Raw genomic sequence first — 71,487 nt, 5'->3', positions numbered from 1 at the left:
CATTTGCTGAGTATAAACAGGAACAAGTTACACATTATGTTACAAAACAAAAGAAGCGCAAGTGAGTTATTGACTCATTAATAATACAGCTAATAAAATTAAAATTAATTTATTGTTTAAAAACATAGTTTAAGATTTTTTGTGTAAAGTCTTTGAATAAAGCCGCGCAACGACAATCAATATCCTGATAATATAATATTCGTGAAAGTTGTGACGATGGACGGATCTTTTTTCGTTCAAGCTAAAACTACTGAATGGATCGACGATCTGTTGAAGGTCGCGGGAAGCACCTGGATGCGTTTGTTGAGGAAATGCTTGGGGGAGGCCTTTGTCCAGCAGTGGACGTCATTTGGTGAAACGACGAACGTAGCAAATTGACAGTCTATAGGCGCAGACCATAGATAAGCAATGTTATCGTCACGTAGCTTCATACAACGGATCCGGATGCCATGATAATATGACAATACACGCAGTCATTAACTGGTTTGTTGTAGGTGCTCCAGCCTATCCATTTGATAAGGATTTCCTATGCAATCCACATTAAAATAGTTTCACTTTAAGATAGAAGAAGTCAAGGACGTGACTTATCTAAAGCAGATTCTAGGTAGGATTTGACCTTCTTTTGTGATAGGCAATAAGATTTATTGCTAAATAACGCTCAAAATTCTATGTAAGATTAATCTCAGATTATGTCCTATGTTTGGCCTAAAATCTAAATATTTAAATTAAGTAATTTCAATAATAATTTATTGAATGATGACCCATGGCAAACTAATCCATTAATTGTACGAATGACAGCACGTCAAGCTTATCACCAAATGCGGTATCTTCTTACAGTTGTATTAAGTTCCATTTTGCAACAAAAATGTTTGATGTAACAGTACTACATGCCCAATTATATCTCCTATAAATAGTCTCGGATTGTTTACGTTTAAAATTGCAATAATTATAACTGACGTCTCCACAATCGTTAGCGAGTTTCGTTTAAACTAGGTCACACTGGGAGTCATAACAATGCCGTTTAATTTAAGCCACCGACCCTTTAAAAAGCAGTTTATTATTATCCTCTTGAACCGAACAATGGGCTGGCTTTATAACAATGTTACAGACTACAGTTAATATAGCATATATTAATAGTACTAAGTGTTAAAGGTTAAATAACACTGAACGTATTAGTCATTGGAGTCGATTTATAAGGAATGGTATGACTAATAGACAATAGCAGATAGTATTAAATCAAAATAGATTAATTCTAGAATAGAAATTATACCATTAGCGTTTTTGCTTCGGCCTCTTCTTACTTATTACAGACAAAAGAAAATCAAGCGCAGACCTACCAGTTTGGCAAGTTAGGTACCAAAAGCGCTAGCTGAACGATACTATAACCTGCATTAAGGCTAGGCCATAGGCTTTTCTACTTCCACAGTGATGTCACAGCTATGGTGGTGTGGTATCTGACATCATGAGCCGTCATGAACATGAATTAAACTGATGGCTAATGTAAGGGATCAAGTAAGACCTCCCTAAACACCAAACCACGAAGTTATTATGAGACTAAAGCCAATATAAAACCATACAATAGTTATTGGAGTAAGAAGGTCCTATAAGGTAATATGGTACTTCCAAAGTCGCCTCAATACTTATAAAAGGTGATTCTACACAGCAGTGACTCGACAATATTGGCTCCAATCCAATCCGATGCAATTCTTCTCCTTAATTTTGGAGCCAGCTTGGGCATTCAAAGGTGCAATCAACCGGTTTTTGGCCGAATGCAGCTCAGAAACGTGGTTTAGTTTTCGTTTAAAATTAATAAGTTTGTAGGTATATGGTTGTAAAATAGATTTTATAAAATAGACATTAACATTTAGATATCTTCATTTGTCGTTATGATTCACCGTAACACGAATAATCAGGGAAATATTAACAATTACAACAGAATAAATTAGCAATCAATTTAATTATTTATGTACTTGGGGGGCGTAACATCAGTCAGTTCACAAGTTAACTTGCCAGTTAAAAATACTTCACGCATAGATAACTTACTACAGCTTGTATTACTCATATTGTGTAATTTATTGTCCTTACGCGCAAATGAAATCAGTGACTAATATTTTTGTTTAACTCACATAACAATCCTCAGACATCTAATAACAGTTGTAAAATAACAGTTTGATACAGACATTAATTAAGATGCTATTAAGACCATAATAGAGTCTTAACTTAAGACGTCACTAATTAGTCGTTTAATTGATGTATAGCAAATTGCGTTTAACTCTTATAAAATAATGTTAGTTTTAGAAAAAGTAAACATATCAATCATTATTCGTGTGATTGGTGTCAGGTAAATCGTCCGTTTTATTTACACAATGGTTTTTGGAACAAATTAGTTTTACACCTCTATTCTTTAAAACTCGGCCACTATGGTACAGTCAGCGTCAAATAGTTCGCGACACCCAAAGTGACTAAAAAGATGACAACACAACCTTATTCCAATGAGGGCTATCGTTTTTATACTTAACAGTTGGCACCCCTGGCGATTGACAGGACCTAAGTTACTCTACAGTGGCGCCATCTTGATGAGTGCAAATACGATAGTCCTCCTACCACTTTCGCGCTCACCAGTTGGTGCCACTGTCTTCGCTACTAGCAAGTGACAGGACCTTACTCTACAGTGGCGCTAACTGGTGAGCGCTAAAACGATAGCCCTCATTGTAACAAAGACGTGTTGCGAACTTTTTGGCTACTTTAGGTGTCACGAACTATTTGGCGCTGACTGTACTAATGTAACCAATTAGGTTGTCAGCTAAATGTACAGAACACGCTTTATATTTTGATAGTAATGCTGCGCTGGTTACATTAGTGGACCCTGTGCCAAAGATGTATACGGAATTAATTAAATTAAAGCTCAAATCAGGGCTTGTTTCTAAATATGGTAAGGTAATAAAGCTCATGAGTGGCAAATCTAATTGAAAATCTCCTTAACAGTCCCATTAAGTTTGTAATCTGTCAGTTAGATAATTCATTTTAATGATAGGCGAAGATTTAAGACATTTGAATTATGACTATGACTACAGAGATACTGGAATTCGTTGCCTGCTGCTGTCTTTTCCGAAGACTATAATCCAGGCCTTTTCAAGGCGAGAGTGAATAGGCACTAACAGGGCAGATATGTACCATCCGAGACTGCATCCCACTTAACATCAGTGTGCCTACCATGAGTTTACGTTAGGTGTGCTCGCTAGCGACTGCGTAAAAAAATGACATTTAAATGTATGACATATTGTGCAGCGCCCCTAGCGGCTACTTTCAAGAAATAAAATCTTCATAGAACTTTTTGACGTATTCGCTAGCGAGCTCACCTAACGTTAACTCATGGTAGGCACACAGGTGCGATTGTGGTCAAATACCTGCCCTGTTATGCATAAATAAAATTTTTGAGGGATTATGAGGGCAAGCTCTCTTTCCATCAAAAGACGCAGTTAAATCTAAATTTGTAGCTCTAATTTTTTCTCTAATACTATTTCTACTTCAAATCAGTATGTCAAACAGCGTGGACTCATAAAACCGTGTGCACATTAGTTCGAACCTGCTGAACAAACATTTGCTTAGAAACGACACGGACGAATGATCAGGCGATTAGATGCGAAAGTTATTGTGACATTTGCATCGAGTTACTTGAACTAAAAACAATGTTGGTTTGTGCGTGTCTCTGACAAATTATGATGATAGGTCTTGCTATCGGACTCTCGAGAGCTAGTGAAATCCATTCGTGGATATTAGTGGATATGGGACAAACAACAAGAGTTATTGGAGCCAATGTCATTTATTAATTATAGAATTAAAGATCTGTTACTTATTAATAAAACAAAAAAAAAAGAACAGTCCACACCAAACCAGTTATCAGTCGTGTATCATCGTCGTAGGTCAAATAAATTTGGATACTAGAACACAAAATGATTATCTGCCTTATAATTGTAATGTCTTTCGTTTGTACTTCAATTTTGCAACCAATAGGAGAGCCATCAGTCATCCCTCGATGTGGGATACGGTTCTAATTTACACATGTAATGTAATTAATTATTGTGGAGGAAGACGTAGCCTTCATCGAAAATACTTAATAAAAAGTTAAGCACCAGTGCATGACAAAAACCCAGACAAAAATAAAACAAAGAAGCACACTAATCCGCATAACGGCACTATCAATGGCTCGACATCAAATGTATTAGAAATAATAATTCCAATGACACGACGCTCAAGTCCAAGATTCGATCTCAATATGGTCACGGCTCCAAATGCGACCACATAAAACGAATTTACCGTTACCAACATGCCAACGTGCAATGCAATAACCAACATGGTTAGCTAAATCAGTCGCGATTAGCTATTTGTAGCCAAACATTGCACGGCGCGCGCGCACCATTTCCGCCATGTTGGAATTGCAAAGGACCTTTGAAGGCATCTCCGGCAGACAATTATGGCGTTTCTATTGTTAGCAACAAGGAGGGTATTAGCTTGCCGAGCTCTAGTTGAGTTTGAGGTAAATAAACGCCACAAGAAATATTTCCTTGTACGTAGTTCCTGGGAGAGCTCAGGCGATGCAAGAATAAATAAGTTGGCATTAACTGTTTTGACGTTTGTAATAAACAGTCGATATCATTAACTTTATTACTGAACAAGTATTGACTGAAGGAGAACTCTATTTGTTGCTTGTCTCAACTCAAAATGCTTGTTTGATTTAAGTATCTCTGAAAGTGCTGATCGTTTCAGTGCTCTCCATAACTGTGTACTTCACATACACATTACTCGTTCTATCTCATAAACTTATCTTCGGTTCAAGTTCCCTTACCTTTCATTTCAATGCGCAATGACTCACCGAGCTGACCTACGTGTGTATGTTAATCTTGAAAGAACTTTAGCACTTTCTCTTAGAGAACAAATTCGGATGAGAGCTTCTCGAATTCTTGGTTGACCGTGCCAAAGTGAACACGCCTACAAAGTATCGCTCGCGTGTTGAAACGAACTCTTCGGATCTTATGCGCGCCTGGTACTTCTGACACCACTGAAGGATCAATATCGGTTTTGTTTCTTCGAATTACTTCAATGAATTTACATATTTTACTATCGATTTAAAACGAGTATTTTCTATGAAAGGCAACCGAATAATCTTTGCAGTTATAATTTTCTTCAAAGCAATTTTTATAACACAGCAGAAAATTGAATTACATGTAAGTTCACGTGTCCGCATCCAAGCAGAATGTCCACATGGCGAGTACGAAGTATTGATTTTTCAACCCCTTCTTCTAACCCTATGAATGGCAAAACTGACACCAAACCGGTTGTGACCATGACGCAAATTATGTAGAGGCAAGTTTAAAATATGACTCATTGCCAACATGTGGACTACTAACTGTGTAGTTAGTTACTCATTGGTACCTGGAAACAATGAGGGAATGGCCCGTGACGTATTTAAAAATACTATTAAAAAATCGAACGATTTCTCTAAAAATAGTGAATAATAAATTATGTCATGAGGTATATGACCGCATGTTTATGACACAATCATATTTTATTCACAATTCAATGCCGAGTCCAATAAATAAAGCATCTAATCATTTGATAGCCAAATAATTTTATCGGACGCTGATAAAGTGATTATAAATCGCTGAATTTCTGAGAACAAAATGTACTAAACTGTTTTTTTAGAAGATGTTGTTCACCTAACAAAGTTTCACTCTTCAAAGCGGTTTCAACTAATTGGAAATCATAATTAGCACTGTTCGACATGATGTGCACGCAAATGAAAGATGCTATAAATTATTTTACCCAGGACCATTACACTATCAGGCATTTCACAGATGCAGTCCGATTAACAGATAGATAACCACTAACCAGTCGTTAAACTTATCTTTGCTAAGAATGTGAAAGGGGAAAATTTTGTTTTAATAAAGGTGGTTTCAAATTCAATCAAGAAAGGGCTATCCGATGTATTCTCTACAAACTCATCTGAAGTTTTGGATCCATCCATTTCTGACAATATAAGAGAGAAATCGGCACTAGTATACATACAGGCATATCCGAAAATTCGGGAATGGCTACAAGACGCTTCAAACTCGATTCCAGCTTGATTTAAATTCTTTCTTGAGCATGTTTCGTTCGGAATAAACTGGCTCAAAAATATTTCCTATCCTCTCCATAATCCTTTCTAATGTTCATTCATAGTCTGGAGGAAGAACAACGAACAATTGCCTTAAGCAATAATCTTAACCATGTAATACGAATTTTAGGTTGAAAACGTTATCTCAAACACTTCCGAGAATTTACTGTGAAATGTCATTATTCTAATAGTGACATACATTATGATAAATTCAATTCTTATCTACAACTATTATTTATTGTGTCGTCCGCATACATTTAACATCAGGTTCCTGTAATACTTATGGGGACTGTGTATTGTTTTCCCCATGATGTTTCAAAACAGGTTGCGGAAACAACAGCTGATTCATGGTTCGTAAACAAGCATACAAATTTTGTTTCTGTTGTGTAATAAGCCTTTGAAAATGATTCATACCTCAAAACCGCAGGACTGTAGAACTATTGCTTCAGTGATTTACTTAAGAGCGTTTACGCCATTTGGCGCAAAAACAGTANTAAAAAACCTTTGATAATTTACTATTTGATAAAGAATTTACGTATTTATTATTGATTAGGACTAATGTATACCATTATTTATAATTATGGATTCGGTGTTGGAAGATTTGAAGATTTTATAGTTTCCTTGAGCTGTCACTTGACAGCCTGGCATACTTTTACGATGGTGGATCAAAGTATTTTGATTTGACTATAGAGCGTGAGAACACGCACACAGTCATAATTATTTTAGTGTGAATAAAACTAGCATCGAAATTACCTAAACTTGACATGCCATGCTAGACGTAAACGCTCTTAACAATTTCGCCGATGCCATTCGAATACGGAATTTAATTTTGTCACTGGAAAGTTGGCACTTCCCAAATTGCGCAACTTTCGATTCAATATTCCGAATTGATTTCTTACATGAAAATCGAAATTATTTTAGCATTCACTGGAAATAAACGTTCAAGTGTCAAGTAGGTATCACAACGAGCGTTAAAACTTACGAACCTTGGAAAAGTCAGCTTGTAAAATAAATAATTCAACAATACCACAAGGTTTTGAAGAAAAGGTTGCTGCGGAAAGCAAAATTATACTTCCGACTCATTTAAAAAAATATCTACTTCAACGAAGACGATGATACTCATCTGCCTAACAAATGTCCATTTAGATACATTATTTTGATAGGACCGTGGGCGTCAGTATTATACGTTGTAGATAGAGAACTTGCTAATGATAATATTATGCTTTTAGAACAACGGCACATCATTATAGCAATGTAACGTTATGCGTCGCTTTTTACCAGTGATCCACTGCGCCGGTCGTTACCACTGAACTATACCGCCCAATGTACCAAGAGCTGCCAGAGTTCAAGTTCATAAGTATTTCGAAGAGCTAGAGTGAAGGTTGGAGGTCTGAGTAAAGTGGTTTCGTTTCTATTAATTTTTTTTCTTGAGCAAAGATTGCATGCAGCGCTAGAAGCAGCAGAAAAACTGGAAAACACTTTATCAACAATACAGTTTGAAGAAATATAATTTAATAGAACTTTGCCATAAAATCAGCTTGCCACATAATGTTATAAGGTTAAACCGTGCAAGACTGCATTTATATGGTAATGTATTCACATGGTTACGTCTCAGAACATCGGTACATGATTGCGTTGATGATGCAGTAGCCGTCATCGCAATGAATAGCGGTCCTATCAGGACTGTGGTTTAATGAGAACATTGATAATTTTAACGACTTAACCATCCAAGCCGTTACAATCTATTGCTAGATAGATATACACGTAGGAGCAAAAGAAACGCATTTAAATACAGCCATATAAGACCTTAATACGTAGTAATAAGAGTCCGCAAGGAGCATTCTTAGGACCACATTCTTTCCTCAAGGTCGATGCACATCGAACTACGCATAATGTCGAGTTTGTGCAAATAAATAGCAGTAATTATAAAAGCGGCAATTAAATAATTGTACTTTACTGAGGCTAAAGGGCTTCTGGGTTGGGTAATGCGGTGACAGACAATGTCCTTTCAACTGCAAGTACTAACAACAGAGGGTTATTGTTGTTACTAATTAAAAATAAGATTAAGCGCCATAAAACATCGTCCTGTTTCTACTTTACATAGATTTAACTGCGATATAATCGCATTTGACAGAGGTTCAGTAAGTTTCAATAATGTTTTAACTTTAATTTACTACGTCTAAATAAAATACTCGGTAATTATAGTGACACAACTGATGGCAAACTTAATTCTTTTACTCGGCTGTCATTTGTTTGGATTACAACCTGATTAATATTCAAAAATACTGTATGATATTTAAAACATGTTCAAGGGAGTGAGTCATACACCGGAACAACGCGCGACCTAAGAAGGCTGCCACCTCGGTGACCGCATTCTTATGCACTCGAGTGATTACCATTAAAATTTTAAGGCCTCGGCATGTCAATCTTCCTTTTGACCCAAATCTGTATTATAAAGATTGTTTTTGAAAGCGAGTAAAAACCTCTATGCAGCCACAACATGCATTCTGCATTTTTGAATTTATCTGTTTCTTTTGCACGTATACAGCGTCTCGCTATGAGTGAGAAGGATGGCTACATTTCGAAAATACAGATACGGCATATGGGGATTAGCATGGTTCAAAAAGGTCCAGTCACTTTGATCACGCAGGTGATCAAAGTGGACTACAGGCGACACTTTTTGGTGTCCTTTGATCACCCATGGATAAGATCACCTAGGTGATCAAAGAACACTTAAGTGTCGCTTGGAGTCCACTTTAATCACGTGAGTGATCAAATCCAGGTAATCAACGTTGAATAGACCTACAAAAAGAGTGTTACAGAAATTATGTACTTGATTCGGAGTATACATAATTTGTATAAGTAATATTCTTTCGCCGAAAAACCACTTCTTTTGGTAGGTAGCAATTTGACATAAAAATATTAGGTACGAGTATGTACGCTATCTTAGGGTTTTTTCTGCTCTTGAGCTTAAAAGCATAAACAGATGTAAAGTTAAACTAACGTACTGCTGACAGGTATATTGCGATCTTTGTTTACATTGCCTGCCTGCATTTCTTCACGTCTTAAACATAAACTTTGGGTTACTTAGAAATTCTTTGAAGGTGAACTTGTAAGCATATTATTCAGCAAGTACCTTTTTAGTTTAAGTCGCATTTTAAGAGGCCAAAAATTTTGTATTTAGTTAATTACTATTTATTTAAATGTTCAAGGCATTTAAATCTTGATGATGTTTGAAGAATAATGGAATTTTGTTTGAGTTTTTGCATTACACAAAACACAATTTGATTAGCAAAACAATTAACCGAACTGAACTTGAACCAAATGAGTGTATCATATCAATTATTGTGCCTAAAAATAGCCTTCTTTGCATTTCACTGATAAATGGGTGAATAAGTTATAATAATACAATTTCAATTTATCAATTTCAAAAATATATTTCTAGTTAAAAGTTGTAATAAAGTTGTGTTTCATGACACATCACACATTATGACTCAAAATCCAAGCATGTAAAGAATAAAATAATAATTCATAGAAAAATAACATTTCCATTCCTCTATGTAGTTGTAGATGATTCATACACATATTTCATACAAAAATTTAATGGGTTTTACGTAACATTTGACATGAAGAGACACTTCGAAATCGTTCGGATTACTTAACATTCTAATACTAAATTGATCATTCCGTTGCCATACCTAAGCCATGTCAAGGCAACCGATGTTGAACTTGCATAGAATACTAATACGATTGTTGCAAAATAGCTAGCCCGGAGTTTAATTAAAATATTGAATACTTGACTGTGTTTTTATTCATGAATTTCTTGAGTTTCCTTTTTCTTCAGTTAGTGATATTAACAATTATTTTAAATCTTTGATTTCCAAAAATTCACTGGATTTTCTTCGATTACCGAAATTTTGTAATGAAATAGGAGGTAATTAATTAAATCGGCTATTAATAAACATTATGTAATTATGAATAATGATAATTTTATGGCAATAAATGTAATAAACAAATATGTATTTAGTATAAACTGATAATGCATATCAATTTCCTTTGTGCTGTCTCTCAAACTATATCCTTAATAAACCTTTGCTTTGTAACATATTTATGTTTTATTGATAAATAAGTTAGGTAATGGGTATAAAACACTACCTACAGTTTCAAATAATTCTTGCCTTTTGGTCTCAAGGAAGGAACATACTTCAAAGAACATTTTTGCCAAATAGAGAATCTCTTAATTTTTTTAAGTTGGTTAAAAAATTCCATCTCCAGGCTTTCAGTTAGCTGGTTTTTTGTCTTCATAACTTTCATAAGTTGCCTGTAGGATACGAATGGGGTTAAATATCAATTAAACAAAAAATTAAAGATTTTTGTACGATTAACACAAGAACCAAATTATACTCATTCGGTGATAAGTCGTGGCGTGGCCAGCATGATGTCAGGTTTAGCTCACCTAAGTAAACAACGCTATTGACAAACCATACATGTGTTCATGACGTTCTACATCATAGGCCTTGGGTATAGTACAGATAATTTCACTACTTTTGTTTAGTTCGTACAAATGGTTTTCCTAAGTAGTTTTAGACACAAATTGCTACTAAATGAGCTCTTAGTTTAATGGTCTTTAGAGCGCTAAATGATTTTTCTTTTGTTTTTGACAATAAATTACCTATTTGTTAGAAGAGATTCACTACACAAATATATTTTTTTTCTTTTTTGTTTTCTTCTTCATTATAGGTGCCAGTGACATTTTTATTAAAATAAAATAAATTATGGCTACATTATGGGGTAAGTACCGACTTACTTAGCTACTGTAATTACTAATAAAATTTAATGATTTCATGATTAGCAGAGTCAAAGATACGCGACTTCGCAAACACATTGATAATAAAGAATCTTATCATTTGATAACAGCTTCGATATAATGTAGTAGTTACTTGATCGACAGGATGAATTAAAATGATCAGAAATGTACCTACAATACTTAATTTTGTTTCGTAAAGCACGTACAGGTTACCAAGTAGTAGCCCACAAGGCAGACCACACGCGGTCTCTCACGGAGACATGCTACTTACGCAAATACTATGTCCTTACACAGCAAACCTGCATTTACAAAGTAAGGAGTCGGCAACGTGAGGTCACGTCCCGAATTCGTATCGATCAATTTGAATCTTACAAGACCGGTAGTTATATGTAAATACCTGTGAAAACTGCTCCCTGATCTCGGCCCTTTCCTCGTCAGTCAATTTTGAATTGTCTGCCATCGTCACACAGGTAAAATCACAAAAACAAAGATCACAACATCGACGGTAAAACGGCAATGTTTTGATCAAATCTTGTCCTGTAACACTGTTCACTTAAAACACTTTTCTAATGTTCGTATAAAAATAAAGAGGAATACAAAATCACAGCACAATAACTCTATCGTTACCGTTTGACTTAAAAATACGAAGTTTGTGAGGGAACAATGCAAAACACTACGATTTACGAAAGCCGACCGCGACCAATGCACAGATTAGAGAGTATGATGAACGGTAAACTTTGCTCAAGCAAGAAGCTGCCGCGCCGCCCGCAGTCGCGACAATTGGTGTTGCCATAATATTATAATCATAATTAAATGCTTTTTACATTTTATAATTTATTGATCATTTATTTGCATTTCTAGTAATCTTAGTTGTTTAAATAACACAAATTAGATTTAAACAATTAAAGGACGAAATAAAGCAGTTCAAATTAATTATGATAACAATATTTTTGTCATAAGGCAACATTGTTATCACAAAGGTTCTATTTTTCAAATATAGATGGCGTTCTTAGCTACTTTTCAAAGTATTTAGTACATAAAAGAATCACTAGATGTCAGAGTATATTTTGATTACAACGTAGTATTCTTACCTCCCGCTAAATGGCACAATTTAAGACTATTAAACTTAATATTGCTACTCCCCGCTAGATGGCACAAAATACAACTACTAAACGTAATATTGCTACTCTCCGCTAGATGGCTCTAAAATAATTATTCTAGAATGTTCTGGCTATGGTTTCTGAAGCGCCTTTTATTATTCTAGATCTTTCATTCAGGGACTCTTAGAATATGGGCCGCATTTGTCACAATTTCACAAAAGATTTATTAGCAATGTGTATGAATCCGTGGGTACTTCTTATCAAAAGTATTGAACATTATTTGTGTATTTTCAGGATTATTACGAAATAATATAAATTAATATAAAAAAATGCCATCATAAAACGTTCTTACAAAATTTCTTATAAAACTAAAGACTTATACCCTTATTCATAATAAGGCAAACAGCCTATTTCGAGCAGCGCCAAGTAGTAACGAGATAAAAACAGTGTAATAGTTAAAATAGGTTTGATAAGCTGTTTGCATTATTAATAATAAGGGTGTTTATTAAAGCCTAGTTATATAGTAAACGCAAGAAAGTAAGGCAGGGGACAATCTAACAGCTTCCTTTTTAAGATGGTATTGGATGACAATTATTACGATTTTTGCCTCTTATTAGAGGAATGTATGAAGGAACTAGGAAGTCTATCCATTTAAGCTTTATTATTCATTAGTCTAAGGCTAAAGGACCGTATTAAAACTTTAAACCTAAATATACCTAACCTACCTATTTAGCGACTTCATCACAGAAATTCATAAAATACTTAGTATCCCGATTGAGACCCTTTCTTTCCCATTGAGCATTTAAGAGTTTTACAAGAATATGAAAAAAAGCCTATCCAAGATTAGGTAAAGAAAACAAAACTATTCTCCACCATTCACCATTATCACATAGCATTAACATTAATAAATAATAATAATACATATTAACAATTTCAATTATTTAACGTGTTATTACTAATATACACATAGAAAGCGGCCCGCCAACTAAGCGCCCCTGGCATCTAGAAACCTCCAGTAAATTCTTCCCGATTCTAGATGGCGCTACTGAGTTTAAATACTCGATGCGCGCGCCGATCGTCATCAGTTGAAAAATACGAAGAGCGTGAGACGAACCAATTCAAACAGAAGGAATCTCAGGAGCGATCTCTGCATTTCTGCGTTAATATTCAACTTGAAGTCTTTAATTCGTGAAGAAAGAAGTATCAAGAAGCTAAGAAGATGTCACTGCTTCCATTCCTTGTGGATTACGAGTTGGAACGCCCCCGCCGCTTGTTGGACCAGCACTTCGGTTTGGGGCTGACTCCGGATGACTTGCTCTCCGCCGCCGTCGGACCCCTGGTGAGTAGGGAGTACTACCGCCCGTGGCGCCACCTGGCCGCTGCAGCGCGAGACATGGGCTCCAGCATCAAGTCTGACAAGGATAAGTTCCAAGTGAACTTGGACGTGCAGCATTTCTCGCCGGAGGAGATTTCTGTGAAGACTGCGGACGGGTATATTGTGGTGGAAGGGAAGCATGAGGAGAAGAAGGATCAGCACGGATACATTTCGCGGCAATTTACTCGTCGCTACGCGTTGCCGGAGGGTTGCACGGCAGAAACCGTGGAGTCTCGTCTGTCGTCTGATGGCGTTTTGACCGTGACTGCCCCGAGGACGGTGCCGCCTGCTATCCAGGGAGAGCGCAAGGTGCCCATCGCCCAAACCGGACCGGTTCGCAAGGAGATCAAGGACCAGGCTAACGGCGACAAGGCTTAGGATACCTACTTTCAGTCATTCCTAATGGTTACCCATTTTTCTTTGTAAGACTGATTTGATTTAAGTTTGAATAAATAAGTTCATAAATTATTTCTGACTTTCTTTTATTACACTTACCTACTACCACTTAGTCTTGTCCTTTACATTTAGTAGAAGGTATAATACTCGTAGTCGTAGTAGGTAGGAGATACGAATAGAACACACTACTTCAGTAATAATAAACCTACCTAAATAAAAATTATTTACCTATTTCAGATAATTTTAAAAGTCCATATTAAACGGGTTCGAAAATAAACATACACACAAACAATAACAAATTCAAAAACTTGTACCCTGTGCAGAGACGGATCATCAGTGTAGGTAGGTACACAATTAACACATAGGTACCTACACTATATAATTTTTTTTTTTATTTTTTTTATTTTTTTAAAAGATTATTAGTAATTTGTTATTTCACAAATTACTAATAATACTCCCGTTAGCCCCTCGTACTAAGCTAAATATGCTTGTGTCACGAGTGAGCTCACCACAATAGTCGAGCGGCGGCGGGGACCGAACCCGCGTTCCCCGGATCACGAGTCGGCCAGTCCGACCCCTTCACCGTTCGGCTATCGTGGCTTCAAAAAATACACTTATGACAAGAAAAGAAAATATAGGTAGTAAGTAGGTACCTACCTAGGTACAAAAGAAAAAGCCTAGGGGATCCAAGTATCGTTTTAAAGCAATCTCTTCATAGGTAGACTAGTTAGTAGGTACTAACTACCTACCTTACTAAACACTCACAGTAGAGAAGACAAGCTGCAGGTTTTACCGTAGCCACAGAATAAGTAATAGTACAGCCGTAGCTAAGCTCATTGTAAGAAGCTGTTTTGTAGATTTGTAAGGGTCCAGTCCAGACATCCTGAGCTAGGTAGGTAGGGTCAGATGTTCAACAATGAAACAATGGTACACAATAAAACATTGCAATATTTCTTAAATGCTGCGTTGCCATATCGTGCACTATATCGCGTAAGGATACTTTCGACAATACCCCGCCGCACCTCAGTTCTCGTCCGCGCCACGTGTGAGAAGACGTGTCTGTGGAGCATTATTTATTTTTTTCACCAAAAGGCAAGTATTATTGTCGTTCTTTAAAGATTTTTGATAAAAATATGGTTGATAAATTTATATTTTTCATGATTACCTAGCATTACACATATATCATAGACTAAGTGGAACTAAATTATATGTTAAAAGTGTTACAAATTAGTGATTTTTTTAGGGGTTATTAAAATAAACCCTATGTAGTCAACAATGAAACAGTTGCATGATGGACACAATGAAACAATGTTTCATTGTGTACCATCTTGTTTGATTGTATAATACCATATACCAAACAAAATCTACTGTCCGTGCAAATAATCATTTTTAAGGCCATAAATTACTAGGTTATCCTAAAATTTTATGTTTATTTTTCATTTAAGATGGCGCGAACTAAATCTCTAAAGAGGAAGAAAGGTGATCATTTAGGAGATAATATAAAAAAATATAATAGTAAATAGTAAGGAGTTATCTCAACTAGTTATAGGTAATTTTTTATTTGTTTTATTTATTTACACTTTTGCACATACAACTGTACAGTGGCGGACTTAATGCCAGGTGGCATTATCTGCCAGTCAACCACAGGTCGAGTAGAGAGACTAAGGCGGTGCAATAAATATGACGTTTAATTAATATACTTACATAGCATTAGATAAAATAAATAACATAAGAATACATATATTAATATTTTATAATAGACATAGGTAATCTGATGAGTCTGATTAAATTTCAATTATTAATAAAACCTTTTGATTGGACTCGGGCATTTTTTATTATTCACTTACTTCATAAATTCAATAAATATGAATGAATCACTCAATTATAATGTCTCATTGTTGAAATTGTAGTGTTTCATTGTGCACATCAGAACGGACACAATGAAAAATTTCCAATATGTTTGTTTTTATTGTTTTGCTAATTGATTACAAATTTATTAAAAAAAACATAAATGACATCCGATACCTACCCAACTAAGTTAACTATGTAGCTTCAAAAAATTAGACTTGTATCTGTAAAAACAAAAGGTGTACGAGATATTGAATTGTTAGTGTTTCATTGTTGACACACAATTAATTATTATGTTTCATTGTTGAATTTGAGGTGTTTCATTGTGTACACAACAGTGGACACAATGAAACATTTCCAACTTATGTGAATTTATTTTTTTGCTGATTGATTAAACATCAATTAAAAAAAACATTAATGCCATCCTATACCCAATAAAATTGCCTACATACCTGTCAAAAATTAGACTTCTATCTATGAAAATAAGAGTTTTATGAGACTTTGAAATTTTAGTGTTTCATTGTTGAACACATGACCCTACCTACATTGTTATTCCCTTTGCTGATAGGTACCTACCTACTAGCCGTAAAGTTAAAGGGCCAGAAAGCTGTCTCGCAATTCTCGGTAGGCAGGCGTGGGTAGGACGCTAAAAATAACTTGTTTGTAGGGGAAGCGCTATGCTAAATTCAATAACACACTTAGAATTTATTGTTACCTATCTGAGAAGCTTGTTACCTACATGAAACTTGCATACAAGTGTCTGAATGCATAGCTTTCGCCCGCGTGGAATTTTTCGTTTTTTTTATACAGGGTGTTAGCTAGGTAAATGGGTAGGTATATGAGCCGACACTAGCCCATGTTAACATGGTCATATAAATGGTACGGTGAAGTCAGAAAATTGATATCTTCATTTTAATTAGGTACCTATTTTCATTTTCATACAAGTCGGATTTTATAAAATTTATTTTGTATGATAATTAAAAAAAAAAATTATTATGATATCAAATTTCTGACTTCACCATACCATTTATATGACCATGTTAACATGGGCTAGTGTCGGCTCATACCCATTTACCCTAGTAAATGCTAGTATACACCCTGTATACTAGCTTTTGCCCGCGGCTTCACTCGCGTGAAATTTAGTTTATCACTAATCGTCATAAATTATAGCCTATATATCATTCTGGGTTATAAACAATAATACTGCAAAGTTTTATGAAAATCCGTTCAGTAGTTTTTGCGTGAAAGAGTAACAAACATCCAAACTTTCGCATTTTTAATATTAGGTAGGTAGTGAGATGACATTGACGTATTTAAGATGAGACTCAGCAATAATGTGGCTTTCTATTGGTGAAAGAATTTTTAAAATCGGTTCAGTAGATCCCGAGATTACCCCTTACAATTTTAACAAAATAATATACAAACACACAAACTTTACCTCTTTTAATATTAAGTATAGATGAAGGGACATCTACACATCGCCTACGGAGCCTCCTCTCTACAGCTTCCGCAGATAGGTAGGTACTAGGTAGGTACCTACTAAGTACTAACCAAACCACTTAAGTGGAATGTAAATTTACATTCGACGCACCGAAATTTTACCCCACTGCGCCAGAAGGAGGGTTATTTCACATGCACATCGTATTTTTTCGCAAACGCTGCATTTCACCAGCTTACAACTTGTACAGTTGCATCTTGCATCTTTTAGTAGGTAGGTAGGTATAACATATTATATCAAAAGTATGTACGAGTAGATAGGTACTAGGTAGGTACCTATAGACCGGTCACAGAAACCAGAAACATAAAAGTCTTTGTCACTAAAATAAAAGCGGAACGGTTTTTTTCCATAATTTCTTTCATACATTCGTCAATGTACAGTTGCCGGCGCATCTATCTGAATGAATGGGTATGAATTTTTGTTGCTTCATGTGTTCATCATCATCATCATCTACGAAAACTAGCGCACTTACCCTATATGAATTTTCCAAGATGGCGGCGGAAAATCTGGAAAATTATAGCAGATTCGTAATCTGCGGCCCCAAATTACCTAAAATTCATGTTCAAAATTACAAATTTCTTTCTAGTTTAAGCGCGGGTCCGAAAGGGTTACTAAACACTCACAGGAGAGAAGACAAGCTGCAGGTTTTACCGTCGCAGCGACTATGGATCGAAATTGAGATTTATGGACATAGCGATTTTTTTCACAATTTCTATTCGAAAAAAATACCTATCGATAGGTTACGTTATTTTGATGAATAAATGTTGCACAAGTTTTTCTCTAAAATCAATAGTTTGGCTGGAAATAAATATTTTCCATTTTCGTTGTATGGAATGAAACATACAGAGGTCGATTTCGACTAAGCCTTGACAGATCTTGCTTTGAAACTACTTGAGCCTTGTTCTATGGCTTGTTGACTATAATCCTACACTATCAGCGCGCGCCCAAAGTTGCCCGTTAACATGTTATGAGGTTCTGAAAAATTAAAAAAAAAGTAAGTAAAAGTGACTTTTTTTGGAATATCTGTAAAGATTTAACGAAAATATAAAGATTCTATATGTTAGTAATGTAAATTAACCTTAAATTACTGATAAAAACACATTTTAATAAAATTAAAAGTAATAAAATCAGAGATTTTTTTTCACAATTTCTGTTTAAAAAAAATACCTATCGATAGGGTATGTTATTCTGATAAATAAATATCATTGAACGTTTTTCTCTAAAACCAATAGTTTGGCTGGAAAAAAATATTTTCCATTTTTGTTGTATGGAATCAAACATAAAGTGGTCGATTTCGACTAAGCCTTGACAGATTTTGCTTTGAAACTACTTGAGCCTTGTTCTATGGCTTGTTGACTATAATCCTACACTATCAGCGCGCGCCCAAAGTTGCCCGTTCACAAGTTATGAGGTTCTGAAAAATTAAAAAAAAGTAAGTAAAAGTGACTTTTTTTTTGGAATATCTTTAAAGATTTAACGAAAATATAAAGATTCTATATGTTAGTAATGTAAATTAACCTTAAATTACTGATAAAAACACATTTTAATAAAATTAAAAGTAATAAAATCAGATTTTTTTTCACAATTTTTGTTTATAAAAAATACCTATCGATAGGGTATGTTATTCTGATAAATAAATTTCATTGAACGTTTTTCTCTAAAACCAATAGTTTAGCTGGAAAAAAATATTTTCCATTTTTGTTGTATGGAATCAAACATAAAGTGGTCGATTTCGACTAAGCCTTGACAGATTTTGCTGTGAAACTACTTGAGCCTTGTTTTATGGCTTGTTGACTATAATCCTACACTAACAGCGCGCGCCCAAAGTTGCCCGTTCAGAAGTTATGAGGTTCCGAAAAATGAAAATTAAAGTAAGTAAAATTGACTTTTCTTTAGATAAGACGACAAGAGAAAGGTTAATTACGTTACTAAAGTATATAATTTGCATGTTTTAGTTGAATCTTTAAAGATAATATACCCAATTATACCCAAAAAAAGATACTTTTACTTACTTTTTTTTTAATTTTCGGAACCTCATAACTTCTGGATGGGCAACATTGGGCGCGTGCTGTTAGTGTAGGATTATAGTCAACAAGCCATAAAACAAGGCTCAAGTAGTTTCAAAGCAAAATCTGTCAAGGCTTAGTCAAAATCGACCACTTTATGTTTCATTCCATACAACAAAAATGGAAAATATTTTTTTCCAGCCAAACTATTGGTTTTAGAGAAAAACGTTTCATGATATTTATTCATCAGAATAACATACCCTATCGATAGGTATTTTTTTTAAACAGAAATTGTGAAAAAACAATCGCTTGTTTTATTACTATTAATTTTATTATAATGTGTTTTTATCAGTAATTTAAGGTTAATTTACATTACTAACGTATAGAATCTTTATATTTTCGTTAAATCTTTAAAGATATTCCAAAAAAAAGTCACTTTTACTTACTTTTTTTTAATTTTTCAGAACCTCATAACTTGTGAACGGGCAACTTTGGGCGCGCGCTGATAGTGTAGGATTATAGTCAACAAGCCATAGAACAAGGCTCAAGTAGTTTCAAAGCAAGATCTGTCAAGGCTTAGTCATAGAAATCGACCACTTTATGTTTCATTCCATACAACGAAAATGGAAAATTTTTTTTTCCAGCCAAACTATTGGTTTTAGAGAAAAACTTGTGCAGCATTTATTCATCAGAATAACGTAACCTATCGATAGGTAATTTTTTCAAATAGAAATTGTGAAAAAAATCGCTATGTCCATAAATCTCAATTTCGATCCATAGTGCGTCGTAGCTAAGCCCCTAAGCACCATTGTAAGAGGCTATTTTGTAGATTGGTAAGGGGGCGTCCATAAATTACGTGAGACTTTTAGGGGGGGGAGGGGGTCTACAAAAACCTCACTAAATCTCACGTGGGGGAGAGGGTCACAGGAAATATCACGTAATTTTTTCCGCAAGAAATAGAGAAATAGAGTTTGCCAGAAAACTGGGTTTAAATCTTAAGTAAAAAAATTGGCCAAGTGCGTGTCGTGCCACTTGCAGTGTAGGGTTCCGTAGTTGTCCGTCGTTAATAAAATATATTTCAGAAGCAAGCAATTACTTCATCTAAAGTCGCTTTTAATATTTTCTTCTAAGGATTTTTTATTAGATATAAATAATAATAATAATAAAATAAATGTTTATTTTCTCTTCACAAAGGTAACAAAGAATAATGGGTACTACAATATTGTGAATGTTACAATAACAGAACCTTTGCGAGAGACTGGTGTCTAAACTAGGGTAATCCCTGTGTGATAGATCACCAGGCCCTCAACTTGCTCCTTGAACTTAACAATCTGACCAGATAAACACGCGCAAAGTGCGAAGAGAGATCACAAGTACTTGCACATCACTATACATAAAAACACGTGATACTGTTAGTAATATTAAGTGCGTTATGTGAGTGTGTGAGTTTTGTGTGTCAGGCATGTGTAGTATGAATGAGCCCTCATAGCAAAACCTTCAACAAATCCTCAGCCTCACCATAGTCCAAATTCAACAGCCACTCAAGTATCAGTTTTTTGCATGCATACTTTGGTAATGAGTAGAAAGATAATATTTTGTTCAATTTATTATATAAATATGGGCCAAGGAAACAAAAAAATCTATGCGATAACTGTGTACGTAATTCCCTGCTGGGGCAAACCTTGTATTCCCTTCTAGTGCCTTTAAGATAATTATTGTATTGTAGGCAAGAATGTTGAAGCAGAACAGTATGCAGTATAAAAAGTTTTCGAACCGAAAGTACATTACAGCGTGAGTAAAGATCCTTCGTTGGAAAGAGAAACGGCAAAGAGTTGCTCACTTTCAAAATTGCACGCTGAGCCCTCTCCAAATGCAACATTGATGATTTAGGTGCACCGCCCCATGAGGTTATACAATATGTCAACAAGGATTGACATAATGCATAATAAACCATCTTAATTACATCTGTGTTGGCGACTCGGCGGAGATTCCTAAAAATATACATTAGTTTCCTTATTCGGGTTGTTAATAGAGTAATGTGGGGATTGACAGCCATAGGACGTCCACTGCTGAACATAGGCCTCCCCCAATGTAACAACATACCCGGTTGGTAGCGGCCTGCGTTCAGCGCTTTCCTGCTACCTTTATGATGTCGTCGGTCCACCCTGTGGGTGGACGTCCCACGCTGCGTTTTCCGGTAGGCGGCCTCCACTCCAGTACCTTGCTGCCCCATTGCATTGACCGTCTTGCTGCTTCATGTGTTATAAACGGTATCCTTCCGTTTGGCCAAATTACTTTTCGCCAAATTTCACTTCGCAAACAACTTATCGCCAAAGTTTCATTTCCCAAATGAACTTTTAGCAACTGTACTTTTCGCAACTAATTCATTTGGTCAAATTATCATTTGGCCAAATTTTACTTGGCAAATGTTTATATAGCAAATGTTTTATGTTGCCAAATATTATATCCCAAATAATTTGTTTGGTCAAATTGACACTTCACATACTTACCCACCGTTACCCACAAATCAAAGCATAAGGCACATGATCATGGTTTTCACAATAATTTTATGTAAAACATTGCAGAAAATAGTATGGTTGCAAAAAGTAGGTATTGCAGAAAATAGTAGGTTAGGTTAGGTTAGAACAGTGACCCTTAATGCGCGAAGGCGAGCGAAGCGTGCCGCGGCAGCGGCCGCCGAGCGCTAGAATCACCTCTATTGTTAATGAATCATTTGGAAATTTCAATACAAAGAATGAAATAAGGAAATTAATGTAGAACAAATTTTATATTAACTCCCCACTAATCAAAATAATAACCATAAGCTAATTTGTATACCATTCTATGCACCAATCAAATTATTTTGTAAATAGTTTATCGTGAAATATTTTTGCCTAATGAAACATTTGGCAAACCATACTTTGCCAAACAATAATTTGCTAAACAATAATATGCCAAAAAAAACATTTGCGAATTAAAAGTTTGCAATAAGTTGCTTTGCCAAATGAGAATTTGCCAAATGAAAATTTGCGAAACGTTGTTTGCGATGTGATAATTTGGGAAACGTTTTTTGGCCAAACATTAGTAATCCGTTATAGCCAGTAAATTTAAGTTTTTTGTTATGATTTATTTAAATACTCTGTTGAAGCTTTTAAATAATAGATAGGTAACAATACTAGATGACTGAATACTATCTAATTTAAACAAGTTGTAGGTACCTACCTACTCTAGGAATATTTTTTAAATATAAATTCGTGCAACACGCAGTCATTAAAAGCATAATTTGTGGCATAATAAACAAATAATTATTCTATAAAATAGGTAATAAAAACATGGCCTTATATTAGTATTTCACGATTTACCTATGTCAAATACAGTTAAACGACTTTTCCATGGAACAATGGCAAATTAAAATAATAGTTATTACTACAGGACCCTTTTGAAAGAAAGAAAGAAAAAACATTTATTTGGTACCAAAAAATAAAACAATTTGGCTTAATTTCTATCTCATGTAACACCTAATGTACCTACCTACTATTCTATTATGGAAGCAACAAACGTTACATTTTGCGTTTATCGCTTGATAGAATAATTATTGTTCAAAGTTTATTAACCTACTAGCGGCCGCCCGCGACTTCGTACGCGTGGATCTCGTTTTACCCCCCCTTCATCAATCTTACGCGGTTCAGATTTTTTCATACAATTTTTTTCCCGCTAACTCCCGTTCCCGTGGGAATTTTGCAATATCCTGTTGTAACTAAGCTTTAAGTTTACTAAGATACCTGCATGCCAAATTTCAAGAGTCTATCTTACGCGGTTTAGATTTTTACATACAAATGTTTTTTCCCGCTAACTCCCGTTCCCGTGGGAATTTTGCAATATCCTGTTGTAACTAAGCTTTAAGTTTACTAAGGTACCTGCATGCCAAATTTCAAGAGTCTAACAGACAGACAGACAGACAGACAGACAGACAGACAGACAGACAAAAATTTTACTGATTGCATTTTTGGCATCAGTATCGACCACTAATCACCCCCTGATAGTTATTTTGAAAATATATTTCATGTACAGAATTGACCTCTCTACAGATTTATTATAAGTATATAGATATAGATTAGCCGCCAACGAATATGAAAAGCGTTGTATTGTATCATAATTTGTATGCCAGGCTAGGCGCCAAGCTATGACGCTATAAACACTGGCGCTGAAAAGGTATTTTTTGCTTCTGACTGTACATGAAAACCTTCCACAAAGGTAATGAACAGTTAATGCTAATTATTATTACAGACCAGAAACAGACAGTCCGTGGTATGAAATAAACGGATATTGTTACGCTTAACGTGTTTATTATTATGAAAACAAATGAAATGTTAAGAACTATCAAGTTTTCATGAAACTGAGGTTATTTGTGTGAAAATGGTCAGAACAGTTGTGCCTAAAGTATCTTCGATTTTACTAAAACAAGTAAGTTCTTAATTAGTTCCAAATTTTAATTCTATTAATTGATATCTAATAGTCATAGTCATAGTCATTTATTCCATAAACAATAACATTATCGTATTGGAAATATTACAAAAAACATGAAAAATTAAAAAACATCAACCGATATAAAATCATAAATTATACAACACAGCATAAAACTTTAAGGAAGCATTTAACAAAATGAGATTAAGATCTTTATAATTTTTATAATTTAATCTTCTTTAATAAAAAGCTGAAGAGTTCGTTTCTTTGGTTTAACGCGTTAATTTCAGAAATAACTGGTCCGATTTAAAAAATATTTTTGTGTTGGATAGCCCAGCGCTTACAGCTGGGCATCAATGAAAAATGTAGTGAAAACAGGATAAATATTCAAACTATTTTCATGCGTACGAAGTTGCGGGCACAGCTAGTATTTTATATTCCGAGAATTCTAGCAAGAATTTTAAATTAAGTTTTACTTAATGAGTAGGTAGATACACTGCACTACTTACATATTTAGAGGTGGATTAATTTCCTCAGTGTTTGTTAACACACAGTAGTGTTTTGACGATAATGATAAAAACCAAAAGACTCAACACAGCGCTATAAAATGGGTATATTAACCTTACAAGGATGGTATCCCGTGGTAAGTTGGAGGTAGATGTTCAGAGGTGGTGTACATCACTTTATTATCTGACTCTAGTCAGCCAGTTCCAGTCATAGTCATAGTAATTTATTCCAAAAACAATAATAAGTAGATTCTTCTTTCAATTCCAGGTGCTCGTTGCTATTTCCTGCAACTTCTTCTGCATCGGAGTTGGAAGCACCTTTGGTTTAAGTGCTGTCCTCTTGCCCCAAATCAAAAACGAAACAAATTTTATCTACGATGACAGCTATGACTCTTGGGTTGGTAAGAATCTTGATTTTAATTATCCTCATAAACTCCCAAAGATTGATTGCATTGCATTCATCGAAGGATACGTTGAAGTTAAGCCATGTAAGACACGTATGGTAGTGGGTACTAAATACTGACACCAAGCTTATCACGTCTGTGGTCACTAATTAACACGAAAACACGATATAAATTACTACCACCTTAATAAAATTAGTGATGAACTTATTCGTACTTAAAGATTACTGAAAGAAAAATAGTAAACTTACTTTTAAACCCCTTAACTGCTGGTGTAATAAATTGTTGCCACCGTATTTGGAACTTTTGGTTTACCATTACATTTTAACTTTTCAGGTTCCAGTTCCTGCCTTGCGATGGCATTTGGCTGCATCAGTGCCGGCGTCATCTCCGATCGGTTCGGCCGGCGATTCGCACACCTCCTCGTCGCCCTGCCTTTCATAGCCGGCTGGCTCATCCTTGGCTTCGCAAAGAACATCACAATGATTTTAATTGGGAGGGTCATAACAGGGGCGTGTACTGGCGCCCTTAGATCTTTAGGCCCTGTCTACCTCGGAGAAATCGCAAACCCAGCCTACAGACCTTTTCTAATTTTCTCACTGTCACTTTCATCTACCAGCGGAATTTTCCTCGGTCATTTGTTCGGAGGATATCTCAATTGGAGGACTGCCTGTTTCATCATGTGTGTGCCCACTGTCCTGGGCTTGTGCTTACAAGCAATTTTAAAAGAAAGCCCTTTGTGGCTTTTATACCAGGGAGAGATTGGTAAAGGCACGGAAATATTCACATGGTATAGGGGTGACAGCGAGATTGCTCAAAAAGAACTCGCAGATGTGCTGACTGAACAGAAAAACCGACCACAAAGTTTGTCATTTACAGAAGGTTTAAAAACCACGTGCAGCACAGCATTCGTAAAGCCGTTGTTAACGTCTTTCTTATTGTTCACGACTATGCAATTCACAGGAGTTAATAGCATGAGTTTCTATGCCCAGGATTTGCTGAAAGCCACATTCTCTGGTAATCTAGACCCAATGATGTTGATGCTTGTTACGGATGCCACAAGGATTTTTGGTATTTTTATACTGTTTTTCACTTCAAAATTTATACCTCGAAAGAAATTTTACGTGATTTCTTGTTCTACGCTTGTATGTATGTTGTTATCATTGATTGCATACATAGCACTTGAACCTAGTGGGGTAGTTTGGTTTTCCATTATCATTATACTATTGTTGGTTTACATAGGGTTAGGTAGTATTATGATTAGTTTAAGTTGGTCTTTTGTTGGAGAGATCTTTCCAAGTAGCCTTCGCGGATTAGGTTCGGGAATCGGGTGTTCCAGTTCGTTCTTTCTATTATTTTTAGTAGTCAATGTGACGCCAATAATAATGGTGAATCATGGTATAATAGCTGTATACTCCATGTTTGCGGGTGTGACTCTATTTGCTGTATTTTTCCTGCATTTCTTGTTACCGCAGACAGACGGGAAGACTTTGCAAGAAATTGAAAGTGGTTATGATGACAAAAAAATAAACCAAGGATAGCTAAGCTAGGTAATTATGTTAAGAAAAAAGTTTAAGTCAGTCAGTAAGGTAATTTGTATTAATGGTTTAGTATTATACCTAAATTTAGAAAATAAAGAAATCCTTTTTGTGTACCTAAGTTTTCCCTCGGCTGTATCTGAAAATGACTAAGTATTTGTTATACCTACTTGAAATTATTATATTTAATTTCAGTCAATCTGTAGCAGTATTAGCTTTAATTCAATTCAATCGTTCGTTCGTCTCAGGCAAATGACGTCCACTGGACAAAGGCCTCCCCCAAGGATTTCCACATAACCTTGGATAACAATATTGAATTAAATTCATTAATAATAAGTAGGCATAGGAAAGATCTTTGAAAACAGCTGAAACTTGAAAACAAACGAGAGTATACTTACATTAAACTAAAATGTATCCATGAGACTAAGGAACATGTAATTCGTCGCAGCATTGCTATCTTTAGCTACTAAAAAACTAAACATACGTGACGGCATTGAACGTGTTAAATACGAAAATTTCATAACTAAGTAGGTACCTAGTACCTACTGGGTTTCCCGGAACTGATTAACTAATCAGATTCAGGATAGCATTTGTTTGCCCTAGGTAGGCGACAGGAACCAACGCGTAACGCCTAGAGTTTAGTTATGAGTAGGTGCTAAGTACCTATCTAAAAATACCAAATAATTAAGAATGTAAATGAAATACAAAAGACAATGCCGGAAATTGGCGTCTTTTTTTTTTCGCGCGGCCATCGACCAAACCTTGTTTGTTGATTACAAAATAGTATAATAAACCAAACTTACTATGACATGTATACCTCTAAACTCAGTTTGAACTGAGTTACGAGCATTAGAAGTTTGATGATGCTTTTTGCGCGCAAGTTTTGTAAGAAATTGCAACAAAATAGTGACATTGTATGTGTAAACAAACAATATCATCCATTAAAGGCTCCAGACATCAGTATGCAGCAGAATCAGCGCAATAAAAAAATAGCGCAATATTTTGTTGCAATTTCTTACAAAACTTGCGCGCAAAAAGCAAATCTAGTATGAAAATCATCAAACTTCTAATGCTCGTAACTCCGTTCAGACTGAGTTTAGAGGTATACATGCCATAGTAAGTTTGGTTTATTACACTATTTTGTAATCAAAAAACAAAGTTTGGTCGATGGCCGCGCGAAAAAAAAAAGACGCCACCTTCCATACAAAGTCTGGCATTGCCATTTATCTACACTCGTCTCTTTAATTAAAATAATAATAGTTTCTTTCTACGCAGAACACGTCGACAGCGACACGCTCTGCGATCCCAATTTCTTAAATTCCAGTGTGTTTTAAATATTAAACAGATATGGCAAAATAGTGATCGTATAGTTAATTTAAAAGTTACATATTTTGTACCCAATATTGAATTATGTGATAATATGGCGCAAGATCTATAAAAATGGTGAATCAATCAACATTTAAAAATGTTATGCCTAAAGTTTCCTCGCCTTTATTAAAGCAAGTAAGTAATTAATTTAATTACCTGTTGTACTATTATAATACTAACTTCGAACTCCTCCTATGTTCTGATTAATTTCGTTGCGGGTCCAATGACTTTAAACTTTAAATTCCCTCGGGACAAACTTGACTTTCACTGGTTGGGTTTTTATTGGCGGTCAAGCTGTAGATCCTGGCTATACAGGAGTTGCAGCGTTTGGAAAGAGAGGTGGGAATAGTCCCGTGTTTAGTAGGTATATTGCTTTCCTACCTAAAATACCACTATCGACTCTATTGGCTATAGACTTGATTTTGACTTAAGGGGGCGTCCATAAATTACGTGAGACAATTTTGGCCATTTTTCAACCCCCCCGCCCCCCTTGGTGAGATTTTGCCTGACCCCCTCCCCCACCCCCCTAATCTCACGTGATATTTAATAAAATGCCTATTTTGCCATGTCTATGCTTCGAGTCTATTAGATTTATATGAAAAAATCAGTAACCCAGTGTCGTGCCACGCGCAGTGCAGGGTTCCGTAGCTTCCAGTCGTTTAGTAAGACAAGCACTTGCTTACGGAACCCTACACTGCGCGTGGTACGACACGCACTTGGCCAATTTTTTACGCAATAGCGACGTTTTTTTTAAATTTCGAATTTTCTTAATTTCGACATTTATTCTGCATCTTTAGTGTTCACAAATGCTGATGGAGGCATTTTTAGTTTAATTTGATTAGACGGTTTAGAATAAATTGTCATTATCATCATAAAAAAAAGCATTTTTTTTACTTCAATAACCCAGTTTTCTGGCAATTTTACTCTATTTCTTGTAGGAAAAATTACGTGATATTTTCCGAGACCCCCCCTCTCCCCCACGTGAGATTTAGTGAGGTTTTCGTTGACCCCCTCCCCCCCCTAAAAGTCTCACGTAATTTATGGACGCCCCCTAAGTAATTGTAATGACTTTGTATTAAGTAATTGTAATGATCGTCACTTTATTTCAGATGCTTGTTGCAATGTCTTGCAACATGTTCTGCCTCATAACTGGATGCACGTTTGGGTTCACCGCCGTTCTTCTGCCGCAGATTAAGAAGGACGATGAGTTTCCTTACAGTGACACCTATGACTCATGGATTGGTACGTAGCGATATTTATAAAATGCAGGTCTAACTCTGTACAATGATTTTAAAGTACCTAATTATCTAACTCTGCGGACCCTACAGCTTAACTAATCAATCGTCTCTCTCAGTCATACAAACTTCTCAGGGTGTGTGAGAGAAATAGAGATGTTACTTTTTAAAGCACCTTCGGGAAGCTCCCAGCCATCCAGTAATCCAGTTCATCCTGAACATAAAAGATACGAATCTAAAGATCACTTTGTTATTTTTTCAGCTTCGAGTTCTTGCCTCGCAATGGCAGTAGGCTGCTTCGCTGGAGGCCTCCTCTCCGACAGGTACGGGAGAAGAATCACGCATCTCATCGTGATTCTGCCTTTCTTGGCCGGATGGATCGTCCTGGCCTTCGCGAAAAACGTCCTAGCCCTCCTCATTGGAAGAGTTCTCACAGGACTGAGTTCTGGTGTCTTTCGGTCCTTAGGCGCGATTTGCCTCGGAGAAATAGTAAGTCCCATTGACCGACCAGCTTTTATATTCACTCTGTCGGTGTCAGGCAACGGCGGTATCTTGTTCATCCATATCCTCACCGGATATCTCAGCTGGAGACTCTCTTGCTTCATCGTTTGTCTCCCCGTCCTCCTCGGTATTGGTCTGCAAGTTTTAGCAAAAGAAAGCCCACTCTGGTTCATGTCTAAAGGCAAAATTGGCAAAGGGACTCAAGCCTTCAGGTGGTTTCGGGGCACTGATGAATGTTCCCAGAAAGAACTTGCAGAGATTCTAGAAAAACAAAAAGATCGACCACCAGAGTTGACTTTCAAAGATTGTTTAAGAGCTGCCTCCAGTAAAGCATTTTTGCTGCCGTTGTTCACGGTGATTTGTCTGTCCACAACTGTGCAATTCAGTGGTGTCAACACCATGAGTTTCTTTGCGCAGGATTGAGTCCACATTCTCTGGACAAGAAGATTCCTTTATGGTGATGCTTATTACAGATTCCACAAGAGTTTTCGGCGTTTTTATCATGTTCGCGTTTTCAAAATATATCCCTCGAAGGAAATCTTATTTCATTATTTGTGGTAGTCTTTTACTTTTATTGATAGCATTGATTGTATACACAGTAGTTCAATCCGATGGATTGGCTTGGCTGGCCATTACGATTTTGATGGTTTACATGGCGTTAGGTAGCATGATGGCAGGATTAAGCTGGACTTTCGTGGGAGAGATATTTCCAAGTACTTTGCGTGGATTGGGTTCAGGTATTGGTGCCGGATTCTCCTTCTTCCTTTTATTTATATCGGTCAATATAACACCAGGAATAATGATGAACTATGGAATAATAGCCACATATGCGACATTTGCTGTGGTGACTTTCCTTGACTTAATATTACTGTACTTTTTGCTTCCGCAAACTGATGGGAAGACTTTACAACAAATTGAAAATGATTATAGTAAGAAATAGTAAAAATTATGTGTTAGAGCATCTCTAAATCTATACTAATATTATAAAGCTGAAGAGTTTGTTTGTTTGTTTGTTTGTTTGTTTGTTTGTTTGGTTGAACGCGCTAATCTCAGGAACTACTGGACCGATTTGAAAAGTTCTTTTTGTGTTGGATAGCCCGTTAGTTCCTGAAGGCTTTAGGCTATTTATCATCACGCTAAGACCAATAGGAGCGGAGCACCAATGAAGAATATTTCAAATCAGTGATTTTTTTCCTTTTGAGAGCTGACGCTGCGTAAACGGTTAAAATTTCGCAAAAATCATGTATGACAGGATTGTTCCCCTTTAAAAGTTCTTTAAAAAAGTCCGCGGTAGCATATGTCTATCTTTTAAGGTTGGCTCATAGTAACCCTTTTTATGCAAAAAAAATCTGTTTTAAAATAATGCATTATTTGCGAAGGTGTTTTTATAAACATGATATTAATCCTTATCCAAATAAATAAATTATTCACCACAAGTATTTAATTTTAAACATTCTTGCCCTTTACACCATTCGATTTCAATAAATATCTTAGGAGATATCGCAGTTTTAAAATCACATCGCAGCAAAATAATGATCAAGTACTACGCGCGCTACTGATGGATCAATGCACAGCCTAAACCGCTGATCGTAAAGACCTGAAACTTGGACGGTGTGTTCTTTGTATGACGTAAGCATCTGATAAGAAAGGATTTTCCAAAATTCTACCCCTAAGGAGGTAAAAAGGAGGGGCAAAGTTTGTATGAAATAACGAGATTCCTTCGTCCAATCTACTTAAAATTTTGCATAAGCATTCTATAACAGAATTAATGGAAGACGTGTTTCGTATTTTAGTGAAATGCACCCCCTAACTATGTTAAAAAGGGGTAGAAAGTTATTTTAGTGGTGATTTGCTTCAAAGTTGATATTAATTACTCATTAGTGCATTTTTTTACAATCATGACGTCATGTTAACGACTACCATACTCTAGGGGTCTCCACTTAACCTCGGAGTGGGTGCCCGCTGCGTGCGCTCGCCTAACATTGCATAGTAATGCATGAAAGTCATGCCGCGGGCACCTGCTTGCGCTGTATACATAAACTCATTTTCGCGCGAGAGTTTTGGCGGAGGCCCTTGAGTTAGTGGGAGTAGTCTTGAGGAAAAGCTCCTTCTCCCACGGCCAGTGGCATGCTGGAAGCTTGGTGATTCTAGCACCCGTAGGAAAATATAAAAAAAAGTTTACCAATAATACTGCGGTAGGTGTAGTTTTCGATTTCGTTGTAAAAAAATAAAACCACCGAGTAACTTTCACCGGATCAAAGGTCGAGCTGCATATTCATAAAATATAAGAAAAAAATATTTTCATGTTTATTTAACCTGATTTTTATATTTTAAAAGTATTCAAACATTTAGATAATAACAACGTTAAAACATTTAAAAATAATCGTATGAGAACGTTTTCGACTTCTCCACGGACGAAGTCGCGGGCAAAAGCTATAATTTGTAAAATAATTAGACTAAATTATTAAAAGTGCCTACCCAAAGTCATTATTCCACGCGGACGAAGTCGCGGGCACAGCTAGTTTTCTTATAAAAGATTGACTTATTTAACAAGCACTGTTGCATTAAATGTTGTGAAAAGGCGTGGATGGTTATTGATAGATAGATCTTAAGATAGACAGCCACGGGTTTTGTGTTTAACTTTTCCTCATTTAGATACGTATAGCACAGCATATTTAGAAACTTATTCAGGATTGATAAAAGTCAGACGTTCGCTAGTTGCAAAAAAACACAGAATATTACCTATACGAAAAGTATTTATTATTTTCACTTAAAACTTAAGTTAGCAGTCTTTAGAATTTACACATAATCAGACTGTTATTGAATGATAATAGTCTAGTTTTATCACTTTGAATACCTTAGCTCTTATAATATAATGACTGTAGTTGGTGACTGTACGCTGCATCTTCAAATTCACTTCACTTCTGGCTTAGCTTCGTCCACTAACTTCCTGATAGGTCCCGTTTGGGTTATGGGAACAGAACGTTCCCCTTTCACTGAATCCGCTTTCCTGGGTGCGACGACAGTCAACACGCCATCTGAAGACAATCTGGACTCCACCGCATCTGGGTTACTATCTTCTGGAAGCTTGAACTTCCTCGTGAACTGCCTGGATATGTAGCCATGCTCATCTTTCTTTTCTTCATGTTTTCCTTCCACTACGATGAACCCATCCACTATTTTAACAACGACTTCATCTGGAGAGAAATGCTGAACGTCAACGTTGATTTGCCACTTGTCCTTATCAGCTTTGATTGTAGATCCCACGCCTTGTGCTACTTCTGGCCACCAGGGGCTGAGGCGAGGGAAGACTGGGCTGGTGACAGCTGACATGACGTCTTCTGGTGTTAAGGCCAGTCCGAAGTTCTGGTCCAGGAGCCTCCTCGGCCATTTCGGCGCGGCGTAGTCGAAGAAATGCGGGATGATAGACATTTTGCCTGTGTAGTGTACTGTAGTGAACTAGTGTTAGGTCGATACTAGTGGAATGCGCTCGAGTCTCGAGTTTATATGCGCGCGCGCCGTTTTATTTGGCACATGAGTCGTATTTAGAACGGGCGAGAACGTTCTCGGCAGGAGTTCGTTGCTGCGCGCCCCCAAAGGTTAATGTAATGACTACAACATTGAAGAATCCAACTTTCATCAGATTTACTGTAAAATAAAAGGTGGCCCTAAGGAATTTTAGCAACGAGTAAATTAGGATTATCAATTTTAATAACATTATAAACTAGCTTTTGCCCGCGGCTTCACCCGCGTCAAATTAATTTGTCACAGAACTCACAGATCGTCATAAATTATAGCCTATTATGTTTATTCTGGGTTATAAACAATAATACTGTAAAGTTTCATCAAAATCCTTTCAGTGGTTTTTGCGTGAAAGAGTAACAAACATCCAGACATCCATACAAACTTTCGCATTTATAATATTAGTAAGATGTTAACTTGCTTATATTAGTCGTAAAACCTGTAATTGTAAGTATGAAGCAAAATAATAGTTAGCTTTAACTTCAAGTTAAATTCTGTTTGCTATTATTGTGCATACTTATTTGCGTCTGAAAGAGGATTTTTATTAAGAAATAATATTTTACTGAAACGCAATTACATACAGAACTTTCTACAGGCAGGAGGTATTTTAACAGTTACTGGCACTAGACAGGTTAATAAATTATCTACTGATGAGTAAAGATTTAATTAATGTGTCTATTATATTCATAGGGTTTTCCTAGATAAGTAGGTACTTCTAGAGTTTAACCATACTATGTGTCCTCATAAAAAGTAACCAGGTATTGTGAAGAATTGAAGAAACTTGCGTAAATAATTTACTCGTATTAAGTATTAAATGGCTTACATAACTCTGTTTATCATAATTCAGAAATTTCAGGAAGGTCAGGTGGCTGAGTCACATTGAATCAAAAATAGCGTTTGTAGTGTTTACGTAAAATTATTATTAACGTATATTTTTAGCACCCCCTACGCAACTGGACGTGGAAATATTTCTGTCAAGAAGTTGTTTATTATCACAATTCGTAATAGTCAGTAGGTAGATAGTTTTCCGCGAAATTATGACGTAGGTTTGAATGAATAACTTTAGAAATTCTTCATTGAAGATATTTGTTCTTAACCTTTTCAGAGCCACGGTCTTCTACATAGAAGACAAACGTTTCCGTACCCTCTTTTTGTTTATTTTCAAAACAGTAAATATTTTTTCTTACTGTTCCAGCAGGCGCCATAGCTTGGCGCCTGTGATACTGCTTTTCATATGGGTTGGCGGCTAATAGGTTAATCGGTAGCTTTACTCTAGCTAAGTACCGATATCTTGAACGCTATTATTTGAACACAACAAAGATACCTACCTATTATTTCACAGTATGGTACAGTCTAGAAAGTGCGATGAGTCAGTCAGTGTTGTAGACGTGTAGACAAAACATCAGACTGTGTATTTTTGTAAAATTGCATCTATTACAAAGTTATACCTACATAGACACTAGACCTTGTGGGTTTTGCGGTACGTGGCCTCCACTCCAGAACCTTGCTGCCCCATCGGTCGTCAGTTCTGCGTACCTACCTACTATGTGCCCTGCCCATTGCCACTTCAGCTTGCTAATCCGTCGGGCTATGTCAGCGACTTTATTAGTTCGGACACATAATAAGTAGTAATAGTACCATGGTTCGGACGGATCTCCTTAGGTTTTTACTCAGGAATGCATAAAATGTTATGTTAAACCATAATTTTTCCCTTTTTGTTTACGCGAACCAGCTGCGGCAATATTTTTGTTATAAAAATAAAAGAAAGTAAGTAGGTAGGTAGTTATTTTCAAGATACCTAGCTAGGTCTGGAAATTGCTCGACACGATTGATATTGATTTGTGATAAGAAAAATGAGGAATGACTTGTTTACGTTTAAAGTTATTTTTAAATGGACAATAATAATATTGAATAGTAGGTACTTTTCCTCCTTGCTATCTCTTATCCATGACCTTTTGATATTATTATTCGTTTCGTCCATGTGCAAAATGTACACTACAACTATACCTACCTACCTAATAGCTGGTGAACAAAAGAAACCTTTTACTTTTACCGTAAATATTATTATAGTTTCATGTCTTGAATGGTGTATGGTAGTGGCCAGGTAGATATTAATGTAGTTTAGTTAGTCACAGAAACTACAAATCATCACAATACAATATTTATCACCGTTTTACAGACTATCAAAATTATTTCTTTTCATCCTTCGGTTTCTCAGCCGTTTTCTCGACGATGTGCTGCACAGCCTCCAAGGTTTCCGTTTTGACCTTCGGCTCAGCTGCTGATATGGGGATGACGGTCTCACAGGGCAAGTTTTTGTCGCAAGTCTGTCTTGGAGCTGTGACTGTGAGGATACCGTCAGGGGATAGGTGGATTTTCATCGTTTCCGGAGTGCAACCGTAAGGGAGCTTGAATTTGCGGACGAACTGTCTGAAAAGAGGTAATATTTTGGGGAGTAAGTATGCCGAACTGCTTTAAAACATTGCCTTATGCCTAAAGGCTTTTTCGAATAACGCGTTTTAACAAATGCGTTGAAATTAAAATAACAACATTAGTAACAGAGTGTACGGTCTTGTAAACGTACGAAGAGCATGACTAACGTCTAAGGAAAAGGTCTAAAATTTGAAAGAGCCTTATGCATATATGACTATTAGGTAATTGTGTCATGTACGCTGTATACTTAAGTATGGTTATAAGCATCATAATGCGAAAACAAAACTCGTTTTTCATTCGTATTTATCAGTCGATGTGTCAACTGACTCGATCAACGATCACCTTACTTCCCGTCCTGCTGATTGTGGTTTGCAATTGCATATTGTTTGCATACCGCAGGCAGTTAGCAACTCCGCCAATCTACAATATTATGCACTAATATGAACGCGATAGCTTATGTCCGTTTGTTGCAAGTTTTTTGCACCCAATAATAGCGCTCTCAGCAGCGCCTACACAAATTACACCGTGCTACAATGTTACGATCATCTGCAATCTACATAATAGCCACAATAGCTGATCCAATTCCAGTGAGCTTTGAATGGATATTGTGTAAGTAGGTTATGTCTCAGAGAAGGACGTTTCAAGAATAGGGGAATAGGGTATCAAAATTAATGTTTAGGAATAGGACGTAGCGCGAAAGATTTTGTGATAGACAGAAATCCTTGGGCAGACATGGATCACTGGCAGAAGCTAGTGTTACTGAACTATAATACTGGTCATCACAACAATCGGCCCACCTACGTTTTACAGGAAAACTCGTTTCTACTGACACAATCATGGTGCCCCAACAATATTGGTGTTATTTGAAAGCCCAATAAATATCCTTAAAGAAAAACACATTTAATTTCTTAATAAACAATTAACATAAACGCATATCGCGTTTACGATAATTGTTTATTAAGTATATAATACAATAAATGTGACTTGAAAAAAGACCTCACTTTGGGCTCATCTCCGGGATCAATTAAGTAGACCAATTTTTATGGTTATAAAACCAAATAATGATCTCAGGTGTCCTCTTTAACAGATGGATAGCGATTAATCCCAACTTATCAGTTTTATAGCCATAAAAGTTGGCTCAAGCGTAACTACCTACTTTTTGAAGAAGTGACTCTGGATTCTTCTACAATAAGGCGGCCAACTTTATAATAAGTCAATGCGGGACACCCACATTTTTTAAATCATATTTTTCACATGAGTGGCATTTTTTAATAGGTCTGGGTTTTGGTTCAGAATGTCCAAAAAGTTTTCACAGCTGCCCATATTGATTTTATAATTAGCATTGCACGTAATGTTTCTACTTTTAGTGACGACTTTTCGGATGTCCATAAGCTGTTCATTAAGGAAAAAACTCGTTCCGTAGGAGCGTTTGTTCCTGGCAAACAGAGTAGGTACTGGACGATGGCTAGGCAAAAGTCATTTGTATTTTGATGTGGAACACTTTTATGCGAGCAAAACGATGGGAAACGAAGAATGCGGGACATACGGGACGCCTCGGACGATTTGCGGGACTATTTTATTAAATATTGCAATGCGGAATTGCAACTGTCATTACGGGACGGTCCCGCAGAATGCGGGACGGTTGGCCGCCTTATTCTACAACCACATTTTTTTGGGTAAAAAAAACCTTTCCTTTAATGAAATTAAGTTTAGAACTAGGTTCTTAAATGGTGCCAAGGGGATGCATACGTTTGAAAGTGCTTGTCGCGGGAGGGTCAATTTTATTGATTACCAGTGTATGAGTAAAAATGTAACTAGTACATAATATTGTGGTATTGTGTACATAAAATAGAAACCTTATCACGTATCCTTTCTTCGACTTCTTTTCTTGCTTCCCTTCGATAATGACATACTCTGGCCTTGCTTTTACCCTTAGTTCTTCCTTCTTGAACTGTTTCACGTTCAGGGTTAGCTCGAACTTCTCTCTTCCTATCCTTATTGAAGGTCTGACACCCCGAAATTGAACCCAGGAGTTGCTATTAGGCCTAAAAACCCTGTATAAAGGACTCAAGAACATAATTTACCACACATTTTACATCTGTAGGGCGCCTAATTTATTTTAACATTGTAAACAAGTTTTGAAAACATATCGACATCACGGTGACCATGCCAAAAGTGACACTAGGTACCTACCATAAACTAAAGTTTTATTGAGGAGTATTTGTGCATAAAGATGCATCATCATTTTTGTGTCCTTGGTCGCTAGCGTGTCTGTCTGGCATTGGAAGTGCAGTGAACTACGGCGTGCACAAACATCAGCGGTTCTCAAACCTACAATCCACATTGAGAAATTAAAAAATGTGCCTCCTATTGCTCCTATTCAGTTTTTTCACGGGTCATTCACTTAACTGAGACACCAATGACAGTGATAAAGAAAAGATGTGCAAAAGGCATCATCACGTTTAGCTAAACACTCTTTTCATGTTATGTAGGTAGGTCTTTATAATTTTAATAAGAATATGTAGGTAAGATTTAAATTTTTGGCCGCTCTTTTGTGCCATAATGCTTCGTGTCCCAAGCGCCCACAAGGGGGCATGCATAACGCATTCTTGGAGAACATCTGATGTTTATCATTCAACGTGTGCAATTGCATACATGCACATTCAAAAGATAGGGGAAGAGCACAGCTCAGGTGGTGGTGTGAAACTGGTTATGCGTGCACCTTTCGCCCGTTTATAAATTTAAGAATAATATGCAATTTATTTTTGGGACAAACTATCTATACTTACCTATAACAAGCACGTCGCGTCAGCTCATATCGTGTGACCAATACAGGTGTTGTTGTTGTGGTCTAATAACTATTTAGTTTAGACTAAAAATAAATAGCGTCTCGTGTCTAGCTATCTCGGTATTTCACAAAGGATGGACGTTGTCCATTCGTCTTATCAATACGGAACTAATCTCAATTCCCACCACTCGTTCCTCCACCAACTTTTGCAAATTCAGCTCCTAAACCATTGAACTAATATTACCAAGTATTAAAACTCAAATGTCCTGAACTATTATCGACCGGGTAATCCAACAGCTAGCCCTTTACCTAGCTAGACTTTTGCGTGCATCTCACCGGGCGATCAATGCAGCCGCGCCCAACGCATGGCAATACCTACCTATCTATATTCTGCAATGCCTGAAAGGTCAATCAACTTCCACGTAATCCAGACAGAAAAGTAGGGTAAGTGCGCTAGTTTTCGTCCAATTATCGGAGTTGCCTACTTTGTGATGNACAAGGGGAACATGCATAACGCATTCTTGGAGAACATCTGATCATGTTTGTCATTCAACGTGTGCAATTGCATACATTCAAAAGATAGGGGAAGAGCACAGCTCAGGTGGTGGTGTGAAACTGGTTATGCGTGCACCTTTCGCCCGTTTATAAATTTAAGAATAATATGCAATTTATTTTTGGGACAAACTATGTATACAGTGTGAGTCACGTTAAAGTGTACATATGAAAATAGATGAAACTAGACCTATTTTTATCGACAAAAAAGAGGTCAAAAAATTTTTGAGTTTTTTTTTTCTTCCAATTACTTATTGTAAAGAAAACGTAATAACTTTTAAACTAAGCGGTATATCCTGATAAAATAAAAACAGTAATAATGCTAAATAACAGGCGATACTAAAAAAATACATAAAATACACAAAAAAGGCCAACAAATAATAAAAAATGATACTTTTTGAATAAAATCTGCTTTTAAATTCGTGTTTTTTTGGTTATTTGATAAATTTCTCCAAAAAATGCCCCTATAACATGTGGTTTTTATTACTTTTTATTATTCTCTATCGTATTACCTTCGTAAAACCAAAAATCACATGTCTCTATCCCTATCACAACGTCAATGATCCAACAGCTAGCCCTTTACCTAGCTAGACTAGCCTCTCTCTCATGCATTTGCGTGCATCTCACCGGGCGATCAATGCAGCCGCGCCCAACGCATGGCAATACCTACCTATATTCTGCAATGCCTGAAAGGTCAATCAACTTCCACGTAATCCAGACAGAAAAGTATTCGTCTAGAATGAAACGAGTTCAATCAGTTATTGGGTTTTATTAATCTAAGGTTATTGGAATGTGAGCTGTGTGAAGTAGGTAGGGTAATAAGTAGTAGGATCGTAATGACGTGTAGTGTGGGTAAAACTTTTGGTGGTTTAAAAAGCCCCCCCATTTTAAAAAATCATCCCTCAAGAGCTTAATTTTGTGAATTTTGCTAAGTAGGTAGGTAATGTATGATTTTATGGACTTTTATGTGGGTGACTACTTTATTAAAACAAACAAATGTAGGTACCTACCTACATTAAATATATTCAACTACCTACCTAAATTATTTCATCATGGATGTAAAAATTCAGAGGTCAATAAGAAAAAACAGGAGTAAAAGACGAAAAAGTTTAATTATAGCACATACCTAACAGATGACTATTACGAATTGTATCAAACTTAAATTAGTAAGTAGTCNTAGTAGTTCACTAGCACTGCTAAACTTTGGATTAAGGAATAAATACGAATTTTAAATGCAACGCATCACGAGATTACAAAATCACAGTTAAAAAAATGAGATCCTACTTCTCTTCCTCCTTCGGTTCGTCAGGCACAGTCCGGTCCTTGATCTCCTTCCTGACTGGGCCGGTTTTGGCGATGGGTACAGGACGCTCAGCTTTGGACACGTCTGATACTTTCTTCGGCGCCGTGATGGTCAGCACTCCATCCGACGACAGCTTGGATTCGACGGTCTCCGGGTGCGTTCCCTCCGGCAGGGCGTAGCGGCGCGTGAACGAGCGGGAAACAAATCCATGGTCATCTTTCTTCTCTTCGTGCTTGCCCTCCACCACAATGTACCCATCTGCAGTCTTCACGGAGATCTCTTCGGGCAAGAAATGCTGCACGTCCAAGTTGATCTGGAACTTGTCCTTCTCCACCTTAATGCTGGATCCCATGTCACGAACGGCGTTTGACAGATGCCTCCATGGCCTGTAGTATTCTGATGACAGTGAAGGTGCCACGACAGCGGTCAGCAAGTCATCAGGCCCGAGCGCCAAGCCGAAATCTTGATCCAAAAGCCGGCTGGCTGGCAACAATGGGTGATGAATTATGGGGCGTCGAGGAACATGAGGAACATCCAGTCCCAATACATACGGTAGCAGAGACATTTTTCGTGGATAGAAGTTTAACGTTGGATTAGAGTAAATTATTTATCTCACTTTCGTGTACTTCGGAGCTTGTTTACAAATGCAATATGCCGGCCGGCGTTCGACGTCATTACTTATACCCTTCGAACAGCGCCATCTAGTAGCGAGTAGAAAAATCTCGAACTTGCCAGACGATTCGTTGTATTAATTTGTAGGGGTGGTGAGGGATGGTGAAATACGATTCATCGAAAATTCGGGCTTTCCGTTTGATATTTTTTTTAATAAAATTTTTGGGTGGTTCGAAAAATTTACATTTAAAAAATTAGGCAGTGTTTTTTATTTTTTACACGAATTGTGCATAAAATCATATTTTTTTTTTCAGTAAATTAATAGTAATAGCTGTTGGCCAGTTAGTTTGTGTTACAAAGTGGGATTTTTTTTACGCAGAACAAGGCACAGATATTTGACATCAATCGCACTTGATGATAAGACGTGAGATGCAGTCTATGATGGATGGTTAAAAAACTTAAAAATATAGGTATTGATTGGTCTTTAAAATTTGATTGACTAAAGTGAATTTTATAGTGTTTTATTCAGTCACGATCAACAATAATTTTAGATTGCATCTTTTTTTCTCGTCTTTTTCGGATCTGTCCTGAATTCCTGATTTTGAAACCCGAAATAAAAAAACGGAATATCGAAATTCGGAAATTCGGGTTTCAAATCCTAAGTCCTAGCACGCCCTTGTCGCAAAACAAATTAGGTGTTGGTGTGAGTATGGAAGCTACTAGATGTCGTCTTTCTTGCGTGTGTGTGTTTTTAGGGAGCAAAAGGGCGAAAGGACAACCTAGGTCGAATTAAAACTACGCAGTCGGCTGTACTAATTTTGTGAGCTTTACCTATTTGTTTACATTGAATATTGAGAGCGCAGCAGATCGGAACTGGGCAGTAAAATGACTAAGCCACGACTTGACAAAAATAGATTTTAAGGCTGTGCGTACGTCGGGATGTATTTGAAGAAAAACTATTTAATTTAGTTAAAAAAAATCCCAGTTAATTTACACACATACATGACTGGACTACTATAGCGGACTAAGGGGAGATATTTATTATGAAACCATGAAACGAGCAAACACATATTGTAATAAGACATAATTTAGGGATAGGATAGAATCCAGGAATCCTGTACCAATCAGCTGCCGCCCCTTCCCCTGTCTACGGTCACACGGAGGGCGATCAATACTTTAGTCTGGAGACCTATGTTTACATCGTTTTGTTTTGACTGAAACTCAACATGATATCAACATGTGGGTAAATTAGTGACTAAAGGCTCTTTGCCACGGCGATATCCGGTTTTTTACAGGTAGTGTTTTTTGCTAGATCCCGTTTTTAGTAGTTTTTAATACTTCCTACTAAACATTCACATAAATATCGCATTTGATTATGCAGTCCTGCAAAAATCCGATACGTATGAAATTTAGAATTTAGAATTCGCCTTTGTTATTAAAGTGGACCAGTAAAAAATTGGAAAAAATTAGATTATTTAAAAAAAATGATTTCAATAGAAGTGTTCCCACTGCTAGCAACTTATTATTATCCTATGCCTATGTTATTTATTTACCACGTTTTTTCAAGCGAATAAAATATTTTATCATTTGAAACTTTTTTCTTTGAAATTACTCATATTTATCTTAATAGATAAAACACGTAAAAGGGACTCATACGTAAAAGATAATCATTGTTTCATCATTAAAAAACCACCCTCCTGCCTGCAGTTGGGTAAAAATTTACGACACACCTTTTCGCGCGGCCTTGTAGCATGAACTCGAAACGAAGACGAATGTTCTACGTATAGGGTAAGTGCGCTAGTTTTCGTCCAATTATCGGAGTTGCCAACTTTGTGATGCGAAATGAATATCTTAAAATACCNTACGTATACATGACCTACCCGAACATTCGATAACGTTCCAGACGATGCGTGGCGTTATTCACTGACGCGACTGCTGCGCAAGACCAGTGGAGCTAAATTCGCGGGCCGCATTCATTTTGCGTCTTATTTTTTTGTAAAACATTGCTTAACAATTTATTGTTTGTTTAACCATAATATTGAGAGTTGTACATTTATGAATTATATAATTGTTACCAATAAATACAATTTTGTTTCATTTTAATGTTACACAAAATAAATTTTTCATAAATAATATTTTAGTTTTAGCGTTAAGAGTTCATAATTCATAAATAAACAATTTTCAATATAATCTGAAATAAAGAGATTCTTCCAAAAAAAATTATTACATATTTATTAAATCTGTAGAGAGATTGGTACTTGATTTGATTATTTCCTACTTTCTGTTTTTTAAAGTCAATGAGTTTTAATGAGTCGTAGCTTTTTTATTTGGGAATAGGGTTATTATTATTTATGTCTATTTATTTATTGAAACTCATTGAGTTTTGTATAAACAAAAGTTAATAATTTTATTATACATTCATTCAGATTTAGGTAGCAAAGGTGGTGCAGGACATAGCCGAATATTCGAGCGTATTTGTATGGAGTTAGGACTTAGAATTTTTTAAATCTTTTTCTATGTAGTGTAATAAAGCAGTGAATCCAGACTTAGAACATTTTTCTTTCTGAACAAGCTAGTCAAACCCTCTCCAGAGAGGGTCCTAAATTCTAATTTCTGATTCATAGTACCACTCCCCAAAAGATACCGAGATGAAGGTAAAAGAGTTCACGAATAATTTATGAGTGTACAGTGTAAAAAATAAGATTACAAAATCAAACAATCACTAATCAATAATATTCCTTAAATACATAAAAAAATAAGTAACCTGGGATTGCTCGAGCAGTATTTCCACCACTAAACACTTCACAAACTTTCCTCGAGACGTCTGCTTACTGCAGAGGTTGGATAGCGACTGACTCGAATTACAAAAAAGTGAACGATCGAGTAAGTAATAGAACTTGAATGGGTAAGTGAATCGATGAAGTGAGTTTGCGGATCTGATGTCAGTCGATATTTAATACTTATAAAAAAATAATTTATCTCATAGGAGATCTATCATAGGAGAATTGTTGTTAAAATTATTATAAAACAAGAGCAATTTTATAAATTATCCTAACACAGAACTCGGAGGCGAACTGTAAGGAAATTTGTAGCGATCACAACAGATCAATAAATATCGGTCGCATACTAGGATTTTATTGAACTAGAATAGCCGCTAAAAAAACCGATATAATCATATTTATATGCTGCCCCTTATCTAGGCGCCCCTGGCGACATTGGAGATAGCCGATGTTCGAGAAATTTCTACTCGATACTAGATGGCGCTGTTCGCGAGTATAAATTCCACCGAAAAAGGCGCCACTGTAGTCATTTGGAAACAAGCAAAGCTAGCGAGAAATCAAGCGAAGCGATTTCAAGCGGTGTTTACAACTTCAAGCGATTTGAAGCGATTGTCTACAGATTTCTATTGAAGTTCTCAAGTGTTCAAGTTACCAAGCGCATCAAGATGTCTCTTCTACCATATTTCTTGGACGACTTCGGCTTCCGCCGCCCTCGCCACTTGATGGAGCAGCACTTCGGTCTTGGTCTGACCCCGGACGATCTTCTGAGCGTGGTGGCTGCGCCTGCGATCACCAGAGAATACTACCGGCCGTGGCGACACCTTGCAGCGGTCGCTCGTGACGTAGGATCCAGCATCAAGTCCGAAAAAGACAAGTTGCAGATCACGTTGGACGTTCAGCATTTCGCGCCGGAGGAGATTTCTGTGAAGACTGCGGACGGGTACATTGTGGTGGAAGGCAAACATGAGGAGAAGAAGGATGAACACGGGTACATTTCTCGTTGTTTCACTCGGCGTTACGCGCTGCCCGAAGGAGCTGTACCGGAGACCGTAGAATCCAAACTGTCTTCGGATGGAGTGCTGACCATCACGGCGCCGAAGAAGATTCCAGACGCCATCAAGGGCGAGAGAGCAGTTCCTATCACCCAAACCGGCCCTGTCAGGAAAGAAATCAAGGATCAACAAACCAACGGAACCGAGCAGAAGGAAGAAAAGAAGTAAATTAGTTCGCTCTATTAATTCCGTGAAGAAAAATCTACCGGTTTTTGTTCAGGTGCTATTGTAAGATAAAGTTACTTTTGTATTCGAATTCCAAAGTTTTGGCAGTGCCATTTCGAGACTGATTTTTGTTGCTTATTTTTAAATAAATGAAACAATAATTAAGTATTATTGTAATTTATTTTCTTACCTTCTACATATCTTGTAACCTATAGAAATACATTAAGTACCTACACACAATAATAAATGAAGGTATGTAGGTAGGATAGGTTTTTTCCCATACATAGTAACACCTCCAGCTTCTTGTTATTACACACTGACACAATAATATAGATAGGTAGGTTAAAGGTACCTACGTGTGCTAGGTTAGTAGGTACTCGTAGGTAGTTAGGTACTTACTTAATTAATCTACCTACACCCCAATAGACTGGAAATCTTGCAAATTAATGCCAAACAAATAAGTCTAACCCTAATTTTGGGTCAATTTATGACTAAACATTAGAGTCCCCGCACACGGGTCACCGGTCATTTATTTCCTGTAATTTCCATAGATTTTCTTTGTGGGCGGTCACCGGCGTCAAGTGAGCGGCGAGTCCTTATCACTGATGAGACAGATAGGGTTGCCAACTTTTCTTTCAAAATATAAAGTATACTAGCTTTCCGCCCGCGGCTTCGCCCGCGTGGAATTTTGTCTGTCACAGAAAAACAATATCGCGCGCGTATTTACTCATCGTTTAGACCTGGACTAACTACGACAAACATTTTAAAGTTATAATCAGACTAACGAACATCAATTCATTTTTATTTATATAGATAGATAGATGATAGCTAGCGGCCAGAGGCGGGGCAAGACCTAAATTTGATGTGGGCAAGACAGATTTCGCGAGGCCTTGTTCTGTGGCGACCTGAAGACGGATTTTATGAAATAATAAAAAAAAGGGTCAAAGGTCTATACATTGACAGTTTCTGATTTCTTGATTCAGTGATTATTTAAAGAATAATGTCCGTCACTTAAAACCGTGTTGTTGCTTAATTTTGTGTTTGATTATGGCTGAATTTGTTTGGAAAAAAATATATTTTTATTTTTAACTTCATTGTTTAGCTATCAAGAATTTATATTTAATAGTCAATGTTCGTATTGTGATATTGTCATCTCCACCATGTATACATTTTTTCAAAATTTTTGATGCGCGAGGCCCCTTGTACCGCGAGGCCGTAGGCGGTGGCCCACGTCGCTTACGCCTTACGCCGCCTCTGCTAGCGGCCGCCCGCGACTTCGTACGCGTGGATCCCGTTTTGCCCCCTTCATCTATCTTCAGCGGTTAACTCCCGTTCCCGTAGGAATTTTGCAATATCCTGTTGTGACTAAGCTTTAAGTTTACTAAGGTACCTGCATGCCAAATTTCAAGCGTCTATCTTACGCAGTTTAGATTTTTTCATACATATGTTTTTTCCCGCTAACTCCCGTTCCCGTGGGAATTTCACGATATCCTGTTGTACCTAAGCTTTAAAATTACTAAGGTACCTGCACACCAAATTTCAAGCATCTAACTTAAGCGGTTTAGATTTTTCATACAAAAGGATTTTTCCGCTAATTCCCGTTCCCGTGGGAATTTCGGGAATTCCTTTCTTAGTGCACCTCTACGGTACCTAAACTACGTCCCTTCCAAATTTCAAGTGCCTACGTTTAGCCGTTTAGGCTGTGCGTTGGTCTGTCAGTCAGTCAGTCAGTTTCTCCTTTTATATATTTAGAAGATTAGAGGTCGGAGAAGGAAAACAGACAGTATTAGAAAAAAAACAAACAGTATAGCTCTACAACGCGTACTTAAATGTGGTGTTGGGCATTTACTTTTAAAAATATCTATGGATACTAGTGATGCTAGCTGAAAACAGTATTTTGTATACTTTATTTTTGTTCAACAGTAAAAAGTATAATTTAGTGAAAAACAGTATAATACTGTTCAAAACAGTATAGTTGGCAACCCTAGAGACAGAGACCTTATTCTATTATATGAAAATATAATAATAAATAAATAGGAAAGAAAACATGCCTGGCGTTGTTTTGTGGTTGCGGTCAGTGGCCCGTGTGTCCCTTTTTTTTGTCGCGGAGTAAATTTAATGCTTTGCGCACCGTCACCACTGCCGGGGGATAGGGTGGTGTGTGGGACTCTCGGCTCAGGGCGCTGCTCCGTCCTGAAAAGGACGGGATATACCCACTAAAACTTCCGCGGCGTTCCGTCATCGCCCGAGTGGGGGTGTCGCGAGTATCCAGCCGTAGCCTTAGGCTTGCTATACACGGACAGCTTGAAGCTGTCGGATACTAGCTGCTTCAAACTGTCTGTGTATGGCGGGCCTTGGACTTCCGCGACAAGCCCGTGTGTCACTACCCTTAATTATATTATCCATGCTCAGAATCACATTTAAAACAAGTATTAAATTGTACGAGTGTAAGTAGGTAGGCATAAAGGGTAGAAAGTACATTATTATAGGTACGAGAATTATAATGGAGACTGGGCACTTTTCTATGAATAGTGGTGTAACTATCATAATGCACATTTATGTAGAGAACTAGGGTTTTTTCGCAAAAAAAAAAGGATTTTGTGGGCTAGAAGTATGTATGTTTTAGATTTTTTTGTTCTAATGAAACACTTTTTATACGAACCTCTTTATTTAGCTACAACAAAATGAAGAGCCGTCACATGACGTAAATAATACCATATATTTAATGCTATTATATGTAATGGTGTATAAAACAATTTCTTTAGAAGCTCAGTTACGCATATCACTACTGTGCTGTGTATTCACAATATATTTTTACTTTAATTTCAATATCGGTTTGGAAGGTCTATACAAAAGCTTATTTGAAAACGTAGTTAAGGCAGAGAGTTGCAAAGTATCAAAATATTTTTTCTTCAGAAGTATTATTACCTATATTTTTATGTACACGGAATAAAATTATATAAAAAGGTATTTTGAAAATATTAAGAAGGGATGAAAAAATATGATTCAAGTTAAGTAATGTTTCTCCCAAACCGGTATTAAAGAAACCCTACTATTTAAAGTATTGCTATACATTGATACTACTAAAATCTGTCGCCAGACATTTTTTCTAACACACAACAATTTTATTTTCATAAAAGCGACTGTTGAACAACTGTTACTGATACCTTAAGAGTTAAAACAAAGAATATTTCATTTATTTATGTATGAAACATTAACATGAATTATAATAATTTGCTGCGAAAATATTGTAAACATCTAACGAGAAAAAATATAACAAAATAAACATTTAAAAAAATATCAATTTTATAGTTGACACGACCTATCAATTTGAAATAACATTTTTATATATTTTTTTAGCTGTAATTCTACCTTGGCTTTGTAAGGCAGTAGGCACCAATAACTAAACTCTGTCACTATTTTGCGAAATTGAAAACTTTGTGGTTGGTAGACCTAAAGTTGGGTGTTTTTTTAAGTTATGACTTGGAATTATTGGTAAATGGTGTCAACTATCCAAATCTACCTAGGAAAGATCTACCTAATTGATCTCATTGTTGAAATGATAATAATTCCCTAGTTTTAGAAGTGCAATATTTATTTATTTTATACATAAGAATTATTTTCTTAAACCAGTTTCTCTGCTTGTTAAACGACTTTATAACTATTTTCCTATAATTTATTTACATGGAAGGCATGTGGCAAGTGCACGAATACATATTTTTTTATTTATTTTTCATATATTATTTAATGTACTGAGTAAAAGGACGTCCTTCACAATGAACCATTCAGTTTTCTAATCTATAAATTCAAAATTTAACATCGTAAAAATGAAGAACCAATTTTACATATACATTTTCTTTTTTTATATAAAACTTTAGCAAATACAAAAGAAGTTCTTTTCGTCACACCTACAACAGAAACAATTTAGAAAAATTATTTCCTATTTTCTTTTATAAATTTATTTTAGATATATCTACGTTCCTAACTCTATGCTACATAAAGATGTACGCTCATATTTTTGCTTTGCAACATCTAATGCTAGAGATACGATAGGTACAAAATTGAGCTTTATTGATATGTATCGTTAGAATCACCTTTGCGAAGTAAGTATTCGTTTTTAGCTTTTTTTTTTTTTAAATTTCGAAGCAAACAATTATTGCCTGTGCTAAATTTAGTTACATAGTGTTAAGGCTCTCACAAATATACTCAAAATTCGCCACAAATAAAAATCGTTTTAAACGCTAAGCAAGCAGTAAATAGATGAAAAGTCCAATACATAATAAAATTACATTACACAATATTTAAACACAATAACATAGATAACATTAATGATAAAAAAGATTTAGATTTCAACAAATATTTTAGAATAGATGATTGAAAATTTAACTAACTTGAAGAATTTAAAACGTATGTTTAATTGGGCACAAAATACAATATGCCATCAAAACAACAACTAAAAGCCATAATTTGATCTATTTAACATGACATAATCATGATTATGTTGATATGTCTAAATTGGCTAAGTAATTAAAAAGGCATAAAACTTTCTGAATTTTCACTAGAGTATTTCTCAAAAAAAATGTACATTTTGAAAAAAAAAAGTGTGCTTTGAAACAGTTCAAAAGTTTTATATTTATAAATCATCACACAAAAAAAACACACACACAATTTTGAAGGATGAATATTAATCTTTAAGATAACGAAGAATTATAGCTATAATCCTACTTATTACCAAATATTTAAATATTTTAAAAATAGTCCTTTTTTACCTTTCATACAAAAACCTGTTTGCCACCCTAGCTTTTTCATGTATTTTTGTTTCATAAAATGCGATACGTAACTAAATTATTGTAAATTTCTTTGTATTATCGTTCTACAGTAATCGCAGTTTCTGTATCAAATTGATTTTCTATGGGGTGTCATAATGAATTGGCAATTTAAAGCAAAAAAACAAAATGAGTCGCTCTCATTTACTATTTCGTTATTTACTCTTTAGTTACGATTTATTTCTACTTTCCCATGGTTTCTGAACAATTCCGTATTTATTTTACACGGACAACAATAGCTGCACTCTGAATGGCTGTTGGCCTGACGTCTCCGCCATAACATCTATCGCGAAAATTAGTGAAAACGTGTGTGTTTTGTGGGATTACTTTTTCGTAACAGGCAGTAAAATCAGCGATTTTATATAGAACGGTAAGTCTTCATTTAACCATTTTTTGTAATACGTGTGGTACGAACATTTAGTAAGCTTTTATATTTGCTGTAACAAATTTTATCAAAAAAATACTTGTTTCTGATCTCATTTTGTCTAATATTTTGTTACGTTTTTTACGAATTTCGTTACGTTACGAAAAAGTACAACATAATGCTGAGTGTATACTGTTATTACCTGACTAAGCATAGTAATATTCACTACTTAATTTATTTCAAAAAATATAGAGCGTTAATAACAAAAGGATTGGATACTATCTGCTTTACAGAAGTGCCACCAGCAAAAAATTATCAAATCATTTAGATTACGTTTTTATGTGATTACTTCTTGTTTTTTTAGGAATGCCGCCAAAAACCAATGCCGAAAGGCAAAAAGCTTACAGAGAACGACTCAAAATGGATAAACATGATGGAACAAAAATAATTTTATTAAAATAGTATGAATGATTACTCCCTTATTTTATTTCTAACCCCTTAATATTACCCCGTATTTGGGTGCATACTTACAAATATTTCGAATTGAATAAATGAAGAGCATTCACAATATTTCGCCAGTGTATAACAAGCCTTATGGCCTTACTATTTCGTTACTACCGTTTCGTTACGTACATTTTTTTTGAGAAATACTCCTATAACAAAAAGGACACAGTTTTGTTAGCCATCTATCCAGAAGAAATAAAATTTTAGTAACTAGTAGTTTATTTTCAAATATAATGGCCTTTAATTAAAATACGCCATGTTTTTTTTTCCATGATACATAAATTAATTAAATAAAAAAATAGCCAGGGATAGCTATTTCAGCCAAACGTAAACAAATTTATTAAAAATTAATATCTAGTATTCTAGTTGATTAAAAAAAAATCTTCTTGCGATCGACTGGCCATAAGGCCATTAGCTATCCCTGAAATATAAATAAATATTATCTTATATTTATTTATTTATTATTGCACAAATTGTTATTAATATTACTAATAAATATAACTTTGAATAAATAAACTTATTTAACTATAGTTTTATTTCATGATCATAAATAAATAATTGTGTGCAATTTATATTAGTGGATTTATTACGAGTTTCATATTTTTATACTAAATAATGTAGATGTAATATAAAGATGAAGGTGTAGGTATTCCTCAAAAAAGTTCCTACATACTCTGCGTTCAATTTATAGAACTACTAGCTGACCCGGCGAACTTTGTTCCGCCTTAATGGCAATAAATAACGGAATAAAAAGTATCCTATGTCCTTCTCCTGGCTCTAAACTACCTCCCTGACAATTTTCAGCTAAATCGGTTCAGCCGTTCTTGAGTTATAAGTGGAGTAACTAACACGACTTTCTTTTATATAATAGATAGAAGATATAAATTTAATAAAAACAACGAGTCAATATTGATATAAACTAAAATAGTTGTAATAAAAGTGTGACTAATGTATATTATAATTTCATTTTAAATACTTAAATAGATGGAAAGTGATATGTAAACGTTCAATATAAGACTTTATCACAGAATACATACAACAATACCTACAATATTTTTATTATACTTAATATGTGATATGTGTGTTTTTGAACCGTGAAGGTATTATTTAAGTGTAACTTATAAAAAGAACTTAACTCTAATTATCTATTTGAAACAAAAATCTTTCAGTGAACGATAGTAGTGACTTGTGATTTTATCTTTTATTTATCATTTTAAAAACTTAAAATTCCACGCGTGTTTTTTGTTCTCTAAAAATATTTTTTGATTCAAAAAATCGATTTTGCAATCCATGATTCCAAAAAAGTTACTATTTAACGGATTTTGTAAAAAAAAAGTAACTCATTTCAATGCCAATATTAAGAAAACAAAAAAAAAAAGAAATAACATCAATTTAAAAAGTAGAGAACAAGATATAGTCACTTTTTACATAGTGTCCTAACCGTAGCTTCAGTTACTACCACCACTAGGATTTAAAACTCTTTAGAACACAAGAATCTATTTCTACTTCAAATTAAAGCTTCTTGTTTTACCATTTTTAACACGTTACATTATTTCTAATCGTGTAATGTCCCAGAAATACATTTATAAGTGTCTTCTACAAATCGTTAGTGCAGTGACGGACAAAGAAAACATTTTGGAAAAAAAATCTCATAATATGATAAAAAGATATATTATATCTTTGATATTTTTAACTTTTTTTTATCAATTGTTGCATGTTTTATAGTATTTTTTGTATTTCTGATTCTAGTTGAAATAGCTATATGTAAAATAATAATTTAATTTATGCAACGTTAGCTTTATATGTTTTTTATTTATTTTCTTGTTTTACGTCATAATAATTTGTGTTCCACTAGCTTTTGCCCGCGGCTTCACCCGCGTGAAATTTAGTTTGTCACAGATCGTCATAAATTATGGCCTATATGTTATTCTGGGTTTTAAAGAATAATACTGTAAAGTTTCATCAAAATTCGTTCAGTAGTTTTTGCGTGAAAGAGTAACAAACATCCATGCAGACATCCAAACTTTCGCATTTATAATTTTAGTAGGATTAGTTTAAATTTTTTGTTTATCCTTGACGGGTTACCACAACATTACAACATTATCTAATATTTTTTATATTTTTCCAATTTCTGCCCGTCACTGTACATTATAAAGGTGCTTACACATTGATGGATATACGATTTCCTAAATACAGTCTAACAGAAAGGCAATCTACTTCAGACGACTACAACTTACTGTAAGAGAAATAAAAGGATAACTTGTTTCTGCTATAGATCCCGACTTCTTAATATTTAGTTATTTTAACTTTAAAAATATTCAACAGTTAACGTTCATTCATTTTATATTATTAAAAAGATTTTAATGTTTGTGCAATATTTATTTTTACTTGCAAAAATAATTAAATTGTAATAATGATGATATTTCTCGATCTGTGTAGTGTTTTAATAAGTTTTTGCTTTTCTACCACTATTAATATTTTTTCTATAAAATCCTGAATGCAGAACATCTCAAAAAATTCAAATCGTGTCTATAGCAGATAACTATTGTATATTAACAAAAATTTACCAGTGTAAAAGGCGTACACTTATTTACAAAACCCAGCCTTTAAGATCCACCTACAAAGCACCAGTCTAAGTCGGAAACAAACCAAATATATTAACTATGATATGTTTAGTTCATAATCTTCAGTCTTCAAACTACTACTAATTTCAGACCTAGGCTATCGGACTCAAGTTCAACTCTAGAAGAGGACGCTCTCTCAACAAAGAAATAAAAAAGCAGTACAGTAATAGTACATCCAATCTCATAGTACACGTCTCTAGAAAAATATTTAAGTATAATTGCATCAGCAACAAGTTTTTTAAAATTATCAAATATTGTAATATTCACAGCTTTTATGATATGTATCATTTCCTTATAAATATTTACATCTAGATCACTTACATCTACTTTAACTTCGGTGATAGTTTCGTTTTGTGCATTTACATAAGCGTGTGCATCGTGCGATGTTTGTACATATATAATTTCAGTAAATTCTTCGTTCAAAATAGATAGAAAGTTCAAAATATTATATCTCTCGTTAAAGAAAGGAACGACGTTCGAAGTTGTTATATAATCGAATAAATTCGATATAAAATTGACGATTTTGTCGGCGGGGATGATGAATTCGAGGTTGTATAGGATGGTGATGAGGATGATGAAGAGGTAAATGAGGCTTTGAGGCCGATGGCTGGTGATGGCCGAGCTAGGGGGTGCGGGGTAGACCACGTCCACTTCAGCGATCTTGAAGATAGAGAGAAGCAGGTGGGAGGAGATATCTTCATGTTGGGTGTTGATCCTCGTCTTGACCTCTTTCAAGACGTCAATACATTCCTCCTGAGAAAGAATGAGACATGAAGTTATCTTAAAAATAGTCTTTGGACAAAAAAAAATCTTTGGACAATTTCACACAGCGCCAGCTAGCCCTAAAGTAAGCAACTTAATGCTTGTGTTATGGGTGCTAGCTTAACGGATATACTACTTATATACTTTTTTTTTAATACATACATATTATACATAGTAACATCCAGACCCGTCACAGATATTAAAATTCATCATTTAAATTTCTGCCCGGCCGGGAATCGAACCCGGGACCTCTCGGCATAGTAGTCCGCTCTGAACCACTACACCAAACGGCCGACATAGTGGGCAAACCATTTTGGATGGAGCTCTAGAGTCTAGACATGGAAACAACAAAAAGAAAAAATACCCAAATAGGTTGTCTCTCAAGAAATTAAACAATTAAATAATACCTTCTCCCGATCCAGTAAAGCTTCGCCAGCCTCCCGGAGGGACTCCTGTTCCCTCTGTGGGACGCTCGCCGATATGATCACGTTCTCGTTGCTGATGTTGAACAGGGTCAGAGTGCAGTTCGTCTGGAAATGTACCTATACGGTAAAATATGAGAATGTTTGTATGTATCGTCACTTCATCACGCTTTATTGCTGAACATCCAATGATTTTCATATAGGCCGGTTTGTAGTGGCTTGTATCTTGTAACCAGCGTCTTCCTGGAACCTTTATAAGATCATCATTCTGTCCACCTTGTAGGTGGACGTCCCACGCTACACTAGTCAGAACTTTGCCTCTGTTTCAGAGCCATGATGCCCCACCGGCCGTAAGTTCTGCGTGATATTAGGTATGTGCCCTGCCTGTGGACATTCATTACACGCTGCGCTTCCTGATCTCCGTTCCAGTAGAAACTTACTCGAAAAACGCTATCCAAAAATTCGAATGTTGTCATCCCTAGCACGCAAACCGAGATGTTAGCAAGAGCGACGGTGTCAGATAGACCCGAAACTACTAAAATAGCATTTCTGAGTAGGCTTGCAGAACCTTGCTACTCTATCGGCCGTCAGTTCTGCGTAATTGTGGTTTTCTTTCTAAAACTACTGACCCCATCATTGTGCACAGTATACAGGTACTGCTGGAGTAGACGGACAGCATCTTCAGCGCCGAGCCCGGTGTGAGGGCGCAGCAACGCCTCGTCGACCGCGCTGAAACCTAGCAGCAAGTACACGCCTTCGGGCAGCTTGTATTCACCTGGAAACCAATTATGTCACTATAAAAGCTCGTATCTTGAAAGGAATCACCAAACTCAAGAACAGTCTTTCCTGAACACTATAATCCGGGCGTTTTCAAGGCGAGAGTGAATAGGCACTTACAGGGCAGATATGTACCATCCTAGACTGCATCTCACTTAACACCAGGTGCGATTGCGGTCAAATACCTGCCTTGGCTAGCATAAAAAAAAAAAAAAAACAGATTTAAGGAAGTGAAAGAAAGGAAAGCGACAATAGCCCATCGGTGTCAGTATCTTGTCTAGTCATTGTGGATTGTCGGTAGTTGAAACCCGTCCGCAGACTATTGTGGTAAACCCCCTCCTAAGGCAAACGGTTAGCTGGAGGGGTTAACACGGTGTACAAGCCACAGGTGAACGGGCATCTAGTAGACAGTTTCACTCCACGCACTCCCCTTGTAGGTAGACAGCATCTACACTTCCAAAGTAAGAAAAGGAAACTTAATTAAGAAAGAAAAGGTATCCTATAAAAAGAAACATTTCAGTTACCAGGATTCGGCCTCATGCAGACAAAGGATTCAGAGTAGCAATAGCACCGACCCCTGCCTGTACGCTTGATACGCCGGCGCGACGTGCAAGTAGTGGAAAAATAAGAACAGTTCACTTATGAGTAAAACAAATCAGTTTGCTTACCAGGATTGGGCCTCATGCAGATAAACGATCCAGAGTAGCAGTAGCAACGCCCTCTATACGCCTGGTACGCCGGCGCAGCGTGCGAGTAGTGGGCAAGTCGGGACGAGCAGGGTGCTCGGGGGACGCAGGCCACCTTACAGGATACTTGAAGCGACGCCTCGCAGACACACAGGTCTGTGCATTCCGCCAGCTCTGCCGAGCGGTACAGCTGGAATTGTGATGTTTTGGTTATAAGATTAAAGGTCTAAAGGTCTCTACTGTTGTTGCTTTCTGTCAACTAGATGATTTATTGCTGGACTAAGGCCTTCCCTCAGGATTCACAAGTGTTTAAAATTGATGATTACGAGTTTGAGCAATATTTTTGATGTCGAAAATGTTTAAGAGAAAATCGTATATTTTTCAGCTTTACGAACTGATGGCCGCTGGGGCAGGAAAGTTCTTGAGTGGCGACCACGAGCCGGAAGACGTAGCGTGGGCAGGCCTCCCACTAGGTGGACCGACGATCTGGTGAAGGTTGCGGGAGGTGCCTGGATGCGAGAGGCGCAGGATCGGTCTTCATGGAAATCCTTGGGGGAGGCCTTTGTCCAGCAGTGGACGTTTTTCGGCTGAAACGACGACGACGACGTATATTTTTACCCGACTGCGCCAGAAGGAGGGTGTTGGATTTCNCGATATAAAATTGACGATTTTGTCGGCGGGGATGATGAATTCGACGTTGTATAGGATGGTGATGAGGATGATGAAGAGGTAAATGAGGCTTTGAGGCCGATGGCTGGTGATGGCCGAGCTAGGGGGTGCGGGGTAGACCACGTCCACTTCAGCGATCTTGAAGATAGAGAGAAGTAGGTGAGAGGAGATATCTTCGTGTTGGGTGTTGATCCTGGTCTTGACCTCTTTCAGGACGTCAATACATTCCTCCTGAGAAAGAATGAGACATGAAATTATACAAATAGTATAATGATTTTGGATGGAGCTCTTGACAATGTAGACATGGAAAAGAAAAAAGAAAAATACCTAGATAGGTCTCTTAAGAAATTAAATACCTTCTCCCGATCCAGTAAAGCCTCGCCAGCCTCCCGTAGGGACTCCTGTTCCCTCTGCGGGACGCTCGCCGAGATGATCACGTTCTCGTTGCTGATGTTGAACAGGGTCAGAGTGCAGTTTGTCTGGAAATTAATACGGTCAAATATGAGAAGAGATGAATGGTTGTATGTATCGTTACTTCATCACGCTTTATTGCTGAACATCCAATGATTTTCATATAGGCCGGTTTGTAGTGGCTTGTATCTTGTAACCAGCGTCTTCCTGGAACCTTTATAATTTATAATATATCTGTCCACCTTGTGGGTGGACGTTCCACGCTACACTAGTCAGTACATTGCCTCCATTCCAGATGCCCCACCGACCATAAATTCTGCGTGATATGTGCCCTGCCTGTAATTTTGGCTGTTTGGTGGACATTACACACTGCGCTTGCTTGTACCTAACATCCGTTCCAGCAGAAACTTACTCCGAATAACGTTAAATGTTGTCATCCCACTCACGCAAACCGAGATGTTAGCATGAGCAACGGTGTCAGACAGACCCGAAAGAAACATTTCGGAGTAGACCTGCAGAACTTTGGTACTCTATCGGCCGTCAGTTCTGCGTAATTGTGGTTTTCTTTCTAAAACTACTGACCCCATCATTGTGCACAGTATACAGATACTGCTGGAGTAGACGGACAGCATCTTCAGCGCCGAGCCCGGTGTGCGGACGCAGCAAAGCCTCGTCTACCGCGCTGAAGCCCAGCAGTAAGTACACGCCTTCGGGCAGCTTGTATTCACCTGGAAACCAATTATGTCACTATAAAAGCTCGTATCTTGGAAGAAATCACCAAACTCAAGAACAGATTTAAGACTGGAAAAATTAAGAAGCGTTGAGACCCGTGTTCTTCTATTCAGACTTAAGAAAGTTAAAGAATGGAAGGCGACGATTAAATATAGCCCATCGGTGTCAGTATCGAACTGCCGATTACATTGTGGATTGTGCTCCGCAGATTATTGTGGTAAACCCACTTCTAACGCATACATTTTTTTTTATGCAGGGCAAGGCAGGTATTTGACCGCGGTCGTACCTGGTGTTGAGTAAGATGCAGTCTAGGATGGTACATATCTGCCCTGTAAGTGCCTATTCACTCTCGCCTTGAAAAGGCCCGGATTATAGTGTTCAGGAAAAACAGCAGCAGACAGCGTATTCCATTCCATATAATATTTAACTTAGCTGGAGGGGTTAACAGGATGTGAAGTCACCGGTGAATGGGCATCTCGTAGGCAGGTTCGCTCCACTTTGAGATAGCATCTGCATTCCCCGAGTAAAAAAGGCAACTTAATTAAGAAAGAAAAGGTATCCTATGAAAAGAAACATTTCATTTACCAGGATTCGGCCTCATGCAGACAAAGGATCCAGAGTAGCAATAGCACCGACCCCTGCCTGTACGCTTGATACGCCGGCGCGACGTGCAATTAGTGAAAAAATAAGAACAGTTCGCATATGAGTAAAACAAATCAGTTCACTTACCAGGATTGGGCCTCATGCAGATAAAGGATCTAGAATAGCAGTAGCAGCGCCCTCTATATGCTTGATACGCCGGCGTGACGTGCAAGTAGTGGAAAAATAAGAACAGTTCGCTTATGAGTAAAACAAATCAGTTTACTCACCAGGATTGGGCCTCATGCAGATAAACGACCCAGAATAGCAGTAGCAACGACCCCTGTATGCTTGATACGCCGGCGCAGCGTGCGAGTAGTGGGCAAGTCGGGACGAGCAAGGCGCTCGGGGGACGCAGGCCACCTTACAGGATACTTGAAGCGACGCCTCGCAGACGCACAGGTCTGTGCATTCGGCCAGCTCCGCAGAACGGTACAGCTGGAATTGTGATGTTTTGGTTATAAGATTAAAGGTCTAAAACTGTTGCTATATTTTTGTCAACTAGATGATCTACTGCTGAACTAAGGCCTTCCCTCAGGATTCACAAGTGTTTAAAATTGATAATTATGTGTTTGTTTTTCGAGTGTATGTATTCTATGTATGTATATTTTTCGAGTGTAAATACTCTCTAAAAAAACAATAAGTAAATCTTTAAAATCTTGTTGGTGTAGCTATTGTACAGACGATGGCACATCAAATTGAGCAGTGGCATTTTAAGTAGTTGTACTGGTGCTAATTTCACAACAAAACCGTATGGTCTGATGCTGTACCCAATTATCGATGATATATACGTACCCGTCTCGTTTCCCCCATCTTGATATACTGCGCCTGATCATCACTCTCCGGCTTCTTCACGATGCAGTACTTCGTTGGCTCAAGCGTTGTCGTGGGCCTTGTCGTAGTCGTCGTCGTGGTCGTCGTACGAGTGGTAGTGGTCGTCGCGCGAGTCGTGGTCGTGGTCGCGACCGTTGTGGTCTCGGTGGTGGTTTCTACGATAGGCTCGGAGATTTGCTGACTCTTTGGTTCCGCAGTTTGCTCGGATTGGGTAGTGCTGGGCGGCTCGCGGTTGTCCTGCTTTGGAGAATAGATTTATGAAACAACTAGTAGGCCCAGGGAACTACTTCGTACCGCCCATATTTTTTTCTTTGATAGGTACAAACAGTTTCCTCCCCGTTTAAACCTTCCCTGGACTACAACAATAATTTCAAAACCAAAATCAGCCGAATCGGTCCAGTTCTGAGTATGAAATGCGGTTTTCGAAAAGTCTGGTTTTTGATTAGTGAAGTTTTCGAAAGTTAGGGTTCCTAAACGCGTTGCTTTTCGAAATGTTTCGTTTGTTCAGGTTTCCTTCTAAGTTAGGTTTTTGAAGGTTAAGTTTTTATGCATGACAAGGCAGGTATTTGAGCACAATCCCACCTGGTGTTAAACGAGATGCAGTCCAGGATGTTAAGGTTTTTGAAAGGTGTTGGTCTTTTAAAGTTGAGTTTTTCGNAACTAGAGGGTTGCCCACCGCGGTGTTGGACCAAAGTCCAGCCTACGGCGGGCTCACTCTAGTGGGCCCGATCGAGGGGACTACGGACGCGGCCTGAGGGCGCCACGGTAGGCTCGGACCTCGGCTCAGGCCGTGTCCGGGGGACGGATAGGGGTTTCGCGCTGTCACCCGCGAGGCGAGGCGTTTACGTTACGGTGCGGATAAGTGTGCGTTGCAGTATGGAGTTTCATACAAAGAATACTGACCGCATCGAGTTGATACGGTTACGATCCCTTTCCGGGTTGATTAGTGTGACAATAGTGAATGAGTTTCTTGCGCTGCTTCTTCTCAGCACTGGCCCATTTATTGTCCTGAAGCAGACTCAGTGGTAGAGTTAATACTGGGACGTGTAAAAGTGCTTTTTAAAAGCCTACTTGCATAAATAAATTAGTTTTATGAGTTTCTTTAAATTCTTTATCCGTACGACCGCATTTCGTGTGATGCAATTTAAACTCTAAAGAACTTTTATGTAGTCACTAGCTGACCCGGCGAACTTTGTTCCGCCTTAATGGCAATAAATAAGCAGACTTTTTTTTTAATTTCGAACGGGATAAAAAGTATCCTATGTCCTTCTCCTGGCTCTAAACTACCTCCCGGACAATTTTCAGCTAAATCGGTTCAGCCGTTCTTGAGTTATAAGCGAAGTAACTAACACGACTTTCTTTTATTTTGTAAACGTTTGTGAGGCACGTACAATGAAACACAGGGCTGAGCAATGACTGATTTAATTCTATAAGATGCGGGTGAAAGCACATAACAAAATATTGACATTAGTTATCAAACTACCTGACATCATCCTTCCAAGGAAACATAATTATTGATGTTTTTCACTAGTAGGTACCTATTAAGCATGCAATATCTTTTATATTTAGCTTATGACATTTCTTTGTTTAATTATTACTAAAAATAATTAACTCATGCAATATACATAATAATTAAAATTATGAGTATTTGATTGTATTCATAATAAATACAATGTATTATAGACGTAAAATAGATTAAATATAATAATAATGAGTTGATCTTACTTAAGGCCTATAATAGGTATCTAATTAGGTATCTACCTGCACTATCATTAGATTATATTAAATTACAGTGTATTTTCAGTATTCTCAATCTTTCAAACAATTATAACCTACAGTATGTATACAAATTCAATTAGCTATTATTTGATAATTTTATAACATACTTAAATTACCACATCATAATCCTCAACAAGTTTTACACACCTTTAATAAAGTTGGATAAATATTTTAGTATTAATATATTAATTAAATCCTTTTAACATTAAATCAGATGGTGCGTTATATGTTAAGTTTAAATAGACATTTTATTATATTTATTATAACCAATACAATTCACGATATTTAATTATCAAATGTGTAAATATTAATACATTATTGAAGATTAAAAATTTCTATGAAATTATAATATTAAACATTGAAATAGGCATTTTATTATATTTATTATAACCAAAACTATTCACGATATTTGATTATCAAATGTGTAAATATTAAGATTAGTTAAATACATTATTAAAATTAAAAATTTTATGAAATTATAATATTAAACATTGTCTGTTTAGTTTAAATTACACAGATGCAGATTGAAGTCTTGTTTCACATCAGGATCCCAATTTATTCGGTGGCCTCACTGTCCTGCCGAAACGAGTAACATATTGATTAGGCACATTTCTATTATCTGCATTACGTTGCGGTTCGGAGGAACAGGTGACTGCAATGTCGTCGTAATCAAAGTTACATGTTTTGTTTTCTATCGCGGTCTCTTGATCCCGCGTGTCTAAACGGATGTGTCTACGGTTTCTTTTAGTAGTGCGTCCATTTGAATATTTTATTTCATATGAACGATCGCCTAAGATGCGTGATATTATTCCTGAAACCCACACATTTTTTATTACATTTAGAAATTTAACTTTTTGCCCAACAGATAACTTCGACAATTTTCTAAAACTTTTATCATAATACAGCTTTTGGTTAGATTGTCGTTTTAATAGATTATTTTTTACATTTCTTTGTATTTTAGGTTTTAGTAACTTGTTACTGAGTGGAATGATGCCGCGTAACTTCCTACTTTGTAGTAACTCTGCAGGAGAAGCCAAGTCTGTACTCAATGGAGTATTTAAGCACTCCAACAAAGCAAGGCGGTAGTCGGTACCATCCTCAATACTCTTAATCATAATATTTTTTACTGTTTGTATGGTCCGCTCAATCTGTCCATTGGACTGCGGATAATATGGAGAAGAGGTTATGTGACGGAACTGCCAAGTTTTTGCAAATTCTTTAAATTTAAAACATGAAAATTGAGGACCACAATCAGACATTACTATGTTAGGTATACCCTGACGACTAAATATATTTTTCAACGACTTTACGACTGTTTCAGCTGTAGTAGACTGCAGTTCAACTATTTCAAAATATTTGCTGTAATAATCTACCAGTAATAAATAATCCAGGCCTTTTAGTTGAAATAAGTCAACGCCTACCTTAGCCCAAGGCCTATCGGGAATTTCATGCGACTGTAATTCTTCCTTTTGATTATTTTTTCTATGCGACAGGCACACGTCACAATTTGATATGAGATTAATTAAATCTTTATTGATATGCGGCCAGAACACTGATTCCCTAGCTCTTAGCTTACATTTGTCTAAACCCATATGTCCTAAATGTATTTTATTTAGCATTTCTTTCCGCAACGACCTTGGAATAACGACCCGGTCGTCCTTCCAGATTAAACCGTAAGCTGTTGAAAGACTTTCTTTATATGTACAATAAGGTCTAACTACCTCAACTACCTTGTTGTTTTCTATGGGCCAGCCATGCAATATATACTTTTTTAACTGAACAAGTTCATCATCAATTTCCGTATATTTTTGAATGTTTATAAATTGCTCATCCGAGATATATTGTGACGTAACGCGGGCCGCGTGCTGGACCACTGCGCATACTTCATCAAGCTCGCGACTCGAGCTCGTACCATCGCCGCGTGCGGCGGCCGACTGACTCATCACCGCGCACGGCTCATAGGCACGAGATAATGCATCTGCTATGTATAGATGTTTGCCTGGCTTGTATATTAATCTAAACGAATAGCGTTGTAATCGCAGCAACATTTTTTGTAAGCGTAAGGGTGCATCTACAATTGGCTTTTTAAATATGCTTATTAGAGGTTTGTGATCCGTTTCAATGGTAACATCCTCGCGACCATATATGTAAGGATTAAAACGTTCGCAGGCAAACAGACAGGCGTATAACTCCTTTTCTATTTGTGCGTATCTTTGCTCCGTAGTAGTTAACGATTTCGAGGCGTAACACACTGGTAAATTATTTTGCATTAAACACGCACCTAATCCTGTTTTGCTGGCGTCCACTGACAATACTATTGGTGTTTTCAAACAGTAATACTGAAGCACGGGCCGTGTTATTAGACATGCCTTTAAATCCTGCACACATTTCTCATGTCTTTCATCCCAGTGCCATTCTGTCTCTTTCCTAAGTAATTCTCTTAGAGGCAATGTTTTATCCGATAAGTTAGGTATAAATGAACCTACATATGTTACTAAGCCTAACAGTCTCTCAACATCTTTTTTATTTTTAGGTATTGGCATATTTGTGATTGCTGTAAGATGTGAATCTTCAGGATATAATCCGTTCTTAGAAATTCTATGTCCTAGATATTTTATTTCTTCCAACCCGAATTTACATTTATCTTTGTTTAGTTTTAAATTAATTTTCCGACATCGTTCTAGAACTTGCTTTAATCGTTCATCGTGCTGGGCCCTAGTGTTGCCATATACCAACAAATCGTCTATATACATACATACACCTTCTAAATCATCGAAATTTTCGACCATTTTTTTATGAAATACTTCTGAGGCTGAGCAGATACCATAGGGCATTCTTAAAAATTTGTACCTACCAAATGGCGTGTTAAAAGTACACAGTGAACTGCTATTATCTAAAGCTACCTGCCAGAACCCTGCACTTGCATCCAGTGTGCTGAAGTATTTGGCACCAGATAACTTACTTAAGATTTCATCAAGTGTGGGCAATCTAAAGTGTTCGCGTTTGATAGCATTATTTAATTCTTTGGGGTCTAGGCATATTCTCAAATCACCATTTGCCTTTTTTACTACGGTTATACTACTCACCCATTCCGACGGGCCTTCTACTTTCGCAATAATATTTTGAGCTTCCATTTCTAACAACTTTTTCTTAACATCATCCCTTATTGCAAATGGTAACTTTCGTGGCGCGTGTATGACCGGTTCCACTTCATTTTTTAACTTTATGCTATAATATCCGGGTAAACAGCCTATACCCTCAAAAACATCCTGATATGAGTCTAAGAACACTGGAACACTATTAGATGATTTTATCGACATGACACGCTGTAATAAATTTAGTTCAAGACAACTATGTTTACTTAAAATTGGGCAAGATTGGACATCAGCTATTTTGAATTCCAGTACATACATGGTTTCTTTATAATAAACTCTAAGATGTATTTTCCCTAATACATGTATGGTTTCACCTGAGTATGAACTTAACTTTGTATTACTTTTAATCAATTGATTCTTGGACACGCCTATTTGTGATAAGTAATACAAAGGCAAAACATTTACATCTGCACCAGAATCCAATTTAAAACGCACCAATTTATTATTAATTTTTAAAATAGCACTCCAATAATCTACACGTTTATCAATAAAATTGTTTACCTGTTCCTCGGACTCCACACAATAAACATTTGACTCATAATTACAGACACGAGCAAAATGGTTCATTTTCAGGCACCGTAGGCACTTTTTTCCGTAAGCCGGGCATTTATATTGTCCATGTACACCTCCACATCGCGTGCAGTTGGCTTTTTCACGTCGTACCGCTGCTCCTTGCGCCGACGCCCGCGACGCCGACGACGGTCCCGCTGCTCCGCGGGCCGCCAGCTGATGTTGCATGTGTGGGCGGCCTCGAGCTCGGGTCCCTCGGCGTGAGATCAAAGCATTGACCTCTCTCTGTTCATCTTCAGGATATTCACAATTTCTCGATACCGCCATTCTCATACCGTTGTTTTTGTTGTATTTTATTTCGTGAACGTATTCTTGTTTTATATTTTCTGAGTATAATCTTGACACGGTGGCTATTCGGCAAATCTCTTGTGCTTTATCTAAGTTTAACTTTTCTTCCCGCAATAATCTTTCTCTTATTCCAGCATCGTTCACGCCACATACCAACCGATCTTTTATCAAATCTTCCATCAAATCGTTGAAATCGCAAGATTGTGCCAGTTTCCTTAGTTCATATATGTATTGATCAATCGATTCGTTTTCCATTTGGCCTCTTGTGAAGAACTTATGTCTTTCGACCGTTACATTTTTCTTCACTTTAAAATGGTCGTCCAAAATGTCGATGACTTGCTGCTGCGTATTGTATTTTTTGTTGGACTGATCTACGACTTCTCGACACTGTTCGCCAATTACGTGCAATAATATGTTTATTTGTATCTCAGGGCTTTTTTCCTTTAGCTGACACGCTTTGAAATAAATTTCAAAACCGTTTTTCCAACGTATCCAGTCTGCATTTCTTCCTGAAGTGTCAATCGAGTTTTCATCGTATTTAAACGGCAACGGGGGAGTGAGCACTGTCTCCATGACGAAATGTTCTGTATTTTAACACTTTTAAAATACGAATTACTACTTCAATTATCTACTGCCGAATATCCTGCCGGCTGCGCCATGTAAACGTTTGTGAGGCACGTACAATGAAACACAGGGCTGAGCAATGACTGATTTAATTCTATAAGATGCGGGTGAAAGCACATAACAAAATATTGACATTAGTTATCAAACTACCTGACAGTTTTATTCCGGTAAAAAGTGTGCAATTAATCAAACAGCAATAGTGTATTGCAGCCTCGGGCGCTGATGTGAAGGATACAGTAATAGCCGTTTGCTTGTAGAAGATTTAAATAAAAGTTTTAATATTGTATATGGCGCGATTATTCCGGTCAACAAATTTTAAATGATGTATGGGAATAACGATTCAATATCCATGGTGCTTTTGGTAAATCAGGCAATTTCAAAGATAAAATTCTGAAAAAAATTCAAAAGGTGTATAGGGACCAGCAGTTTACTAAAATCACTTAGGCCCGGTTTTTTGATTCGTAGTTAAAATAACCATTAGTCAAATTTGACAGATGTCAAATGACAAGTGGTTAAATATCAGAAAAAAATGTTTTACGAACAATGGTTAGCTTGACTTTTAGTACATTTTTTAACTATTTGTTAACATTTTGTTAATATTTAACCATTAGTAACAAAATTTAACAATTTGTTATTTTAACTATGAATCAAAAAACTGGGCCTAAATCGGAAAACTGCTGCTATGGCTATTGCGGCTTTATTCCAGGCACCCATCGATCTTGCATTAAAATGTAAACGTTGGCAATCGCTCCGCCATTTCATGAACGTTGTAATTCGAATTACAAAAAAATGACAGCGTTCTTTATTCGAACCGGGAAAAATTCCAAATTTAAATTTTATTACATTTCCGCAAACATTCGTACGCCATCAAATAAGCATAAAGCAAATGAATTTGTACCTTATTGAGAGGTCAATTCAATTTAATTTCTATTTGATATTGAATCGGTTTTAAAATCGAGTAGGCCATGATTTCGTTTATAACATTTCAATTTGAACCGTATTTACGATAGTGTAAGGTTTTTTTTAACTAAAGCGGTTTTCCCGCTAGAAAAGAGGTCACAAGTTCGTTGTTAAAGAACATTATTACAATGTGTACCGTATTTACGCTCAATGGTTAGTTCTTTTTCGAACGGGAATCTCTTGGCCTGATGTTGTCACCGCTGGGCATCGAACCCGGGAGTATTCCAGTGACTTGGCCCACTTTTAGCTTGGTCTACGGGTCCAAGGGTCAATTCGCTGGATTGTATTTTTTTAAATTTTTTCTTCTAGTAACTGGGCCCACCTTCAATGTTTTATTAATAAATTAAACACCAAAACAACAAAAATTTACTCTAGAATCTTAGATTTGTTGGAAGATAAAATATTTAAAAATTCAATCCAACGACTTGGCCCTTGGACCAAGTTAAAAGTGGGCCAAGTCAGGTGATCTTACCACTAAAAAAGAATTCTTTAAAGATGTAAGAGTAGGTTAATAGAATTCTAACTTACCTCAGGTGATATTGGAAAAGTCTTTGAGAGGTGGATGTAAAAGAAATTTAATTTACTAAGTGCTTGAATCACATCGAGATAAATGAGTGTATCGTTTCTATCTAGACCCAAAATGGCTGAATTTGTCACCTAAGGGATATACTAGCTTTTGCCCGCAACTTTGTTTACATTTTTATACTTCGGACCCCCATTTCATCCCCTTAGGAAAAATCCTTTTTTAGCTGATACCTACGTCATAATAACTATCTGCTTGCTTTTCAGCGCAATCCTTATCAAGTTGCACAGCGTGGTATGGAGAGGGCTATGTTCCATGTTTTTTACGAGATCGAATCAGAAATAAGATAAGATAAGATAATACTTTATTGCCTCGTTTTTACATGCTTTACAAACATGAGGAGGTCTGTAAACAAATTAAAATCGCTAACATAGCCCAGATTAGCTTGGGAAATAAATATCTTGAAAAGAACACCCTGTGAGGTCTCACAGTGCGTGTGGATGGACAGGGTTCCAAAAACCTATTCATAGACAATATTTGAGTGGCGGAGTGACACACACCAACCAATCACAGAGCTCTGTCCAACGCTGTGCGTTCGAATTCGCATAGCGTTGCTGCAAGCAAACATCGTTTGTGAATGCGGGTGTAAGATTTTTCAAGTAAATTAATTATAAAGCCCACTGACTTACTTTTCACAGCCCTGCTTCATAAACTTACATTACAGTCACAGCGTCCCTACAAATAATCGAAGCTGTATCTCCATCTCCCAACTACATTTACGACAAAGTGTTTCATGCAAAACTACACTATCACTACAATCGCACAAATAGCTCAGCCGTTAACTTAAGAGTCTCTTTTCCACTTGTTTTCCCCGAGTTATGTCAACGCCCAACATTTGTATGTAAATGCTTGGTTAGGGATGGGTTTTGTTGTTTTGTCGATATCGATAATTCTTCAATCTAAACTGCTAGCTCATTAATGATAATATTTTTTCTTCACTTTATAAATTGTGGAATTCTTTAAGTAGATTTTTTTTTATTTTACTCAAGCTGATGCAGCTATGATGGCAACTTCGACTCATCGCATGTATAGATATTGGTCTTTTGTGAACTATCTCTGCCTTTTCTTGGATTTTTTTAATACGGACTTATCTTCTAAGCTCGCTTTGCATGCCTTAGAGAGCATCTTTAAAATAATTAAGATATTTTTAGGAAATAATATTTATTTATATTAGGAAGACCAGGGTTTACATAATTAATTATTAATCTTGCATGCAATGCTTACCCAGTTGCAACTCTATCAAAATGTTATAGAAGACTCCTTAGCGATTATACAAGCACTCTACTTTACACTCTAGAGCACACTCAACTCGATAAATATTTGTATGCACTTTAAGTGCAATGAAACTTTTCTGCCACCTGTAATCAATAAATTCATCGACCATATCCATTTTTTGCCACGTTTTATCGACAATCCATCGACTCCACCCATCCTAGTGCGTGACAAACGCATTACACAAGGCGGGGCGTGGATCGAAGCCAAACGTCCCATAAAAGGGGTTCCATAAACCTTGCGTATTCCAGCTTTTTGTCGATGGTGTCACATGGGGACCTGATGGCCCCCGTATTATTGTAGCGAATAAAGTCTGCTCATTTAGAAATGGGCGAACATGACATACAAAAAAATACACAACAGCAACAGCCTATTTTTTGTTGCAAAAGAGCCTCTATTACAACGAGCGAACGTATTGTAGGACGTCCACCCACAAGGTGGACCGACGACATCACAAAGGTAGGTAGCAGGAAGGCGCTGGACGCAGGCCGCTACCAACCGCGCAACATGGAAAGCATCTATGGGGGAGGCCTATGTTCAGCAGTGGACGTCCTATGGCTGAGATGATGATGATGATGACGAGGTAAAGATGACGTTGGTTGACGTGCTGTCGAGTCTTCCAGCGACTTGGCCCACTTTTAGTCCACGGGCCAAGTCATCAGTCCAGTAGTCGGAAAAAAAATTTAAAAATTCAAAACCAGCGACTTGGCCCATGCTGTCTATGCGCAGCTTGGGTCTGCTCAATGGACTAACGATCATATCAATAAAGCAATATAACTATTTACCCAACTGCGCCAGAATGAGGGTTATGTTTTTTATAATATTTTAATTTATCAAAAACTAGCTAGCGCGGCTTAACCCGCGTGAAATTAAGTTTGTCACAGATAGTCGTAAATTACACCGGTCAACAAAAAAAAATTTTTTTTTCGCGCATTGATTTTGTTTATTATATTCTGATTATATACGCAAATTTATATAAAAAAGTGCGATTAACAATCGAAAATATTTGCTTTTTAAAGAGTTATAGCGATTCGAATTTTCCATCTTCATAGTAGAATGTCTCTAAAGATGCACGTCACATTCTCATTGGGATATATTTATAGATAATTATGGGGGCTTATTCGCAAGAACAAGGGGCATGCTTTCATCAAAATATAGTGGGGTTTGAGAGACGACGTTACCAAGGCCAGTAAACTGAAAGCATGATAGGGTTAGATTTTTATGAGAAAAATCTTCTATGGAACATGACAGCAAATTAGAACTTTTCATTTTTAATCAATGTTTGGACTCTATTTTAAATTTTATCTTGTGAGAATGAATCTTAAATGGATGTTTGGTATGTTTTAATAATTAGAAAGAATGAAAGAAAGAAAGAAAAAAAAATATTTGGCAACAAATGAAATCATCTCTATGTTCATGTTTCATACATTCATTGATATGATTTTTTCTATTTTTTACACATAAAAGCAAATTCAGAACAAATTTTTGTTATTATTCTTATTTCTAGGTATTAAAGCAATAAAAATAAGCTATGCATAACCCGTGCGCAAAAATGCTGTAGACAGTTGTTATAGCCTATATTTTATGTTATTCTGGGTTGTAAACAATAATACTGTAAAGTTTCTAATATTAGTAGGATGTATTTTATTTTGCCTTTTACGAAAAAAGTTCAGAATGTTACATTTAATTTAAATGATACGCGTTAAACTTCGACGTGTTCCTTCCAAATTAGAATTCAAATTTCGAATATTCGAAAATGGAAAGTTAAGAAATACTTTTTAAACACCTGGCGGCAATTTTCCAGCCAGCACTAAAATTAACGTTCAATATTCAAAATTATGAAAAACATTCAATTAAAATTCCAGCCAGTCTTAGCTCGCGTTATTTTCGCTCTAAAATACTTTCTTGTACGTGTAAAGACGGAGCCTGTCATTCAAATATCTTCTTTAACGTCTTTAAAATAGGACACATCGCCCCAAACCCCTTCACTGTACATAGAAAGGTGTCAAGAGTGCTCAGTATGACAGGGTGGAAGACTAGTATATGGTGACCTCTGAAGAGTATTTGAGAAAAGGCAGTAAGAGGTCAGGTTATACAGGGTGGGAGGGCAAAAATCGAAAGCCTTTGTACCCCGTCACCTCTATAGGTTTAATAGGCTGGGTGAGTATTTGATTTGAGATCGTGGGAAAAATATTCCATTTAAATTCGTGGTGACTGAGTTTGTTAGTGGTGACTGAGTTTGTTCCGGCGTTTCTTCTCAGCACTTGCCATATGTTTGTCTCGAAGCGCTGGTAGGGCCCAAAAGATAAGGAGACATGTAAAGTGCCCCATAAGGGCTAACTTTTCTTTTTTATTATTTTCTATAATAATTTTGACGTTCATAAGTGCCACTTGTGGTCTTGATTGTGATTTTGATTGATTCCCGGACGAAATTCGCATGAACTTGAGTACTATTCGAACAAAAGTAGGTTTTAAATGTACAACTACAAGTCTAGCGCTTAACTAAGTCTGTGCCTGAGGTATGGGAGCGACACGGGAGGGGTGACATGACGTGGCAGAGCATACAAGTTGAAGCACATCTGAAGTCTCTCTGTCTTTTGACGTCACAAGAACGTCCCGAGCCGTTCCCATACCAGCGCCCCGATTGCGCTAAAATTTTCAACTGCAACGCTACTGGACGACGAACAAAAATCAGCTGTTTGCACAAATTCGTATCGCGGTGTCGCTTTGACAGCTAGTTCAAACGATGCTGTAACGTAAACGGAACGCAACTGCGTCTTTGTGTAAAAGCTGCCAGAAACCTATTTTGTCTCAAACGCAAGTCAAACGCTTCATGAACATTTACTGTGTTTTAGTGTTTGGACTTTTAATGGAAAGTGCTTAAAAAGTTGCTTCGTCTTTGTTTTCGCGTGAACTTTACCGCGATAACGAATTGCACTTCAGCTGGAACGATAATGGAGTGTAACTGGAGAGTGGACTAAAGATGAAACACAAATGGATTGGAGACATTACAAATTAGTGCAATCGGGGCCCTGCACTGACTCAGACAAGCGCTAGATTTTTAGTACATCGAAATAATAATATGTTTCTTCTTCTTCTTACAAAATCGATTCTTTTGCAGCTACAGAAAGTTTATCTTTATCTAGTCGTCTATACTCGTGTCTAGAAAATCGATTTTAAGTTCTTGTAAATGCTAATTAAAACATAGACAGAGGTTAATAAGGAATAACTTTAGGAATATAGTAGTGCCTAAAGGCTTTATGCAAAATTTCCATAAAATTCCCAATAATTGGCAAAATGCTGGAAATCTATACTAATATTATAAATGCGAAAGTAACTCTGTCTGTCTGTCTTGCTTTCACGCCTAAACCACTGAACCGATTTTCATGAAATTTGGCATAGAGATAGTTTGAGTCCCGGGAAAGGACATAGGATAGTTTTTATCCCAGTTTTAGAAACAGGGACGCGAGTGATAAAGTTTTTTTGTGACAGACAAAATTCCACGCGGGCGAAGCCGCGGGCGGAAAGCCTGCTAGTATATAAATAAGGTATTTCTGGATAATTTATTGAAAATGATACACGAATTTTCAAGCACTCCTTGT

The 71,487-nt window shown here is 36.7% G+C and overlaps 8 protein-coding genes across 10 annotated transcripts; 4 read left to right on the top strand and 4 right to left on the bottom strand.

Moving 5' to 3' along the window:
- The first annotated feature begins 13,132 nt into the window (after positions 1-13,132).
- On the top strand, positions 13,133-13,904 carry LOC114358382 (protein lethal(2)essential for life-like). The gene has a single exon (XM_028312337.1). The coding sequence runs from the start codon at positions 13,281-13,283 to the stop codon at positions 13,812-13,814; it is 534 nt and encodes a 177-aa protein (XP_028168138.1). The 5' UTR covers positions 13,133-13,280; the 3' UTR covers positions 13,815-13,904.
- A 9,607-nt stretch (positions 13,905-23,511) lies between these two features.
- On the top strand, positions 23,512-26,138 carry LOC114358384 (facilitated trehalose transporter Tret1-2 homolog). 3 transcript variants are annotated; one of them, XM_028312338.1, is made up of 3 exons: positions 23,512-23,648; positions 24,423-24,555; positions 24,892-26,138. In XM_028312338.1, exons 1-3 carry the CDS (start codon positions 23,601-23,603, stop codon positions 26,094-26,096), a joined length of 1,386 nt encoding a protein of 461 aa, XP_028168139.1. In that variant the 5' UTR covers positions 23,512-23,600; the 3' UTR covers positions 26,097-26,138. The 3 variants fall into 3 exon arrangements, with proteins under 3 accessions (XP_028168139.1, XP_028168140.1, XP_028168141.1); XM_028312339.1 differs by lacking the exon at positions 23,512-23,648 and adding an exon at positions 24,175-24,291; XM_028312340.1 differs by lacking the exon at positions 23,512-23,648 and having other exon boundaries at positions 24,474-24,551.
- A 1,392-nt stretch (positions 26,139-27,530) lies between these two features.
- LOC114358365 (facilitated trehalose transporter Tret1-like) lies at positions 27,531-30,054 on the top strand. The gene is made up of 3 exons (XM_028312311.1): positions 27,531-27,596; positions 28,571-28,703; positions 28,959-30,054. The coding sequence occupies exons 1-3, from the start codon at positions 27,534-27,536 to the stop codon at positions 29,618-29,620; spliced, it is 858 nt and encodes a 285-aa protein (XP_028168112.1). The 5' UTR covers positions 27,531-27,533; the 3' UTR covers positions 29,621-30,054.
- Positions 30,055-31,940: 1,886 nt separating this feature from the next.
- On the bottom strand, positions 31,941-32,700 carry LOC114358390 (protein lethal(2)essential for life-like). The gene has a single exon (XM_028312349.1). It carries the CDS (start codon positions 32,627-32,629, stop codon positions 32,111-32,113), a length of 519 nt encoding a protein of 172 aa, XP_028168150.1. The 5' UTR covers positions 32,630-32,700; the 3' UTR covers positions 31,941-32,110.
- Positions 32,701-34,834: 2,134 nt separating this feature from the next.
- On the bottom strand, positions 34,835-37,292 carry LOC114358388 (protein lethal(2)essential for life-like). Its single transcript, XM_028312346.1, has 2 exons — positions 37,009-37,292; positions 34,835-35,149 (listed from the first exon to the last, which is right to left on the bottom strand). Exons 1-2 carry the CDS (start codon positions 37,227-37,229, stop codon positions 34,909-34,911), a joined length of 462 nt encoding a protein of 153 aa, XP_028168147.1. The 5' UTR covers positions 37,230-37,292; the 3' UTR covers positions 34,835-34,908.
- A 2,383-nt stretch (positions 37,293-39,675) lies between these two features.
- LOC114358386 (protein lethal(2)essential for life-like) lies at positions 39,676-40,461 on the bottom strand. The gene has a single exon (XM_028312344.1). It carries the CDS (start codon positions 40,358-40,360, stop codon positions 39,773-39,775), a length of 588 nt encoding a protein of 195 aa, XP_028168145.1. The 5' UTR covers positions 40,361-40,461; the 3' UTR covers positions 39,676-39,772.
- A 3,241-nt stretch (positions 40,462-43,702) lies between these two features.
- Positions 43,703-44,550, top strand: LOC114358387 (protein lethal(2)essential for life-like). The gene has a single exon (XM_028312345.1). The coding sequence runs from the start codon at positions 43,853-43,855 to the stop codon at positions 44,405-44,407; it is 555 nt and encodes a 184-aa protein (XP_028168146.1). The 5' UTR covers positions 43,703-43,852; the 3' UTR covers positions 44,408-44,550.
- A 7,989-nt stretch (positions 44,551-52,539) lies between these two features.
- Positions 52,540-63,567, bottom strand: LOC114358379 (uncharacterized). The gene is made up of 10 exons (XM_028312333.1): positions 63,520-63,567; positions 58,616-58,891; positions 58,051-58,258; positions 57,032-57,177; positions 56,395-56,517; positions 55,988-56,269; positions 55,352-55,559; positions 54,536-54,681; positions 53,892-54,014; positions 52,540-53,475 (listed from the first exon to the last, which is right to left on the bottom strand). The coding sequence occupies exons 1-10, from the start codon at positions 63,565-63,567 to the stop codon at positions 52,792-52,794; spliced, it is 2,244 nt and encodes a 747-aa protein (XP_028168134.1). The 3' UTR covers positions 52,540-52,791.
- Positions 63,568-71,487: the final 7,920 nt, after the last annotated feature.

Source organism: Ostrinia furnacalis, unplaced genomic scaffold (genome assembly GCF_004193835.3).
Source record: "Ostrinia furnacalis isolate ACB-3 unplaced genomic scaffold, ASM419383v2 OfSCF3905, whole genome shotgun sequence".
Classification (NCBI taxonomy): domain Eukaryota; kingdom Metazoa; phylum Arthropoda; class Insecta; order Lepidoptera; family Crambidae; genus Ostrinia; species Ostrinia furnacalis.
This window is presented reverse-complemented; position numbering and strand designations above follow the sequence as displayed.

What these genes read in the sequence shown, in the direction of transcription:
- LOC114358382 (XM_028312337.1), top strand. Translation starts at nt 13,281, where the DNA reads ATGTCACTGCTTCCATTCCTTGTGGATTACGAGTTGGAACGCCCCCGC.
- LOC114358388 (XM_028312346.1), bottom strand. Translation starts at nt 37,229, where the DNA reads ATGTTCTTGAGTCCTTTATACAGGGTTTTTAGGCCTAATAGCAACTCC. An exon ending in AAGAAAGGATACGTGATAAG is followed by an intron (nt 35,150 to 37,008) that starts GTTTCTATTTTA and finishes ACCTCTTTTCAG; the next exon opens with ACAGTTCGTCCGCAAATTCA.
- LOC114358365 (XM_028312311.1), top strand. Translation starts at nt 27,534, where the DNA reads ATGGTGAATCAATCAACATTTAAAAATGTTATGCCTAAAGTTTCCTCG. An exon ending in CCTCGCCTTTATTAAAGCAA is followed by an intron (nt 27,597 to 28,570) that starts GTAAGTAATTAA and finishes ACTTTATTTCAG; the next exon opens with ATGCTTGTTGCAATGTCTTG. An exon ending in CACCTATGACTCATGGATTG is followed by an intron (nt 28,704 to 28,958) that starts GTACGTAGCGAT and finishes TTATTTTTTCAG; the next exon opens with CTTCGAGTTCTTGCCTCGCA.
- LOC114358384 (XM_028312338.1), top strand. Translation starts at nt 23,601, where the DNA reads ATGGTCAGAACAGTTGTGCCTAAAGTATCTTCGATTTTACTAAAACAA. An exon ending in CTTCGATTTTACTAAAACAA is followed by an intron (nt 23,649 to 24,422) that starts GTAAGTTCTTAA and finishes TTTCAATTCCAG; the next exon opens with GTGCTCGTTGCTATTTCCTG. An exon ending in CAGCTATGACTCTTGGGTTG is followed by an intron (nt 24,556 to 24,891) that starts GTAAGAATCTTG and finishes TTAACTTTTCAG; the next exon opens with GTTCCAGTTCCTGCCTTGCG.
- LOC114358386 (XM_028312344.1), bottom strand. Translation starts at nt 40,360, where the DNA reads ATGTCTCTGCTACCGTATGTATTGGGACTGGATGTTCCTCATGTTCCT.
- LOC114358390 (XM_028312349.1), bottom strand. Translation starts at nt 32,629, where the DNA reads ATGTCTATCATCCCGCATTTCTTCGACTACGCCGCGCCGAAATGGCCG.
- LOC114358387 (XM_028312345.1), top strand. Translation starts at nt 43,853, where the DNA reads ATGTCTCTTCTACCATATTTCTTGGACGACTTCGGCTTCCGCCGCCCT.